Consider the following 72,089-nt stretch of genomic DNA (forward strand, 5'->3'; position numbering starts at 1 on the left):
GAACCGTTTTCACGTCTTGTTTCTTTGTGGTGATCAGAATATAGACAGCAGACCCCAGGGCCTGAGTAGCAGTGGGGCCCCAGGCTGCGGTGGGAGGAAAGGCAGAGCACGGGGTGCCTGGCAGCGCCCGGCGGATCCTCGGCGCCCCAGGCAGCAGGCGCTGTTGGCATCGGGCAGATCCTCGGCGCCCCAGGCAGCAGGCGCTGTTGGCATCGGGCAGATCCTCGGCGCCCCAGGCAGCAGGCGCTGTTGGCATCGGGCAGATCCTCGGCGCCCCAGGCAGCAGGCGCTGTTGGCATCGGGCAGATCCTCGGCGCCCCAGGCAGCAGGCGCTGTTGGCATCGGGCAGATCCTCGGCGCCCCAGGCAGCAGGCGCTGTTGGCACCCGGCAGATCCTCGGCGCCCCAGGCAGCAGGCGCTGTGTGAGGCGGGCACCCGGCCGGCGGGACGAGCGGGCGCGCTCCGCTGCCGTCCTGTGGCCGAGCCCCGTCTCTTTCTGCTTTCCTGTCTCAAATACTGCTTTTCGGTGGGTGGGAGTTTCTGAGTCTCATCTCCGTCCTCCTGTGGCTTTTCTCTCCTTGGTTCCCTCTGCTGCGTGGGTAGAGGGAAATCTCCATGGAGACACAGAGTGGGCACCCTGTGGACACGGAGGGTCGAGCTGAAGCATCTGAGTTATTGAGAAGGTGGGAGAGAGGCCGGGTCCCCCCGGAGGCAGCCTGTGAGGGACTGAGTGGGGAGGGTGCTTAGTCCAACTGGGGGCTGAGCAGGGTCCGCGCCCCTGCGTGTATGTGGAGGAGACCAGGTGTTCTCACCTGTCAGAGGAACAGAGCGGCCTGCCCCCCAATGCCCCGCTTTCCACACTGATGATGTTTGAGTAAACTTACGCAGGAAGCGGCCAGAGCAAAAACGACACTCTGACTGTCCTTTGTCCCCCTGAAAGCAGAGATAAATCTCCCTGGTGAAGAGTCCCCTCCCTGCACCTGCAGGGGAGAAGGCATCCTTTATCAACAGAGACAGGAAACCCAGGGCCCTTCAGGCTGTGTAAACAAACCGGGTGACTTGTTGCTAACTTTCCGCCCCAAGCCCAAACCCCTTCCTCATGTCAGTTCTTGCCACATTTACTGTTTCTTTGTTCAAAAGGTATAAACGCTGGTGCTGGGCCACGTCTTTGAGTCTCGTATTTTATGAGCTCCCGTGCACACGAAATTAATTTCTTTTTCTCCTATTCCTCTGTCTTGCTTAAGTTGCTTTGTCCTGTCTGACTCTCTGTGATCCCATATACTGTAGCCCACCAGGCTTTTCTGTCCGTGAGGTTTCCCAGGTAAGAATACTGGACTGGATTCCAGGGGTTGAACCCGAATTTCTTACATCTCCTGCTCTTTACCACTAGCGCCACCTGGGAAGCCCATGTCTGTCTTATGTCCACTTACTGGTTAGACCAGCCGTGCCTGGAGGAGGGGACAGGTGGTAGGCAAATGGAGCTGACCTTCAGAGGACCAGAATAAAGGGATGGCCATGCTGAGGTTTGGGGCTGGACAGAGGGGTCAGCTAGAGTCAGAATCTGGGTCTCCAGGATGAGAGCTTAGCAAGACGTTTGACCCTCAGAGAGGCATGACAGCTGGGGATACCAGCAACCGGTCCCGTGGGGGAAAAAGCCTCTTTTCCAAAGATCCATTGCATTCAATGTGAATCCAGTGGAAGTTTGTGGGAAAAATTAAAAACTCAGATGACCCCGCTACCCCATCACGCCTTTCCCTGTTACCAAGATGTCATCCTGAGTCTATGTGCTGTGCTGTGCTAAGTCACTGTGGGACCCCATGGACTGTAGCCCACCAGGCTCCTCTGTCCATTCCCTTCTCTGGGGATCTTCCCGACCCAGGATTCGAACCTGCACATCTCTTATGTCTCCTGCATTGGCAGGTGGGTTCCTTACCACTAGCACCACCCGAGTCTATGGGAACTCAAGGAGAATTTGTGTCCTGCTGTTGTGTGAAAATTGTTCAAATATTATGTTGATTTGGTTCATAGTGCTTTTCAGGTCTACTATATCCTTCTACTCTTCTGTCTATTCATTCTATTAAGTTTTGAGTTTAATGTTGAATCTCCAACTAAAAATCTTAATTTATCTATTTAAAAAAGTAATTGTAATATATAGTGGAACTATATGTCACTTTGTTCTGTGTTTTCCAAGTCTCCTGTAAATTTGTTAATCATACTTTCATAATTAAAAAAATTTTAAAAATAATGTAAGATGCCATCCTGGACCTGATGTGGGATTTGATCTTTTCAGTTCAGTTCAGTCGCTCAGTCGTGTCCAACTCTGCAACCCCATGAACTGCAGCACACCAGGCCTCCCTGTCCATCACCAACTCCTACAGTCTACGCAAACCTATGTCCATAGTTTCGGTGATGCCATTCAGCCATTTCATCCTCTGTCCCCTTCTCTTCTTGCCCTCAATCTTTGCCAGCATCAGGGTCTTTTCAAATGAGTCAGCTCTTCACATCAGGTAGCCAAAATATTGGAGTTTCAACTTCAGCATCAGTCCCTCCAATGAATACCCAGGACTGATCTCCTTTAGAATGGACTGGTTGGATCTCCTTGCAGTCCAAGGGACTCTCAAGAGTCTTCTCCAACACCACAGTTCAAAAGCATCAATTCTTCAGCGCTCAGCTTTCCTTATAGTCCAACTCTCACATCCATACATGGCTACTGAAAAAACCATAGCCTTGACTAGATGGACCTTTGTTGGCAAAGTAATGTCTCTGTTTTTTAATATGCTGTCTAGGTTGGTCATAACTTTCCAAGGAGCAGGCGTCTTTTAGTTTCATGGCTGCGGTCACGATCTGCAGTGATTTTGGAGCCTCCCAAAATAAAATCACTGTTTCTACTGTTTCCCCATCTATTTGCCAAGAAGTGATGGGACTGGATGCCATGATCTTAGTTTTCTGAATGTTGAGCTTTAAGCCAACTTTTTCACTCTCCTCTTTCACCTTCATCAAGAGGCTCTTTAGTTCTTCTTCACTTTCTGCCATAAGGGTGGTGTCATCTGCATATCTGAGGTTATTGATATTTCTCCCGGCAATCTTGATTCCAGCTGTGCTTCCTTCAGCCCAGCGTTTCTCATGATGTACTCTGCATAGAAGTTAAATAAGCAGGGTGACAATATATAGTCTTGACGTACTTCTTTTCCTATTTGGAACCAGTCTGTACAAAACATTTATTTGTATTTATTTATTTGGCTCCTCTGGATCTTAGCTGTGGCATGCAGGGTGTTTGCTGCTATATCCAGAGTCTTTGTTGTGGCCTGTGGGATCTATTTCCCAGACCAGGGATTGAACCCTGGCCCTCTGCATTGGGAGCTTGGGGTCTTAACTGCTGGACCTCCAGGGAAGTCCTGAATTTGATTTTTGCATGGACTGAGTTTGCATTGAGAATTAACTGAGGATTTACCTGGCAGGGACCAGGATCTGGATCAGAAGGAATCTGTGTGGCAAGATCAGGGCTCACTCCCCTACCAGGACCTTGGATCCAGAAAGAGGGCCTGCTGGGCTTTGCTCAGCTGGACGGGTGGTCCTGGACCACAGGATGTGCCCCCTGGAGGCTGCACACATCCTGGGATCAGGTGCTGGGTTTGCGTTGTCCCCATGCAGTGGTGATGGGGGCTTCTGAGGCTGCAGTTTCTTCTTTCACCCTCTCTCCTAGGGCTGCCCTCCTGTGGCCGAGGGCTTGGGGCCAAGAGAGGGGCCACAGGGTGGGTATTTTTGCGGATGGAGTAGGATGCTGGGGCTTCAGGTCAGCTTGCATGCGCCCACAGTGGTGAAGGGGCAGGCAGAGCACACGGGCGGAGATGGGGCTGGCCCAGGGCTGCTGTGTTCCACGTCCTCCCCCAGCCATCGTGGCTGCAGAGCTTTCAGGAGGAATTCCACCTGCACACCTGGCCTTCCTGGGGACATGCAGGTGTATTTACCAACGTGGGAGCACAGAGTAAACCTGGCTCGTTTGCTCGTTGGATTTATAACTTGTAAGGGTCTGTACAGCACTGGCCTTCATCTGCACTCTGACTGCAGGGCCCACGAGTGTGGGAGGCAGGCCAGCCACTTTCCCTGGAGAGGGTGCTCTGCTGCACCGCCCACCCCTACAGCCCCTGCCTTCAGTGCAGTGGCATTTGTGTGCATTTGGGTGTTCACTGTATGTTTGAAACCTGTTCCGTGTGCTAGAGTTACTGTCTATGAAGTGCCTATTGTTGCTTTATAAAGATCAGTCCTTGGACTGCAGTAGGCCAAAGGAGAACACTTGGCTGGGCTGAGTCTTTTGGAGCCTTTACAGGTGGTGGGAAATGCTGCCCGCTCCCAGCCCCATACTGCCTTCTCTTTTGCGCATGGCTTGAGCTCTGCCCAGGTTTTCTTATGGGCACAGTCCTTGCCCCCCACTGCTGGCCTGGGCTCACTGCCCTTCAGACTGGCTTCCCGTCCTCTGGTTTGCTGTGTTGTCTCCTCTTTCTCTTATGCTTCTGATGCATTGCTCTTCGCTCACTCTCTCCCTTTGGGTACCACGCCCTGGACGCCTTTTTCTCCCCATCCACTGTGGCCGGGACCCCTGGGCCTTGGCCTTGAAGCAGCTCCTGTTCCCTGCTCTGGCTCCCTGGACTCCACGGAAGGTCCAGGCCAGGCTCCTTTTTGTCCCCACTGATAGGCGAACAGCCAAAAATGGGGAGGAAAGCAAGGCAGCACAACCTCCTGGTGTGGCCCATGTCCCTCAGCCAGGGGAGGGCTGGGCTGGGAGGAGCCCTCAAGGTCACTCTGCAGTCAGAAGCTGCAGCCTGGAGACTCTGGGTCTCCAGCCCCAGCAGCACAGAGCTGCCGGGACAGATGGCTGGGGTCGCTGCCTCTCTGTGACCTTTCTCCCTCCAGAGCTCACTTTGTCCAGGTTTTTTTTTGTTTTTTGTTTTTTTTTTTTGGGCACATCAAGAAATGAAAGCAGACATCCTTTTCTCCTTAACATATTTCCAGATGGATATACCCCAAGAAGTAGTAGTAGCCAAGAGAAAGAAAAAAAGGAAAAGAAACTGCTTGATTGTTGTTTTGAAGGAGGGAATGGTGCTTTGGCTAAAGTGTTTCCTCTGGGGCTATGATCTCATCGTAGGTACCACTACTGGACCCCAAGTAGATAATCAGGATGAAGCAAAGACGGGTCACTTCAGTCACTGGGAAGCTAATGAAAGTATGTTACTTTGCTAGTGTCACCCATCTGTGCTCACATCAAGGGGGGTATGTGCACTACTATTTTATTTTTCTATTCTGTCTGTTTTTGCTCTAACTTTGTTAGAAGGTTGAGATGGGGAATCCATCATCTCTGATTCAGTTCTTTCTTCTGAAGTCTCTTTTCAGTCATATATGTGACTCATTTTTGAGCACAGCCTCACTGCTGTGGATTGAATTTTGGCATCCTCCAAAACGCACATGTTGAAACCCAACCTCCAGTGTGATGGTGTTTGGAGGTGAGGCCTCTGGAGGTGGTGAGGTCATAGGTGTGGAGTGTGTGTGAATGGGACTAGTGCCCTTATAAAAAAGGCAGCGGAGCGCTCATTCCCCCTTCCCCCAGGTAAAGACACAGCAAGAAGACAGCCGTCTGTAAGCCAGGAAGTGAGTCCTCAGCAGACACCTGGACTTGCCAGCCTTCAGAACTGTGAGGGATAAGTTTCTGTTGTTTATAAGCCACCCTGTCTACAATGTTTTCTTATAGCAGCCCAAACAACTCAGACACTCACCCACTGCTACACGATCTGGAATGAAAACCAACCCCCTCAGAAGACCTCAGTATAGTCTCAAAGACAGGCTTTATATCTTTCCTATTCTAACGATTCATATGTATTCACTTTGAAAAATAATTTGAAGTGATTTACAGGCAAATTTAATTTATAAATAATCAAGCTTATGACAGTAAAATTCACATCTAATCATTATAATAGCTAATAATTATATAATGATAATATGATAATGAGTATATATATGCTCTGCTGCTTAGTAACTCAGTTGTGTCCAAACCTTTGCAAACACGTGGACTGTAGCCCACAGGCTCCTCTGTCCATGGAATTCTCTAGGTAAGAATACTGGAGTGGGTAGCCCTTTCCTTCTCCAGGGGATCTTCCTGACCCAGGGATCAAACCCAGGGCTCCTGCACTGGAGGCAGACTCTTTACCATCTGAGCACCAGGGAAGCCTGAATACACACACACTCACACACTCACACACACACACACACACACACACACACACACACACAGAGTCCATGGTAGCCAAGGAGTTACATCTCTGCGGCAGAGAGCTTCAGGACAGAAGATTAAAGTTGCCCACTTTCCAGCCTTTGGTCAGGTTACAGACCTGTCTTCTGAACTTTGCTCAAGTCAGGCATCATTGCAAGACCACCAGTCCACTGCCCACTGAGTCCCTGGTGAAGACTCTAGTTTTCATCACTTCTTTCACTATAAACACTCAAGGCTTCATCTCAACAGCGCATGTGAGGTTTACTTTTCTTCACTAGACTTCAGATCTATGCCTGTTCCCCAGTCTGTGATGCTCATCTACCCTCCAATTCTAGGACCATGACCCCTACTAAATCCATTGCCCCCTCCAGCCCTTCTCTCCAGTGGCCTCCAGGTAGTTCCCTGTGACCCTAGGTTCCAGTTTGCATCTGGAACTTTGACAGCCCTGTTCTCTTAAAGCATCTCAATGCTTGTTACAAAAAGACATGACTGGAAGGATCGATATCATTACCTTATTACGAACTAGCCTCCTGTGGGAGATGCTTCTCTCCCTGGATTGTGGTTTTCCAAATGATTTTCATAATCATTCACAATGTAAAGGATTCCAGGAAAGCCTTCCACTCCATATGTATTTTCTTTTGAACATGGTTTTTATCAGCTCTCTTCTATGTGCAGAATAAAGACCTTCTGAAGTCCAGTCTCAACCACAATTTATTTATTTCTCTTTATCTGCTACCATACCCTTGTAAGAATTGCCTCTCTGCTCAGACTAGTCTGGGGTTGATGTCCTCCAAATATCTGTGCTGCAAAATTTTCCTTGACTGTTACCCACTTCTGAAAAATAGTCACCTGTTCTTCAAGCACACACAGCCCTCCCTGCTGGACCACATATTCTCCTGAACTTAATTATTTATTGCATTCATTGAATAAATATTTATTAGGCACCTATCTTGGGTAGGTACTAGATTCCAGTGATAAATAAATTGAATGAAACAGTCCTCCCTGCATCATTCTAGTATCAGGGTTAGCAGTGATAAGAAGTGGGGAAAACAAAATTTGTTAACTTGAGAAGGGAAGGCAAGAGGAATGCAAAGCGGAAGCCTCAGGTGAGAACATGAAGCTAGAAGTACCCAGGTCTTGGGTTTGTATTCCTGTTCACTGGGAAGGCAAGAGGAAGTTGGGTGAATGGTGAAGGAGTCTGTTAATTCTCCTGGCTCTGGTGCGATGTCCTCACAGGTACAGTAAATGTTGCTGAACCTAGGGTTCTAGGAAGGGGGGACATTCATAGAGGTTCCTCCTTAGCTGAATGCTGTGTGTGTGTGTGTGTGTGTGTGTGTGTGTGTGTGTGTGTATCAATCGCTCAGTTGTATCTGACTCTGCAACTCCATGGACTGTAGCCCATCAGGTTCCTTTGTCCATGGAATTCTCCAGGCAAGAATACTGGAGTGGGTTGCCATTTCCTTCCCTAGGGGATCTTCCCAACCCAGGGATTGAACCCAGGTCTCCTGCATTGCAGGCAAGTTCTTTACCATCTGAGCCACTAAGGAATCCCTAGTTGAATGCTGGCAGAACCAGAAAGAGGTCTAGGGAACCAGAAACAGGGGATCTGGACTTAGTGTAATTAGATCATGCAGCACGGAGCCCATAAAAGTGTCCAGAGAAGGAGCGATTGCAGGTAGAAGCAAGTCATACATCAGGGCTGGGGCAAGAAAGCAGAAATTTGTCATCATAATGAAACAGAAAGATGGATTCAGGATTCCAGTTTGAGAAGCTGAGCAAAGTGGTTAGAGGTTGAAAGAACAGGCAGATGAACAGCATAAGGCAACAGTCCAAGTCTGTGCACTCCGCAGTTCTTCAGTACATTGGAAGCCAGTGCTCTGTCTTAAGCCGTGCAGGTTTATCGGCCACTTTATGGCCCTGGAGGTTGAGAGGTGGTTGGCTGGTTTGCTCAAAGGTGCTTGAGATGAGGAATTCAGACTGCAGTCTGGCTATGGTGGGACTAACCAACCAGCAAGACCAGGGGTGAGAGTCAGAGTCCAAGGATTAAGAGGAGATGATACCAAGGAAAGAAGGACTGGGGTCCTTGGGACAAAAGTCACGGTGAGGGTGTTTCTGAGCTCCACTGGGGCCGTGGTCCTGAGTGACTGCTGAACAGGGACAAGAATCCATCTCAGGCTAGAGGAATGGGTGCCATCTCCTTTCAAAACTGTAAAGTCTACCTGGTCTCCTGTGACTTGGCAGACTCCTCTGCCACATCGTGTCCGACTTTTCACAATCCGATGGATTGAAGCACTCTAGGCTTCCCTGTCCCTCACCATCTCCTGGAGTTTGCTGGAGTTCATGTCCATCGAATCAGTGATGCCATCCAACCATCTCATCCTCTGTTGCTCCCTTCTCTTGCCCTCAATTTTCTCCAGCATCAGGGTCTTTCCCAGTGGTCATCCCTTCACATCAGATGGCCAAAGTATTGGAGCTTCAGCATCCATCCTTCCAATGAATATTCTGGGTTTATTTCCTTTAAGATTGACTGATTTGATCTCCTTGCAGCCTAAGGGAATCTCAAGAGTCTTCTCCAGCACCACGGTTTAAAAGCATCAATTCTTCTGTGCCCTGCCATCTTTATTGGGCAGCTCTCACATCCGTACATGACTACTGCAAAGACCGTAGCCTTGACTAGACAGATGGTTGTCAGCAAAGTGATGTCTTTGCTTTTTAACTCACAGTCTAGGTTTGTCCTAGTTTTCCTGCCAAGAAGCGGTTGTCTAATCTCTGCTGTCCTGTGACTGAGTGACCCTAAGGGTAGTCATGCAGAAACAGGTAAAGGTTCAGCTCGTGGTCAGAGATCAGAAAGGGGGCCTCAAAGCTGGAGGCCCTCAGGAACCTGGAGACTCCAGGGAGCAGGACACAGGGAAGAGGACGGGATGTCACAGACTGAGGGGAGGCAGGGACTGTTAATTCAGGGGTCTAATTTTATTCTGGTTGCTGGAAAAAAGAAAAAAATCATAGTGAACATCTTGCTTGGATAAAGGTCACTCCCCCAGGGAAGGAGAAAGAAATAGTCCTTTCTGGTGAACAGATCCCGACCAGGGAAACATGTTCTCAGCAGCTCTTGGTGTGAATTTGCATCAGATGGCTATGTTCTCCAAGACCTAGCACTGGGGCAGCAGAGACCCCAGAGTGGGGGCAAGCGATCTTCAGGGGCACAGATGGACCATTAACAAGTTTGCTTTGCCACACCCCTGCCTATGTTACAGCCTTTAGCTTTCCATTATAAAACTCTCCTGTGGGGTTTCATTTTGGGCCTTTGAAGGACATTGGTTTTATTCAATGTTTTGATTAAGCTTTTAAGACCCTGAGTTATTTCTATTTTTTTATTGTCACCATCTGTAGAGTAGGACACCATTTAGAAATTTGACAGTATTTTTCCTGTCCTTTTGCGGTTGTCCAATATTGAATTAGGTCTCATTATAAACGGAGTAGAAGCTGTCGTTGTTGACATTTTCCTTCTATAGGAAGATACTGAAAGCTGACATTTTCAACCTATCAGCTCCAGTCAGTCTGCAGATAAGACGCAGTGTGGGAACAAGGCCTCCTTTCCCGCTATCATTACAGACTCACTGGGAATCATTCATTGATAAAATGGCCTCATGTAATGGGTCTCTTCCAGAGAGAGGAAGCAAAAAGTATCCATTAACTGTAGGATTTAAAGTCTGAATGAATGAAAGAAGACATTGATTTGACTCCTGTGAGATTATTGATTAACTCAGATTTGAAATCTGAATGAATGAAGAGAAGACATTGATTTGAGTCCTGGTTTTGCCTCTCAAGAGTTAGTTAATTTCTTTGGTTCTCTCTTTATTTACAAGATTTAAAAAATGACAGTCACTCCTTTCCCGATGCCAAAGGATTATTTGGGGAGTTAGGGAATCAATTAGATGATGTAGTGAAGTGCTTTACAAACGTTAGGTTTGCTTTATGTATTACATAGGCTTAATGAAATAGGTTATTTGGTTTTTGATTAATTGAAGGATTCTGGAGTCATTCAAAGGTCGGGCAAGAACTGTGGTTGAGGTTTGGGGGAGGTAGAGTCCTGTTTCACTCCCACAGACCTCATCCATAGACTAAATTGATGAACATATTTTATTTTTTTTACAAAAAATTGAAATATAATTGCTTTACAATGTTGCGTTGGTTTCTGCGGTATAAGATCATGAATCAGCCATATGTGTGCATATATCCCTCCCCTCTGGGGCCTCTCTCCCGCCTCCACACATCCCACCCCTCTCGGTCATCACAGAGCACCACGCTGAGCTCCTTCTGCTACGCAGTACGTTCCCACTAGCTGTCTGTTTTACACTTGGCAGTGTTTATAGGTCGATGCTACCCTCTCCATTCATCCCCCTCTCTTCTTCCCCCTGTGTGTCCACAAGTCCAGATGAATATACTTTCTAACCCAATCCCTTCCAAAGTTTGTGACTATAGTTTCAAAACCCTGATCACAGAGAACTATATGTTTGAAGATTGAGGCCAAGGCAGCTAATGCTGTGGGAGTTTGTATGTATTAATATCCCTGGCTGGTTCAGATGGTAAAAATCCACCTGCAATGCAAGAAACCAGGTTTGATCCCTGGGTCAGGAAGATCCCTTGGAGAAGGGAATAGCAACCCACTCCGGTACTCTTGCCTGGGAAATTCCATGAACAGAGGAGTCTGGCAGGCTGCAGTCCATGGGGTTACAAGGAGTCAGACACAACTGAGCAACTAATACTTTCTATGTATTAATATCATTTTGGTTTTTGAAGAAAAAGGGGACAGTTTGGAAGTAATTGCTTGAAGGTCACAGCAAAATCCATGAGGTGTATTGACTTAGGTTGAGAAGTAGAATATGGACAAAGTTCTCCCACCTACCAGAGAGATACTCCAGGGTTTACAGGTAAGCCAAGGTGCTGGACTGTGAGAAAAAAAAGGAGGTGAACAATGTTCAGTGCAACTCAAAGGTGAAAGGAGAGAGACACACCAACTTGTCCTTCTTGCCTTCTGTGCTACATTAAATCCAATCTCCTTTTCCACAAGGGGAGCCAACTGCATTTCCTGTTGTTTTTTAGTTGCTAAGTTGTATCCGACTCATTGTGACCCCATGGACTGCATGCAGCACGCCAGTCTTCCCTGTCCTTCACGATCTCCCAGACTTTGCTCAAATTCATGTTCATTGAGTCAGTGATGCCATCCAACCATCTCATCCTTTGCCACCACCTTATCCTCCTGCCTTCAGTCTTTCCCAGCATCAGAGTATTTTCCAGTGAGTCAGCTCTTTACATCAGGTTGCCAAAGTATTTGAGCTTCAGCTTCAGCATCAGTCCTTCCAGTGAATATTCGTTGATTTCATTGAAGGGTTGATTTCCTTTAGGATTAACTGGTTTGATCTCCTTGCTTTCCAAGGGAGTCTCAAGGGTCTTCACCAATACCACAGTTCAAAAGCATCAATTCTTTGGCAGTCGGCCTTTTTTATGGTCCATCTCTTACATCCATACATGACTACCGGAAAAACCATAGCTTTGGCTATAGGGACCTTGGCCAGCAAAGTGACGTCTCTGCTTTTTAATATGCTATCGGAGTTTGTCATAGCTTTTCCTTCAAGGAAGACTAATGTTGATTAAATTCAGGATGACCAATATTGGGTCAAAACTCACTTGAGTAAAAGCGAATGCTCTCAAATTCTAAGCTAAGATACAGCTCAGTCCCTACTGGGATTGACCCAAGTGGGATGTTAACATTTTGAATGTCAGTCAAGGTAATCAGTAAGGTGCCCATGACAGCTAGTTCCTTCTGGGCACCTAGGAATTTGACTGCAGTCCGTTCTCTTCTTTGCAGGAATAAGGGAAAGCTTCTGTGTCCACCAGGGAGAAAGAGCCGCTCTTGCTCTCTTGACGGTTAGCCCAAGCTTGGGCCCATGTCCTTCTGAGAAGAGGGTCAGCCAGATCTCAGCCCCACGCACACCCCTCTGCTGGGCACACCTGTGATGCCACAGTCCATCTGGGTGAGGTGACCTGCAGGGATTTTAACTCAGTGTGTTGAGCACATCTGGAGAAAAGATTGTGAGAGGATTGGTGATGGTTGGTACTGCTGTCAGCTTGGTGGTGGTCATTTACCTGCTTGCAGTGCTATTTGAGCAAGAAGTGATTGTTTTCTCTGAAAATTCTTTCTTCTATTTGATTACTTCTTAAACACTGGAGTATAAAGCTTCTCTGAGTGGAAAGGGAGGTAGAAATTTCCACGGGCTAGAGGCAACCCTTACATCTGGGTTCTTATTCCAATTTCTTATAAACTTTAGAAAATTACCTCTTGAGCCTGAGTTACCTCATTTGTAAAAATGCAGACAGTATTATTTATTAGTCTTAGCCTTGAGATAAGGATTAAGTGAATTAGCAATGGAGGGAGATTCCCTCCCCAGCATCTGATGCATAAAAATAGGCATTTACATATTTATTTATTTGTTGTTGATTTATTTAACTGCACCAAGTCTTGGTTGTGGCCTGCAGGATCTTTAGTTGCGGCGTGTGGGATATAGTTCCTTGACCGGGGATGGAACTTAGGCCCCCTGCATTGGGAATGTGGAGTGCACCAGGGAGGTTCCTTAATACGCATTTAACAACTCTAAATTTTCTCCTCACACTGGTGGTGTGGATGAAAGAAAGAGTACTGACTGGGGAGTCCGTAAGCCCAGATTATAGTAATACATGCTAAACTGATCAGTTGTGACCCTGGAAGAGTCACATAGACTCTCTAGTCTAGATTTCTTGTATGAAAACAAGAGGTGTTCTTTTTGATGATGGCCATTCTGACAGGTGTGAAGTGATATCTCACTGTGGTTTTGATTTGCATTTCTCTATTAATTAGCCATGTTGAGCATCTTTTCATCTGCCTGTTGGGCATCTGCATTTCCTCTTCGAAAAATTGTCTATTCAGTTCTCCTGCCCATATTTTAATTGGGTTGATTGTTTGTTTTGATGTTGAGTTGTATGAGCTGTTTATGTATGTTGGATATTAATCCCTTATTGTCATATCATTTGCAAATATTTTCTCCCTTTCAGTAGGTTGTCTTTTCATTCTGTTGATAGTTTCCTTTGCCGTGCAAAAGGTTTTAAGTTTAATTTGGTCTCATTTAAAAAATTTTTGCTTTTATTTCTTTTGCTTTAGGAGTTGTATTCAAAGAAACATTGCTGTGATTTGCAGCAAAGAGTGTTCTGCTTATGTTTCCCTCTAGGAGTTTTATGGTTTCTGGTCTTATATTTAATCTAATCTTTAACACATTTCGAGTTTACATATGTTGGTGAGGATGTGGAAAAAAGAAAGCGCTTGTAGTCTGTTGGTGGGAATGTAAATTGGTGCAGACACTGTGGAAAACAGTATGGAATTTTCTCCAAAAACTAAAAACAGAACTGTCACATGCTCTAGCAACCCATTTCTAAGTATATATCCAACCCCGCCCCCCACCCTGCCAAATGCTAGTTTGACAAGATATATGCACCCTAGTGTTCACAGCAGCATCATTTATAATCACTGAGATATGGAGGCAACGTAAGTACCCATCAATAGATGAATGGGTAAAGACGATGGGGTACATGACACAATGCAATATCACTCAGCCATAGGAAGAATGAAATTTTGGATGGACTTGGAGGATATTAAGTAAGATAAACCAGAAACAGACAAATACCCTATGATATCGCCTATGTACAGACTCTAAAAACTACAACTAACGAACGAATATGCCAGGAAAGGAGCAGACTTACAGAGATGGAAAGCCGACTAGTGTTTACCAGGAGGGAGAAGGGAAGGGGCGGGGGCAGTACAGGGGCATGAGAGTAAGGGTACGGACTGGTGTGTGTAAAGAAAGCCACAAGGATATGTTGAACACTGTGGGGAATCTGGCCAATATTTTAGAATAACTGTAAATGGAGTATAACCTTTAAAACCTGAATCCCTATATTGTACGCCCATAACTTATACAAAGAATCTGCCTACAATGCTAGAGTCCTGGGTTTGATCCTTGGGTGAGGAAGATCCCCTGGAGAAGGAAACGGCAACCCACTCCAGTACTCTTGCCTGGAGAATCCCATGGACAGAGGAGCCTGGTGGGCTACAGTCCATGATGTCACAAAGAGTTGGACATGACTAAGCACACACAAAAAATGAGAATATACTTCAATTAAAAAAAAATAAAGTCTTGACAGAAAATAATAAAATTCTATAAAGCAATTATACTTCAATTAAAAATAAATTAATTTAAAAATTCAAAACAAACAAACAAAAATAAATAAATAAAATAAGAAGACTTTCCTGGTGGCTCAATGGTATCAGCCTGCAATGCAGGAAATGTGGGTTCAATCCCTGTGTACGGAAGATCCCCTGGAGAAGGGAATGGCAACTCACTCCAGTCTTCTTGCCTGGAGAATCCCATGGACAGAGGAGCCTGGCGGGCTACAGTCCACGGGGTCTCAAGGAGTCAGACACGACTTAGTGACTAAACAACAGCAAATGTACTTCAATGGAAAAAATACGATGAGAGGTGGTATTGTCTCTAAGGTTTCTTCTAGCTTGGTGGACTTGTGATTACTGGCACTTTTTTTTTTTTTTTTTTTTAGTGAATCAATTGTGAAGTTAAATTTAGCACAACAATGTCTTTGTTACCCAAGGGGTACTACCTTTCACGTGGTGTTTGCTTCATGGCACTCTTGTATGGGAGAGGTAGTCAGCGAGTTCCCAGGATCTGTTCTCTGTCCCTCAGAGTAACAGACGGAGACCCCAGTGGTAACTCTTTAGAAGTCTCTCTACTCCCATGTCAGAGGGTTACAGCTCCCTTTAATTGTGAGGAGAATCTTATCCCTTTGAGCATGCCCTAAGCTTCCCAGCTCCAGTCTGCAGGACCAGCCCACGAGGATCTGTGTTTGGTGCTTACGCCTCAGGAGATCTGCAGTATTTGAAGTGCCAACCTTGAGGTGCCTACCGAGTCATGGCCTTTGCTGTTTGTGTCCTGAAGTATCTCTAAACCAGGTCGCTGGTGGAGGAGGTACTGAATTCAAACTGATGTGTCTGCGGACACAGGGACTTTTGAGAGAATAAATGGACGTTTGTATCCTGGGGACTTCCCCGGTGGCTCAGTGGTAAAGAATCCACCTGCAATGCAGGAGACATCAGTTCGATCCCTGGGTTGGGAAGATCTCCTGAAGAAGGAAATGCAACCTACTCCAGTATTCTCACCTGGAAAAGTACATTCCATGGGGTCGCAAAAGAGCTGGACTCGACTGGGTGACTAAACAGCAACGACATCAGTCCTGTGAAGCTTTTTCACTCCCAGGCACAGATACCGTAATTTTAAAAATTTTAGAAATTAGTGGTATGTAAAGATGGAAAATAGAGAATGTCAGTCCTGGCTAATGATGGTGTACAAGAAATGCATTTACAGTGTTCAAAACTCGACGTTTCAGAAGCCTCTGGGGAATTGTTGGAGCTCTGTCTGCAGAGGACTGGCAGAGTAAAAGTGATCAGAGGCGGATTCTGAAGCACACAGTGAAACTGCAGAATTGAATGGACTCTGAGCGCTTACTCCAAGGAAGCGTGATCTCAGGAAACCAGTGGAAATTTCCTGGAAATTAACTTTGCTCTTATGGTCGATAGACTCATATATTAGGGCCTGAGTACCTGACATATTAGGTGATATGAAAAGACAGCTTGTTGGAAAAGACCCTGATGCTGGAAAAGAGTGAAGGCAAAGGGGAAGGGGCTGACAGAGGGTAAGGTGGTTGGATGGCATCACTGACTCAATGGACATGAGTTTGAGCAAACTCTGGGAGACAGTGGAGGACAGAGGAGCCTGGCGTGCTGCCGTCCACAGGGTCACAAAGAGTCGGACACGACTGGGTGACTGAACAACAACAAAGTTTACTCAGAGAAACTGGATATACGACCTGTCCTTACTATCTTTCTTAAAATTATTTTGGCATTTAGAATGGATGGTAAATGTGTTCTCAGAAACAATTCTGGGATTAATTACCTTATAATATGTTGCAAAGAGTTGGACATGACATAGCAACTGAACAACAAGAACAACGTTGTCCTAATTCTGTGTATATGATTTTGATTCCTACTTCTTTTCTGAAACCTTGCTTCATGAGAGATTAGCCACAGCCCTTGGGAGCAATAAACGTCCTGCATCGCAAACCCCATTTTGCCATCTCACAGAACCTCTCACAGAATCTCCATAAATCTTGGTTGCAGTGAAGGCATCACTTATTTTATCTGTGAAGTGACTATTTCAAGAACATTTTTACAGCAGTCATCATAATTAGTCCTTTGTCCAATCCTTCCACTTAGGGGAAGAAAAAATTAATATGCAATGCTGATATTTCTATTTTGCATTTAGGGCTTCCCTAGTGAATCAGTGGAAAAGAATCTACCTGCTAATGCAAGAGACACGGGTTCAATCCCTGGGTCAGGACGATCCCTTGGAGGAGGAAATGTCAGTCCACTCCAGTATTCTTGCCTGGGAAATCCCATGGACAGAGGAACCTGGTGGGCTACAGGCCACAGTCCACAGGGTCCCAAAAGAATGAGACACAAATTAGCCACTGAGCAGCAGCAACAACCACCTGACGGGCTGGGTGATGTTTCACATCATCCTTGTGAACAGGTTGGAGAAATGTGAGTTTATAAAAATAGAGCATTTATGTGAATCAGCATGAACTTTCAAGGATTCTGGAAGACCGGGAGGATATGAAGATAAAATTGGAGATATATTGCCTGGAGATGAAAACAGTTTCTTTTTTCTCCCTTTGGAGGGCTGGGCATGAATGGTTGCTCAGTTGCTCAGTTTTGTCCAGCTCTTTGCCACCCATGGACTGCAGTACACCAGGCTCCCCATTCCTTCCCCATCTCCTAGATCTTGCTCAAACTCATGTCCATTGAGTCAGTGATGCCATCCAAGCACCTTGTCCTTTGTTGTTCCCTTCTCCTCCTGCCTTCAGTCTTTCCCAGCATCAGGGTCTTTTCCAGTGAATCAGCTCTTTGCATCAGGTGGCCAAAGTATTGGAGCTTCAGCATCAGTCCTTAAAGGGCATATTCAGGGTTGATTTTCTTTAGGATTGACTGGTTTGATCTCTTTGCAGTCCAAAGGGACTCTCAAGAGTCTTCTCCAACACCACAGTTCAAAAGCATCAATTCTTCAGCTCTCAGCTTTCTTTATGGTCCAACTCTCACAACCATGCATGACAACTGGAAAAACCATAGCTTTGACTGTATGGACCTTTGTGAGCAAAGTAATGAAAACAGTATGAACAGGCATGAATGGTAGCTGTTTGCAAATATTTGTTTAACAGGTATGTCACTGGAGAGGAATTAAGACATTTCCTATGTCTCGAGTGGGACAGTTTGGGCTGAGGGAGGCAGATTTTTCTTAATCCAAGGGAAAAGGTTTGTGTCAATCAGTGTAATGGAAGGGACAGGCTTTTGAGGTAGTCAGTATGACTTCTTTGATGAGTTCAAGAAGAGGCTGGTGTTCTGTTTGGGACATTGTCTAGAGGCTGCATGCATTAAAGGTAAGTTGGATAAAACAAATTCTTCTGGTCCTTTCTAAACCTTCAGATGCTGAGATAACACTGAATAAATGTTAGTGCTCAGAAAGCAGGTGGATGTCTTTCCCTTTGTCACTACGACTAAAGGAGTGTATTATGTTCTGTCACACAGAAACGGCTTCAATTCCTAAGTCCCTGCATTAGAGATAAGCCAGGAATGAGGAAACCTGCTAAAAGCCATGGATAGCAAGAACTACCTAAGAGCGAAGAGCATTATGCCTTGATGTAAGCCACCAGGAAAGGAAAACAATTCGTTTCAAAAGACAAGAATATTTATCAAATATGTCCAATCCAATCAGAATTGTGATTGCCAGATAATTTAAACTGTGAATATTGCATTGTCTCTCATATTCTAGGAGCAGTTTGTCTGAAAACTAGATCACTTTTTCTAATATAAATAATTTTTTTCCCCTTAGAACTCAAAAGTTATCCATGAGTTTTCCTTTTCTTTCCTAGTTAGATTGTTGAAAGTTCTTGAGTCTCAGTTTAGAGAGTTGATAGATTTTGAACCCTTCTGACTGCATAACCTATATTAATAAGAACCATTTATACCATGACCCAGAATTATATATGCATTACACAAAATCACATATCTGAGACAATACCTATACTTATGTACTGATATAATACTCTGAAATTTTCAATTCAGTTCAATTAATTTATTGTTAAATCGTGTTCACACCACACTAATTTCATATGATTTGCAGGTTGAAAAATACCACTGCAATTGCTAGTTGGAGAAGACTCCAATAATGGTAGAATCAGTGAGAGACTTCAGATCTTGTCATTTAGGAAATTTGATCTGCTTCTGCAGAAGATAAGCTTTGCATATATATTGTCAGAAAGGTCTTGGAATTTGAACTGCATTTCCATCTTACTCTTCAGTTCCTTTCTTCCTGACTTTTCTGCCTGTTTCTCCCTGCCCCCATTCCCAGTAAATCCTCACAGTAGCCAGCAGAAAACATAAAAGACTTGAGGGGTGTGTAGATAGACCTTGTTTCTTCTGTGTGTCTTAAAGCTTTTACATCTAGAGGAGTGAGTGTTTGCCAAAAGCATGTCTGTTGATTCATACATTCGCTCGGCCGCCGAGATAATGGGATTGCAGACACTGCTCAGAGCTGCATGGGTAACTAAGCATTTACTTACTATCAGGAAGGCAAACGCAGTTTCCAAGATCAAAGTGGACACTTCCTAGAAGCGATGTTTATTGCAAAAGGATGAAGTGCTCACCTTCCCAGGAATCAAAGGGACTTCAAGCAGAAAGGCGGGCTTACATTTGACACAATCCCATTTTTGACAGGATGGCAACCATCTAAGTAGGTGACAGGATCGAATTATTTAATTCCAAAAGTTAGCAACTCTGCCAGCTCTGGGGTTAAGCAACAGGCCTGATACTGTGATGGCCATAGCTGGGGTCTGCCTAACGAAATTTTAACTGTCAGTGCAAGGACTGAGGATAATTTTAGAATTTTCACGAATTGAAATTCCTTTCGTAGTGTCTTGATCCCATGTCTGCAGAAAGCAGGGGCCCCATTTGCTATTTCAGTGGAAGTAAAGTATTAATAAAATACATTATAACCTAACCGTGATCACAGTTTCTATTGGAAAAGTCATCTTGGATGAGTCCTTGCCCTGAAACACAGCAACCTTGAGTGGTAGCAACTAGACCGTGGCTGTTCTACCATCAGCTGCCATCTACTGAGAGTTCCACTGTGTTTGTTGTTGTTGTTGTTGTTGCTCAGTCAGTAGGTCATGTCTGACTCTTTGCGACCCCATGGACTGCAGCACACCAGGCTTCCCTGCCCTTCACTATCTCCCGGAGTCAGTTGAAACTTGTATCCATTGAGTCAATGATGCCATCCAACTGCCCAACCACCTTATCCTCTGCTGCCCCTTTCTCCTCCTGTCCTTGATCTTTCCCAGCATCAGGATCTTTTCCAATGAGTTAGTTCTTCGCATCAGATGGCCAAAGTATTGGGGCTTCAGCTTCAGCATCAGTCCTTCCAATGAATATTCAGGATTGATTTCCTTTAGGATCGACTTCTTTGATCTCTTTGCAGTCCAAGGGATTCTCAAGAGTCTTCTCCAGCACAGTTTGAAAGCATCAATTCTTCCTGGCTCAGCCTTCTTTCTGTTTCAATTCTCACATCTGTACATGACCACTAGAAAAACCATAGCTTTGACTGTTTGGATCTTTGTTGGCAAAGTGATGCCTCTGCTTTTTAATATGCTGTCTAGGTTTGTCATAGCTTTTCTTCCAAGAAGCAAGCGTCTTTTAGCATCCACTGGGTTAAGGAGTTTTATTTTTTTGGTATCCTCCCACACCCACTTGGCTTTGAAACCCAACCTAAGTCCTGTTGCTAAGACTTTCAGATGGTTACCTTCATGGACGTGTGAAGATCATCTCCTAGAAACTCCTTCTCTTGGGTTACTGAAAAACTTCCCTGGTAGTTTCAATATCCTTGAAATATTGGCTGGAGTATTTGGAAGAGTAACAAGGGCTTCATTATTTCTTTTCCAATAGGAGTCTGAAGAGGCGTCTTTCAGAAATTCTGGCTACTTAATGAGTGTGCTTCACAGACATTACATTTCTATTACAATAGAATAGCTTTTTTTTTTTTTGTATAATAGAATTAGCTTTTTTCAGGCTAATGTCTTCTGAGATCCCCCTTGTCCTCCCAAGGGCTTATCTTTCTAGAGACTATTAGAATCTGACGAACCATTTTCCTGATATTTATCAAATGTTTACTGTAATTTAAAGCTTGAGTGTCACAGAAGTCAGTTTTATACTTGTGAGTTTCTCTACTGCAAATGTTTATAGTCCATATTTTGATGAAAAGACAGTATTGATTTTTTTGATGTTAAATTGTGTGAGCTGTTTATATATTTTGGATATTAACCCCTTACTGGTCATATCATCTGCAAATATTTTATCCCATTCTGTTGGTTGTCTTTTCATTCTGTTGATGGTTTCTTTTGCTGTGCAGAAAAGCTTATAAGTTTAAGTAGTTCCCATCTGTTTATCTTTGCTTTTATTTCCTTTGCTTTAGGAAATGGATCTAAAAAAATATTGTTGCGATTTATATCAAAGGGTGTTCTGCTTATGTTTTCCTCTAGGAATTTTATAGTCTACAGTTTTATAGTCTTACATTTAGGTTTTTAATCCATTTTGAGTTTATTTATTTGATACGGGCCATGTCTGTCTCTTATTATTAGCACTTACAAGCAGTGTGGAAACTGATCATAACAAATAAGTGAGATTTCCCACATTAATCATATTGCTTGCCTCAGGCATTACTAAGTATTTGCTTGTGAAGCTGGATACTACGGGTTCTTTATTTTGGCATTTATTGAGTTTATTTTTGTATATGGTTTTAGAAAATCATGCAAATCAACATAAAAAAACCCCCCAAAACCCTAATTTTAAAAAGTGGGCAGAAGACCCTAATAAGCATTTCTCCACAGAGGAAACACAGATGGCCAACATGCATATGAAAAGATGCTCAACATCACTAACTGTCAGGGAAAAGCAAATTAAAACCACAGTGAGCTATCACTTCACATCTGTCAGAGTGGCCATAATCAAAAAAGACCACAATTAACAGATGTTGACAAAGGTGTGGAGAAAAGGAAACACTTGCTTGTTCACCATTGGTGGGAATGTAAATCGGTACAGTCACTGCAGAAAGCTGTGTGGGGCTTTCTCAAAAAACGAAAAATAGAACTACCACATGAACCGGCAGTTCCGCTCCTGGGTGTATGTTAAAAACAAACAAACAAGAACACCAACTGCCCAATGTTCACAGCAGCATCGTGTATAATGGCGAAGGTATGGAAGCACTCTAAGTGCCCATCAATAGATAAACGGATCAAGAAGATGTATCCATGGTCTGTGTATGTATATGTATAGTAGATGCTCTACTCTGGATCTGTCATTTGGATTGAATTCCCCAAGTTTAAGTTCTGGGAGCAGCTGCTCAGAAACATGACCTTCCTTTATACAGAAGCAGTTCCCAGCAGAGATGGAAAAAAGTGAAAGTGATAGTCACTAAGTCATATCTGACTCTTTGTCACCCCTGGACGGTGGCCCACCAGGGTCCTCTGTCCATGGGTTTTTTTTTTTTTTTTTCCAGGGAAGAGTACTGGAGTGGGTTGTCACTTCCTTCTCCAAGGGATCGTCAGGACCCAGGAATAGAACCTGAGTCTCCTGCATTGCAGGCGGATTCTTTACTGCATATTTCATGCTGTTGCTGCTGCTAAGTCGCTTCAGTCGTGTCTGACTCTGTGCGACCCCAGAGACGGCAGCCCACCAGGTTCCCCAATCCCTGGGATTCTCCAGGCAAGAACACTGGAGTGGGTTGCCATTTCCTTCTCCAGTGCATGAAAGTGAAAAGTGAAAGTGAAGTCGCTCAGTCGTATCCGATTCTTAGCGACCCCACGGACTGCAGCTTATGAGGCTCCTCCATCCATGGGATTTGCCAGCCAAGAGTACTGGAGTGGGGTGCCATTGCCTTCTCCAGAACTGTAAACAAAAGTAGAGTAGTTCATTTAAATAATTCTTTAGGGCAGCGACCCCCAAGGTTTTTGGAACCATGCATTCATTTCATGAGAAACAACTTTTCCACAGACCCAGAAGAGGATAGTTTTGGGATGATTCAAGTGCTTTATTGAATGATGATTCAAGTGATTTATTGTGTACTTTATTTCTATTATTATTGTGATATATAATGAGACAGTTTACAACTCACCATAATGCAGAATCAGTGGGGACCTTGAGCTTATTTTCCTGCAACTAGACGGTCCCATCTGGGGGTGACGGGAGACAATGAGAGAAGAAATATATTGCTTATGTCCAGTCTACTCCGAATTGTCATTTGGTTGCTGTCCCTGCAGAAACCCTGCTTCACAAAGATAGGAATTTGGAAATGGAAGCAGGCTTTCTGGTGCTTTTGTGGCAATCTAGAATGTTCCACCTAGACTTTAATCCAGAAAGTACTGTGATCTGAAGTGGCGTCAAACATGGTTTTTAGGCCACCACCATTTGCAATCTCAGGTGGCAATGCTAGCAATGAGGAGCAGCTGTAAATACAGATGAAGCCTCCCTCACCTGCCCACTGCTCACCTCCTGCTGTGTGACCCAGTTCCTACCAGGTCATGAACCAGTATTCGTTCTTGTCCCAAGGGTTGGGGACTCCCGCTTTAGGGAAAAGCACAAAGAACAGAGGAGTTGATGCTTTCAAATTGTGGTGCTGGAGAAGACTCTTGAGAGTCCCTTGGATGGCAAGAAGATCAAAGCAGTCAATCCTAAAGGAAATCAACCCTGAATATTCATCAGAAGGACTGACACTGAAGCTGAAGCTCCAATACTTTGGCCACCCAATGCAAAGAGCCAGCCCACTGGAAAAGACCCTGATGCTGGGAAAGATTGAGGACAAGAGGAGAAGGGGGCAACAGAGAACGAGATGGTTGGATGGTGTCACCGACTTGATGGACATGAGTTTGAGCAAACTCTGGGAGATAGTGAGGGACAGAGGAGCCTGGTGTGCCACAGTCCCTGAGGTCACAGAGTCTGGATAAGACTTAATGACTGAACAACAACAGGAAAGACTAGAGGGAACTGAAAATGAAGAGAGAAGCTCTAAGAAAGTATCTGAAAGGGGCTATGCCTCCCTTCTCTTTGCATTTGCCATGAACTCTGCTTTTTCCTGATTCCACATTGCACACGCCCTCTCATGCTTAGAAAGTTGGAGAATGTACTCTGGCTACCTTATGATTTTGTATACCTTGTAAGTCTGACCTTTCCCCAGTGTCTTGCATACCTTTGCCACCTGTTTTGTTCCATTTCATTAGAGACAATTGTCTTGGTGGGTCTCCAGTTGGCACACACACGCCCCAGTCACCTGCCCCCTCCCCATCAGCTCCCCAGGCTGCTACTCACTCGAAAGGGTCACTGGGGTCCGCCCTCTGCAGCTCTGGTGGGATGGGGATCCTCTTGTAGTACATTTCCCAGTCAAAGGCACCACGCATGGCATCCCCAGCTTGCGCCTCATACCCAAAGTGATTGTGGTCGATGACGTCGATCATGGGGCAAACAATGGTCTTGTGGTTTAGTGCAATTTGGTCTGAAAAGTGGAAGCACAGAGTAGGAAGTGATATGCCCGCCTAGGTCGTCCCTCACTTTTCTGCAAAGAGAAGCCCGTCCTCACCCATCGCCCTTGAAGCCTGGTTCCCTGTTGTCTTCAGAGCACTTTGCAGTAGCTCTGAGTGCTGGGCTTGATGTCATGGGACCTTGATCAGGTGCAATTAGTGTTGCGGTGTTTACTTTTAAGAAAGTGATGTCCCAGAGAGACCTGGAGAAGTCCATTTAACTCTGCCTCTGTCATGTTTCTGCCCTGACCTGTCCCCAATCTGTCATTTTACACTGCCTCCAACACGCATGGAGTATAAACATTCCCTGTGTTCCTTTAAGCATGCGGCTAGCGCCTGCTGAGAGAATACTGGCCTGCTTTCTGGAGGGTCCAAAATGTAAATATTTAACTTCATGGCTTTTATCATCTAATCTCAGAGTGGCCCTGATGGCTGGTCCCTCCTGTCCCCCCAGATTCTGGGAAATGACACAGAATTCTTGGCTCTCGGGCTTGCCTGAGAGTTCACCACGTCCCTAGTTTTGCTCTGTTGTTGCCACTGTTCTTTAATATAGACTTCGTTCATCAAAGCTGTACAGTTTTTATTTAATACGTGTATTTATTTTTAATTGGAGGATAGTTGCTTTATATTATGTTGGTTTATGCCATAGGTCAGCATGAATAGCTATCTAGGTATACATGTGCCCCTCCCTCTTGCGCCTCCCTCCCCCCCTTCTACTCTGTCCCACCCCTCTAGGTTGTCACAGCGCACTGCCTTTGAGCTCGCTGCGTTGTACAGCAAATTCCAGCTGGCTGTCTCTTTTACATATAGTGATGTATGTTTCAGTGCGACTCTCTCAGCTCTTCCCACCCTCCCCTTCTCCACTGTGCTCATAAGTTCACTCTTCTCTCATTATACCCAAAAGTATATTAGGTGATGTGACAACTGCTGCTGCTATTAAATTCTTGAGCAACTACTAATATACTTATGCTGTTTCTTTTCCTTTTTTAAATTGGAGAATAATCGCTTTACAATGTTGCGTTGGTTTCTGCTGTATGACTAGGTGAACCAGCTCTCTCTATATACGCGTATTCCTACCCTCTTGAACCTGCCTCCCGCCTCCCCATCCCCCCCATCTACGTCATCACAGAGCACAAAGCTGAGCTCCCTGTGCTCTCCTGCAGCTTCCCGCCAGCTGTCTGCTGTATAGATGCATGTGCGCTCAGCCGCTCAGCCGTGGGTGACTCATTGCAACTCCACGGACTAGAGCTCGCCTGTCTCCTCTGTCCATGGGATCCTCTAGGCAAGAATACTGGAATGGGTTGCCATTTCCTCCTCGGGGGATCTTCTCAACCCCAGGAACTGGACCAGTGTCTCCTACATCCCAGGCAGTCCTTTAACGCTGAGCCACCACATGTCATGGAATATGTGCCAGTGGTCCTCATGCTCTTTCTAATCCTCCTAGCAACCCTGAGAGGTGGCTCTAATTATCATTCCCCATTTACATATGAGGAAACGGGGTGCAAAGAAGTTAAGTAACTTGTCCAAGTTTGCTTGTGTTTTGAGAACACGCACTAGGAGGCAAGCCCTGCTCAACGGTCCAGTCCTAAAGCCTGGGGTCCGTCCAGTTGGCCGTGGTGCTTCTCTGAGGCAGAAAGGAGACTTATTCTCCAGTTCCAGTCCCAGATCCTCCCTGGTAGTTGTTATTATGTCAGACGTGAACAGCCAGCACTGGAAAGGGCACACACATGTACTCTGGTTCACCTTCTAGAGCTTCATGTGAACTATTGTCTTCTCCACAATGTGCATTTCTTCAATATTTTGTTATAACAGCTAACACTGTCAGAGAGCTTGAGCTTCTAAGTGTCAACACCTGCTTTCTGGTTCTTTGGGAGACCTCTGGATGTGACATGTAGAATAAAACACACTTAAATATCTTTAAAAGAGGAAAGGCATCATGGAGAAATAATGAGGTCTGACAGGTTCCGCATCGTTATCCTGATGACAGTAATGAGGAGGATGTGGGGATCCCAGAATCCTGTGGAAAACCTCCCCTCCAGATCTACGTGCCTTCCATTCACTCATGGATTTGCTCATTCCTTCATTCGGAGTTTAGTAGTCATTCACTGAGTAGAAACTGCATGCCTGTCACTTTGCGCGGTTCTGTATGGATGTGAGAGTTGGACTGTGAAGAAAGCTGAGCGCCGAAGAATTGATGCTTTTGAAGTGTGGTGTTGGAGAAGACTCTTGAGAGTCCCTTGGACTGCAAGGAGATCCAACCAGTCCATTCTGAAGGAGATCAACCCTGGAATTTCTTTGGAAGGAATGATGCTAAAGCTGAAACTCCAGTACTTTGGAGTCATGCAAAGAGTTGACTCATTGGAAAAGACTGTGATGCTGGGAGGGATTGGGGGCAGGAGGAGAAGGGGACGACAGAGGATGAGACGGCTGGATGGCATCACCAACTCAATGGATGTGAGTCTGAGTGAACTCTGGGAGTTGGTGATGGACAGGGAGGCCTGGCGTGCTGCGATTCATAGGGTCGCAAAGAGTCGGACACGACTGAGCGACTGAACTGAACTGAGAGGAGCCAGCAGTGAGCCACAACCACAAAAACCCCTGTCTTCATGAATGGACCAAAGAGGATCCGTATGCACAGTAGATCACTAAGTTATATAGTGTGCTGTGCTGTGCTTAGTCGCTCAGTCGTGTCCGACTCTTTGCGACCTCATGGACTGGAGTCCACCAGGCTCCTCTGTCCATGGAATTCTCCAGGCAGGAATATTGGAGTGGGTGGCCATTTGCTTCTCTAGTGGACCGTCTCATCTCAGGGATCAAACCCGAATCTCCTGCATTGGCAGGCAGATTCTTTACTGTTTGAGCCACTAGAGAAGCCTCATGTAGTATGCTAGGTGGTCTTAAATGTGAAGGAAAGAAAATAAAACAGGGTAAGGCGAACGTGGCATATGGAGAGGGTTGTGATTTTATTTTTAATTCTTTTAGCTTATTATGGTCAGGTCCTTGTCTTTATCTATTTATTTGTTAGACAAGGGGTTGCAGTCTTAGCTGGTGTGGTCCCAGGAGGCCTCAGAGAGCCTAAGGTCACCTTCATCTTATTTAGTCATTTAGTAGGCAGAGAGACCCCGTCTCCCCCACCCAACACCTTCGGATCAGTCCCCACCGAGGGCTCTCTACGCACCCTTTTTCACCTGGGAAAGTCTTACAGTAGGTTTTATCTTTCACTAAGCGGTGTTTTCCCAGAGATGTCTTTGACAGAGGAGACCTTCACTGCTGTGTCCAAAATGTTTCTTCTATCAGCTCTGCTGCTACATGACTATTAAGGTTCCAGTGATGTTCTTCAATCCAGTTCAGAATCAGGTTGACTTACAAGTCCGTTGACCAACAAAGAGTCCCAAGGTGACCCAAAGAGAATGAGTCTGTTAAATTCACTGTCAGCTTTCCTGTCAAATTTCCTCTCAGCTCTCATCCAGCTGCTCTAGCTCACAGTGAAGGCAGTCTGACTACTTTTTTGTCTAAGGATTGTGCCTACATTTCAATTTCCCGGGATCAAACAAACAGACTCTTAATGGGAAATTGAAATTCAGGTATAATCCCAGGGTGAAAAATGAACCAAGAAACCGTGTGACTCCACCTGTTTCTTTAAAATTTTTTTTTCATTTTGAAAGATGTATCAAGGAGGTGATAAAGGAAAATAAAAAAAAGATAGCAATCCTGAGCTCAGATCATGTCTTAACCATCAGGCCTATAGGAAAAGAAAGGCCTTAAAGGGAAAAAATGGGTTTCTCTTTATTTTCTGTCTTTTCCCTTTCCCCTCCTCTTTTTAGATGCATAGGAACAATCAGGGCCTTGATAATTGGCTTTTAGGGATTGCTTTGGTTCATAAATAATTAGGCCTTGTGCTGACTTCCTTGCCTATTCAACACCTTACAGGCCAAATTCAGTTTAAGGGAAACTGATGGCTACTGATGAAACTTTAAATTGCTATGTCCTTGGACAAGGTACTTTTAATTAAAGGCTCAGAGGAGTCTCTGACCATTAGGAGCATAGAAACATCCCTGTGGATTAGGGTGGCCAGGCGGTTGTCTGTCGGAGAGGGGTTGGATCTGAGATATGGTGGGGCCTTACCGGCTGATCATTTCCTGTTTCAAATTCAACACAGTTTCAATTGATTTCCACCCCGCCCCCCACCACCCCCTGCATCTTTTACTAATGGAGCTTTGCCAGTTCTGCCTGAAATCCTGCACAGTTGTCAATAGCAAACAATCCTTTCTGAGGTAGCTATTGTGAAGGTGGTTGTTACTTGCTTTAGCTCCAAGACCAGGGATATATTTACAATAAAAGTTGATTTAGTGAAATCTGGAGGAACATAAAGGAACACAATGTGCAGATCAAGAACTTTTTAGAAAAACATTTTTTCTTGTTTTACAATTTTATTCCTTAGCTACGACTGGGCTGTATCTCTGTCTTCATTGTGGAATTAAAGAAATATTAATAGTAATGCTTGGACTCAGCTTCGCATAGGTTTTCTAGTTTGAATGCATTTCAGGACTTTGCTATTTTTACCAGTTCAAGTGTCAGAGAGTCTTCTTGTGATCATTTAAGATGTATCACCTGGGGGGCAGCTTTGTGTGTTTGAGGGGTTCTGTGTGAATGTAAGGGGTCATATATTTAGGCAGCTAGACTGGAGCCAGAGTGGAAAAGAGCCTTATAAATCCTGAGAAAACGTCAGAGTGCTTATACCGTGACTGTATTCTGGGGGCTGAATGCTTTTTTCATCGCAGCATCAGAGCAAGTGTCGGTTCAGAGATGCTCGCAAGAACTGCAGCAGGGCCTAGACAGAGTCGGTGATGTGGACCTATTAGTGATGTGGAGTTTGACATGACGGTAATGAATCATGAAGTTTGCTTTTCTCTTAGGAAAACGGGCAGCTCTCCTCTCTTAACAATCCTATAATAATCGCTAAACATTACGTGTGTGTGTGTGTGTGCGCGTGTGCATTTCAACCATATTGTGCTTATGTGTGCTAAGTTGCTTTGGTCGTATTCAACTCTTTGCAACCCTGTATACTGCAGCCTGCCAGGCTCCTCTGTCCATGGGATTTTCCAGGCAAGTGTCCTGGAATGGGCTGCCATGGCCTCCTCCAGGAGATCTTCCCGACCTAGAGATCAAACCTGCATCTCTTACATCCCCTGTTTTGGCAGGTGAGTTCTTTGCCAGTAGCGCCACCTGGGAAGACCACTGTACTTGTAGGGAGTATAATAAACACCTTTTCCTTTTAGTCTTTACTCAGTGAATGTCTAAGATAAGAAATCAAACCTTATCAAACCAAAGTTAGACTGCATTATCTAAAAAGGCAGTTTCAATGTAGCCTTCTAGTTACCTATACTTCCCAGCAATGGTTAATAATAGAGTTCAGGGCTCCCACTGCAAACCCCATCGAAGGGGTCTCTAGCCTTCATCAACGGCAGACTACATAGAAGCAAACAACCTCCCCTGCCTAGACCCCAGGAGGCTGAGGGGCACTCACTGAGGAGCGGGGGCAGCCAGTTGACGTTGACCTCACAGTGGGAGTCTAGGAAGGTCAGGACCTCGCCTCTGGCCATGGACGCCCCCAGGAGTCGGGTCCGGATCAGCCCTTCCCTTTTCTTGGTGCGGACGATCCTCACTTTGGAAAACCGAGCCATGTACTCTTCCAGCTTCTCCTTCAAGTGTTCTGGGAAAGAAGAAGACAGACACAGAAGGACATGGAACATTAGCTACAGCAGACTGAATCCAGAGTGTCTGTGCGGCCAGTGTGCTTGGAGAAAGCAAGAATACTGGAGTGGGGGGCCATTTCCTCCTCCAGGGGATCTTCCCAACCCAGGAATAGAACCTGCATGTCCTACATCGGCAGCTGGATTCTTTACCACTGAGCCACCAGGGAAGCTCACAGGTTCCAGAATGCTCCATAAGATGCAAATACTGCCTTTTGTGTGGACAAGGACCAGCCAGTGCTCCACCCCAAAGTTGTTGTGGGTCTAGGACCCCCAGGCTGTAGCCTGGCCAGCCTGCGCCCAGGTGGGAATCAGCCCCAAGTCCCTGCTGGCCAGGTCAGGTGACTGTTCCAGCACATGAGCTTTTGCCAACAAGAGGGCCCTTCCAGCAAGGCTTTGCCTAGTGTTCTCTGTATTGAAAATAGTGCATATAAAACCACAGGAAAGGAAAAATACCTCCCAAACCAACAGAAGGGCTGCCCTGGTGGGTCTAGTGGTAAAAAACCCGATTGCCAAAGCAGGAGATATAAGAGACGTGGGTTCCATCCCTGGGTTGGGAAGATCCCCTGGAGGAGGGCATGGCAACCCACTCCAGTATTCTTGCCTGGAGAATCCCATGGACAGAGGAGCCTGGTGGGCTAGAGTCCATGAGGTCACAAAGAGTCGGACACAACTGAAGCGACTTAGCACAAATAACAGGAACCAGATCTCCCCCCCTCCACCCCCGGCCAGGTAATAGTAAGCTGGCAAGTGACTTCAGCTCCTGGATTTGGATTTGAAGTGGAAAGTGATTTACTGTAAAAATTAGACATGGAGAGGGACAGGCAGATGAGATGGTACATAATCATTTTGGAATTGGCTAAGATTGGAAAAAAAATTGGAAAGGTTTCTTTGCCTAATTAAAAAACCTGTAAACAAAATGAAATGAGATAACTTATTTATGGAATAAAACATTTCCTACTGGCTGTGATAAAATACATTTATCTCTCACTTCTTTGTGTGCCAAATAAGTATATTTTGGTAGCTTTCTGTGGGATATGTGCTCATGTAATTGACATCATCTGCTCTCAGCCTCCCACATGTAAAACCTTAGGAGGGCTTTCCTGGAGTTTGTAACAAGTAGAGTCTAATATTCATTGAAATAGAATCTTAGCATGCTGTATGTTCTGTAGGTTTCACTTTCAAACTGTCTCTGCTTGTTTGCAATCAAAGGTAATATTGTTATTAAGTCTGCTTCTGTGATTTCTAACAATAGCAGTTCATGGAAGGATTTATGATCTCGCTTTTTTTTTTTTAATTTTGGCTCAGTGGTAAAGAATCTGCCTACCAATGTGGGAAATCTGGGTTCAGTTCCTGGGTAAGGAAGATTCCCTGGAGAAGGAAATGGCAACCCAGTCCAGTATTCTTGCCTGGAGAATCCCATGGACAGAGGAGCCTGGTGGGCTACATTCTGTGGGGTTGCAAAGAGTCAGACATAACTGAGCACGCAGGCACGGTTGCTTTGCAATGTTGTGTTCATTTCTGCTGTACAGCAAAATGAATTAGCTGCATGTATACATATATCCCCTTTTTGAATTTCCTTCCCATTTAGGTCACCATAGAATGGCACTCCACTCTAGTACTCTTGCCTGGAAAATCCCATGGACGGAGGAGCCTGGTGGGCTGCAGTCCATGGGGTCGCTAGGAGTTGGACATGACTGAGCAACTTCACTCTCACTTTTCACTTTCATGCACTGGAGAAAGAAATGGCAACCCACTCCAGTATTCTTGCCTGGAGAATCCCAGGGATGGGGGAGCCTGGTGGGCTGCCGTCTATGGGGTCGCACAGAGTCGGACACGACTGAAGCGACTTAGCAGCAGCAGCAGCAGCAGCAGAGTTCTGAGTAGAGTTCCTTGCACTATACAGTAAGTTCTCAGTAGTTACCTATTGTATACGAAGTATCAATAATGTATATTTGTCAATCCAAATCTCCCAGTTCATCCCAGCCCAACCTCTGTCCACCGCTTGGTGTCCGCAGATTTGTTCTCTACATCTGTGTCTCTGTTACTACCCTGCAAATATGTTCATGAGTACCATGTTTCTTGATTCCAAGTGTATGAGTTAATATACAGTATTTCTTTCTCTCTGACTTACTTCACTCTGTATGACAGCCTCTAGGTCCATCCACATCTCTGCAAACCTCACTGCTCTTCTGTCAGTTGTACCACTGCAGGTATCATCTTGGCAATCCGACTGCATTCTCTGCTTGACTCTCTGACCCCCAAGGACTAAAGTAGTCTTTTTTCAAGGGAGAGAGGATTAATCCTTTGTAGCTGCCTATGAGAAAGTTCTTCTTTCTAGAAGAGGTTTGCCTCCCACATGTCCCAAGGCAGAGGGTTGTCAGAAGCAAAGGGTTGTTGGTCACCTGCTAAGGACTGTCCCCTCTTGGGCTTGATGCTGCCACACTTGCCAGTTTATTGGGACTCTCTGAACCCAGTTGGGAGATCTCTACATGTTGCCGTTCCCTCTCTGTATGTTTTCTGATTCTGTGTATTTTTCATCAAAGTCTATTTTAATACACTAAGAAGACTGTCAGGTGTGAATGCACTAATCTCAAGGGGTTTGACCCCACAGCAAGTCCACTAAATGTTCAAATCAATTCCTCTAATTTGAACTTTGTGGTAATAATTAGGTTGCTTTGCCTCTGAGTAATGACCTAGTTGACTGCCCCTTGGAGGGGTCTGTTTTTTCTTAGTAGTCCAGTTATAGCATTTAATTAACCATAGCTCACTGTGAAGAAGATATTATCCATCTGATTAGCAAATTAGACTCTCATATAAGGAAATTCCTGCGGATGGTGGAGATGCCTTTAAATTGAAAACATTTTTCATTTCTTTTATATGAACAGTTTTGAGATTCATTTCAAAGCCTTACTCAAATGATTTTAAACATGCTTTGGTATTACTTAAACACAGCATCTTTGAAGATCCCTTTTGAACTCATTTAATGTACAGAATGACAGGAGAATTTATGATATCTTTATAAAAGAAACATTTATTTTTTGACTAGGAAACATTTGTAGAACCATTAAATATTTTTTTGGTTGGTGGCCCTAGACTAGCAGTGGAAATAATACTGTTAAAATCCACTAAGTGGTACCATGATGACCTGGAAAAGTTAATATAATTTCAAATATACCAATTTTTGCCCAAAGTTTATGATATCCGTGGGAGGCAGTAGTGAAATGTTGAGTTATACTCGTTACAATTTGATGTCTTGCTACTGTCGATATTAAGTACAACAGTTTTCTGAATGTATTTTCCCTTTTTTAGTAGAGATTTCACTATGCTCCATGAACTTACACATTCATTAGTATATTTATTGTTCAGGATAGCAACTAAGTGCTAAAAATGTTGCCTTCAGTGATTTGCAGTCGAGAATCAGGAACATGAGTTCTAGACCTATCCCCCACCTATTACTATATCTTCAGTTAAGTCATTTCAGGTTTCCTCACCTGTGGAATGTGATATGTGTATGTGTGTTCAGTGTCTGACTCTGTGATCCCACAGACTGTAGCCCACAGGGCTCCTCTCTCCATGGAATTTCCCAGGCAAGAATACTGGAGTGGTTGCGGTTCTCTTCTCCAGGGGATCTTCCCAACCCAAGGATCGAACCCGCATCTCCTGCTTGGCAGTCAGATTCTTTACCACTTAGCTACCTGTGAAGCCATGGAATGTGATGAGTTGATCTTAAATATTCCTTCCAATTCTATGATTCTGTGATTTCCCTTATCACATTTTACTTATGCTATAGATCTAGTCTATCAAGTATTTCATTTTTCCTAAAAAGCATCCTAGAGGTTGGTCTTCCAGTGTTTCTTTGGGCCACATGTCGCACTGGAAAGCAAGAATCAACTCAAGATAAAGCCAACGTGTATCAGAGCTTTAGTCAGAAAGCAAATGCCAGGTCTTGTCTTTGGTCAACACAGTATCTCGCTGGTCTCCCCCAGCTCCCTGTCTTCAAGACTGTCACTGGGGTCAAAATCATGACTTGGAAGCACTCTAAGTTCATCAAAGATTTAGGTCTGTTCAATAAATTAAAGTGAAAGTTGCTCAGTCATGTCCGACTCTTTGTGACCCCATGGATTATACAGTTTATAAAATTCTCCATGCCAGAATACTGGAGTTGGTATTATGCTTATTATATTAGGAAAATATAGTAGCAGAGTCTAGACAGCTTTCTGGTCTACCTTTGAGCAATTGTCCCCAACGCATAGGGAATCTAAGTGACCAAGAGTATTACAGAGCAAGGTCTGGGTTTCCTGAGTGGAGCTCTTTGTCCAGAGGCTGGACAAAGAGCTGCCCTGGGCTCAGCAGGTTCCTTCTCCTTTGAATCCCCTAATTTAATCTCAAGGAGAGAGCAGGAGGGGCAGGAGACCCAACTGACCTGGAGATAAAAGTTCTGTGTCTAAATACATACTATGAAGCTGACATTTCTTTGATGTTTATACTTATGTGTTGGTAGAGTATAGCGTGTGTGTTTGTGCATGCCAAGTCACTTCAGTCATGTCCTACTCTTAGTGACCCTGTGGATTATAGCTCACCCAGCCTCTCTGTCCATGGGATTCTCCAGGCAAGAATACTGGAGTGGGTTGCCATGGCCTCATCCAGGGCATCTTCCCGATCCAGGAATCAAACCCACATCTCTTATGTCTCCTGCATTGGCAGGCAAGTTCTTTACTACTAGCACCACCTGAGAAGCCCTAGTGTATAGCAGAATATGACCTTAAGAGCCCATACAGAATAAATGCTAGTTATTGTGTGTGTGCACGCTAAATTGCTTCAGTCGTGTCCAGCGCTTTGTGACTCTGTGGACTGTATCCCGCCAGGCTCCTCTGTCCATGGGATTCTCCAGGCAAGAATACTGGAGTGGGTTGCCATTTCCTCCTCCAGGAGATGTTCCCGACCCAGGGATCAAATTCGAGTCTCTGGTGTCCCCTGCACTGGCAGGTGGGTTGTTTACACTAGCGCCACCTGGGAAGCCCACAGTTATTGTGGATGGTGACTCGTGATACCTTCTGAACTGGAATGTGTCATAAACACATAGAAATGCATATACCCTTCTGGTTCATTCTTTCACCCCAAGAATATGCTCTTAAGTATTTTGGATAATTTGAGGTCTTATCACAGTGACAAGAAGTACTTTACAGTTAGAGATTAGAGGATATCCTTACTCTTCTCAGTATACTTGACACATGTTACTTGTATATTTTAACCCAAAGAGACAGTGTTAAGGATAACTGTCTACTCAGCAGTATAGAAACTTTTTCTATATTCTTTATGCAAGAGAAATATACAGATTTTATGTCTCCAGTTAACTCCAGAAAGCTGTCATCTCTTGACGTCCTGGTTGACCACACTGAATATGTCCCTTTTCATATCATTCACATACAGACACTTCATATTGTCTCTGGAGCACAAAAAATTCAACCAAGAACTTAAAAGAATTGCTGAAACTGTATCCAATTCCTTCTTTTATGATTTTGACTGAGATCTGTCTCTGAATGTCTTATTTTCTATTCTTTTAGTATGCAAGTCTCTTGGGAAATAGCTGTTGCTGTGGTTTAGTCACTAAGTCATGTCTGACTCTTTGTGACCCCACGGACTGCAGCATGCCAGGCTCCTCTGCCCATGGGATTTTCCAGGCAAGAACACTGGAGTGGGTTCCATCTCTCAGTGTCTTATTTTCTATTTTTTTAATATACATAGCATCCTCAGTCACTTGGGAAATAGCTGGGGACACTGAAATGAATAGACCACATATATTCCAGCTACTGTTAAAAAAAAAAGAGAATTAGAAAGTCACCCTTAACAACCTCTAATGAACTAATGGACCCAATTAACATCAGAGAAGGAACCAGATCACTTGTTCTGTGCTTGAAACATACCACTGCCTCTTTCTTGGCAAAGTATTGAATCTGAGTTTGATCATGCCTTTAGATATAACTACCAGGTTATAGGAACTAAAAGACTGATGAATTTGTGAAATAGCACGTCTGGGAGATAACTAGCAAAATCGAAACTCTCGAAATTTCTCCAACACTAATGGCATGACTTCTTCAACAAATAGAAGAAGAAGAAAAGAAATGGAATGAGAACCCTAAAGCTTGTGTCTGACTCTTGGGACCCCACAGACTGTAAGACAGAAGCATGATCACTGTGAAACCCATGGATACCAAATGTTTTCCTGTTTCAGCTAAAATGTGTGCTTTCTAATTTTTTTTTCTTTTTTTTTTTTACAAATTGTTGTTGTTGTTGTTGTGGAACGGATTTGAGATTTTCCTCCCATGAGAATACTTGTTGTTGCAGTTTAGCCGCTCAGTTGTGTCCAACTCTTTGTCACCATGTGGACTGCAGCACGCCAGGATTCCTTAGACTCCACTATCTCCTGGAGTTTGCTCAAATTCATGTCCATTGAGTCGATGACGGCAACCAACCATCTCATCCTCTGTCACCCCCTTCTCCTCCTGCCCTCAATTTTTCCCAGCATCAAGATATTTCCCAATGAGTCAGCTCTTCACATCATGTGGCCAAAATTTTGGAGCTTCAGCTTTAGTATCAGTCCTTCCAATAAATATTCAGGGTTGATTTCCTTAAGGATTGACTGGTTTGATCTCTTGAGAGTCCTTGATTTCACGCAATCATGGGAGGAGAGAGTTGGAGACTGTTCTTTAGGACCCTTTATGTTTCTGCATCTTTTGTGGATAAGGTCTACCATTTGTTCTGGATAATCTTTTCAAGGATGTTTACACAGTGAACAGATAGGGAATACAGAGATCTGTGTTTCTCTCAGGAATAAAATGCCATTTTACTTATAGCCCCAGAAGGTGGAGATAGTGTTCCCCTTGCTTCCCTGCTGCCCATTACATGAGATTTCAGTTCATTGGTTTGGAGAGGAGGGAAGGCCACTGATGAAGGACTCGTAACCTCACATGGCAGTTTTAGAGTTTCTGACCAGGATGTAGAGAGGAGTCTAGCAGAGCAGAAGTTGGTAATTACATGTGCCTGGCTGTCCTGTTCTTACCCGTGGAACCGCCTGCCTCTGGCTCAACTGAGCTCCACCCCACCACTCACTGATCTCTTATGAGTCTCTCCTCTTTTTAATTCCTTTTTGTGCTTGAAAATATAACATCTCTGACATGACATGCACATTTCATAGTGGGAAACAGTGAGCTGTGTTTACCTGGAGAATTCTGATAATTGTCTGTGACCTTCCCTTAGGCCCTACATTCCCACATAGAAAACAGGAATGAGGTGACTTCCCTGGCGGTCTAGTGGTTAAGACATCGCCTTCCAGTGCAGGGGGTGTGGGTTCAATCCCCAGTGAGGGAGCTAAGATCCCACATGCCTTGCGGTCAAGTAAAGCAGAAGCAATATTGTAACAAATTCAAGAAAGACTTTAAAAATGCTCCACATGAAGTAAAATCTTAAAAATAAAAAGAGGAATGGAACACATTTCAGCTCAGGGTCTCCTCTCAGGAAGGTAACCTGGACACCTCATAGCTTCCTTGGGGCCCTCTTTCTGTCCCAATTTTTTTCTCTCTTATCATTTGTTTAAAGAGCAACTGAATCATATATTTTCAGGATAGCTTTAATGTGTGACGTACTCAGAGTAACACAAAAGAAATGCCACAACATCTATTCTTGCACCCAGGGCATGGCCGCAGTGGAGTAGTTTCCAGCGGTAGACTCAGTGCCCAGAATTAATTATTCCTGGAAAGCATCCTTCTCCATGGTTAGGACTATAAATGGGTTTACAATCTTCTCTCTGGGAAATGCTCCTATATTAAAGATCGTGTGTATAATACCTTAGGAATCAAGGCCCCCAAAGTGAAAAAAAAAATATAGGTGTCACATACATAAAAGGATTAAGGACATTTTCAGAAAAATCACAAAGTGTAAAAGGGAAAGAGAGGAGAGAAAAGAGAAATCCATAGTTAAAATGTTTATTTTCTTCATTTTTAAAATTTTAGAGTATATTCTCTTAGAATGGTTTCTGCAGGCTGGTAAAAAATAGATTTTCAGGTGGCTCAGTGGTAAAAAATCCACCTGCTAATGCAGGAGACACAGGTTCGATCTCTGCGTTGGGAAGATCCCCTGGAGGAGGAAACGGCAACCCACTCCAGTACTCTTGCCTGGAAAATCCCCTGGACAGAGGAACCTGGTGGGCTACAGTCTATGGGGTCACAAAGAGTCAAACATGATAGAGTGATAGCATAAATAGACTACTCCATACAAAATATTTTGGCATTGGGTAATAGCCTGAAAACTGCCTGTCCCGGTGTGTACATGCACGAATACAAATGTTGCATAAAGCTGTGTTGCAGATTTTATTTCAGTTCATTTGTCATGCGTTTGATTTGTACATTCATTGCTTATTCCAATTGTGAATAATGTTAACTAATGTATATTTAGTTATAGCAGAAATATTTATATTCTATTTTTCCTTCTCCACAGTATTTTCCTAAGGACTGTTTAAAAACTGATCTTGTCTGATGTTTCAAGTATTTTTAACTAATATTTAGATTAAATATTTTTCTAAGCATTTTATTTTATTTATTTTAATTTTTATTGGAGTATAGTTGCTTTACAATGTTGTATCAGTTTCAGATGAACAGCAAACTGAATCAGTTTATACATAGATCCGCTCTTTTTTGGATTCTTTTCCCATATAGTCCATTACAGAGTGCTGAGTAGAGTTCCCTGTGCTGTACAGCAGGCCCTTGTTAGTTAGGTGTGTTATATATAGCAGTGTATATATATATCAATCCCAATCTCCCAATTTATTATCCCCCCATTCCCTGGTAACCAACCATAAGTTTGTTTTCTACATCTGTGACTCTATTTCTGATTTGTAAATAAGTTCATTTGTGCCCTCCCTTTCCTTTTCAGATACCTCATGTACACAATACCATGTGATATTTGTCTTTCTCTGCCTGCCTGACTTACTTCAGTATGATAACGTCCATGTCCATCTATTCTAAGCATTTTATAGTTTTCAGAAATCATTGCAATTAAAGGGCTTCTGTGAATGAATACATGTGACAGAATCTGAATCTAAAATTTATAGTTAGTAACTGTTCTGTTTATATGAACCTAGAATGAGAACTGTATTTACATCAGGCAATGTAAAATTTACTGAAATTCAAGATTATTTTCCTGATATGATTCATTTTAATGTTGTAACTTTGGCCTCAAATAAAAATATGAGTGGATACTGGATAAAATTCAGGTCTTTTCTATGAAATATTTTTGCTGAGTATTTTGAACTCACCACAAATTGATGCATTTTAATACAGTATAAAAATTTCTGCTTTTTAATACTTTGCCGGGGTCCAGCCCCGGTGGATCCAGGGAATTCGAAGCAGGGACGGCATTGGAGAGGAAAAACTTATTTATTTAGAGATATAAGATTAGATTAAGAAGAAATAGTATTGTAGGAAAATTAAGTGGAGAAAAGAGGCTGAATAACTTGGTATACGTGGAGAGCCAATAAAGTTCCAGACAAGGAGCTTGCACCATCTATGTTAGGCCACCGGCGTCTGTTTGAATATCGGGGAGTGCCCTGCCTTGGGCTCTCTCTCATGGATCTTAGAAGCCAGGACAAGTAAGTATACGTGGTGAGCCTCCACACCCCAGATGGGAATTCAGCCGAAAAAGGGAGAAAAGAATGACATGGGGGAGCCCAGCATCGGTGCGACTCCAGAAACCATTTTTCAAAATCAGCGTATGTACCCCAAGTTGTACATAAAGAAATAGTGGAATATGCAGAGTTGTGCAGGGGCAGCAGTCCTGACCCTCACTGAGACAAACAAGGCTTTCTTTTCGCATACCCAACCGTATACAAAAGGTCTCAGGTGGTTTACATTATCTTCTGGCCAAGAGGCCTGTTAACATTTTTATGGCTCTCTTCCTGGATAATTGTCTATCAACCAGAAAACTCCTTTTCCCTAGAAGTGTTTTTTCTTTACTCTGCATCACCCTCAGAGTACTAAATAAAGTTACATTCCTGTAGAACCAAGGTGCAGTGGGTTATAACAAAGAAAGTACTTAACTCAAAGATCTAATGTTGCTAATGCCAGGGCTACTATCTGTTTTTCTATATACCAACTATATCTAAAAATAAAAGATATGAAAATTTGGCAGCAAGTATTGGCTCAACAAATGAAACCTTTAATCAGTCCTATTCTAATGATTTTGACTCTTCGGAAGCCCCTACATTCCTAGGATGTTTTAAGCTTCCTGTGCCTCCTGAGGTCAGGAGGCCTCAAACAATCACGTGCGCAGCTGTACGAGTCCTGCAGGCAGGCTAGAAAGCCATCAGGGGGGTTTTTGGATTGAAACACTCGTATTGTGCCCAGGAGATTTATTATCTAAAAGCTCTAATCTTTTCCAGAAAAAGGTGGTAGGGGCACAGCCCCCTGTTAATGACAGAAGAGTAGGTGGAAAGCATAACACAGTAAAGCAGGCAGACTCTGGTCTTGGGGGTGGATGCTCAGGAAATTCCAGGGGGAACCCCTGAAGCCGATCACGCCCTTGCGTTTTGTCGGGCTTCCTTCCGCATGACCTTGTCACGGGCGGGATTCCTCACGCTGGCTCCCGGCAATACTTCACTAGTTTTACTTCATTTTAAACATCCTATATATTGTAAGGAATAGGTTGTATAGTTGATAAGTTTTCATTTGCACCACATATGTGATAATTTTGTCTAAATGCACAAATGTAAAAGTGCATTACTGTCAGTATTACAGAGAGTCTTCGGTTCAGTGTTATACTCTTTAACCTGCAAATATTTAAGAATTTTGCCAAAAACAGTGTTAGGCTTTAGTCTGTAAATATCAGATAATGGTTTAATCCTGGAAGAAACATTACACACAACACACTCTTTTAAATAAGAGCCCTATATAAATACCATTTGAATCATCAGTATTGACACAGGAGAAAAACGTCTCTAAGCTCATCTAGATCGTTTCTACTTTTCACTTATTTAGTGTTTTAAAACACTGTGGTGAGATGCACATAACATAAAATTTATCATCTTAACTATTTTTAGTGTATAGTTCAGTCCAGTAGGGTTAAGTATATTCAAAATGGTTGTCCAATCCAGCCACAGATCGTTTGATGTTGCAAACTAAAACTCTATACCCATTAAATAGGAAAGGTCCCTATTTTCCCATCTCCCCAGCCCTTGGAACCTACAAGTCTACTCTCTGTTTCTGTGTGTAAGATGACTCTAAATGCCTAATGTAACGGGAATTTACAGTATTTGCCATTTTGTCACTGGCTTATTTCATTCAGTACAACGTTCTCAAGGTTCATCTGTGTTGTAGCCAAGTCAGAATTTCCTTTCTTTTTTAAGGCTGAGTAATATTGAATTGTATGTATTAGACCCCATTTTCTTTATCCTTTCTTTTGTTAATGGGCATTGGGTAGTTTCTACCTTTTGTTTAAAGTGAATAATGCAGCTATGGACCTGCCTGCCTGCTTAGTTGCTCAGTAAGTCAGACTCTGCGACCCTGGTGGGCTCTAACCCACCAGGCTCCTCTGTCCATGGGATTCTCCAGGAAAGAATACTGGAGTGGGTTGCCATGACCTCCACCAGGGGATCTTCCCCACCTTCCCAACCCAGGGATGGAATCTGGGTCGCCTGCACTGCAAGCGGGTTCTTTAAGGTCTGAACCACCTGGGAGCTGATGTACATGAATCTGTAACAATTTCTCTCTGCAATAGCCAGCCTCTTCTAGTCTTAGGCTTGAGGCCTGAAGGCTGAATCCAGGGACCCCCAGGCCTCTGCCCTCTCTCAGCCTAAACTGTCAGTTCTATCAGGGAGCTAAAGACCACCTTGCATTTAACCACCTTAGTTAATTAGTCTCATATTTACCAGTATATCTTTTACGTATCTTCTCCTTCTTCCAGGAAAGCTCACTACTTAGCTGTCAATGATTCCCTTAATCTCGAATCTGTCAGAAATGCACATTTAATAAGATAATTTGTCTTGAGACATGAAGCTTTAAAAAATAAATGTAGCCAAGAAAAAAAATCAAGAGAGCCAGTGTATGTATACCTTTTGTTTCTAAAGTCCTTAAGGTGAAAGTCCCATTCATAAATTTCACACTGTTTCAGCTACATCAACAACTTATTAACACATTTTGCAGAATGCCAGATTATTTGACATTAAGTTGATCATTTTATATTCCTACATGAATGCTAATTAGTGATTTATTTGCACTCTCATATGCATTCATTGGATAAGCACCTGTTCTGTGAGTTGTTGACTCCTAATGACCATCTTTAAAAATTGGGACTAAGTGATTTTGTCATCAAAATAATGATTTCCTGTAATGTGTTTTCCTAATACAAAAGTCAGGATGAGAAATAACTCTGGGCATTGAAATGATTCTGAGATAATGTGAGCCCATCAACAAGGCTAGTGATAGAGGGATATCACAGTCTTCCAAGGAAATCAGATGCCATGTGCATCAAATTAGCAGGTTACATGAAATCACCTCTGAATCCAAGGGATTTCATATTCATTGAGGCAGTTTTTAGAAAACTCAAAGTTACATTAATAAATAAAAAAATCAAAGCCAGAATGCTTGAAAAAGGGAGAAATTGATCTTTAGCTAGTGAAAAAGTATAAAATTCAGGGAATGTGTGTGTTCAGTTGCTCAGTCATACCCAACACTTTCAACCCCATGGACTGTAGCCCCCCAGGCTCCTCTGTCGATGGGAGTCTCCAGGTAAGAATACTGGGGAGAGTTGCCATGTTCTCCTCCAGGGGATCTTCCCGGATCAGGGTTTGAGCCCTATCTTCTGTGTCTCCTGCGTTGGCAGGTGGATTCTTTCCACTAGCATGACCTGGGAAGCCCAGAATTCCGAAAAAAAAAAAAAAAAAAAAAAGACAAACCTTAAGATCGCACATACCAGCACAGATATCAAATCTGAGGAAGAAAATCTCCACCCTTTTGAAAGCACTTTTTTTTTCTTAAAAAAAAAAAGTGTATTATTTTTGGCTGTGCTGGGTCTGTGTTGCTGTATGCAGGCTGTCTCTAGTTGCAGAGAGTGGGAGCTGCCCTTCACTGCGGAGCACAGGCTCCAGGCATGTGGGCTCAGTAGCTATGGCACACGGGCTTAGTTGCCCTGCAGCATGTGGAATCTTCCTAGACCAGGGATCCAACGCTTGTCCCTTGAATTGGCAGGAGGATTCCTAGCCACTGGATCACCAGGGAAGTCCCTGGGCACTTTCAATTCTGCATTTCTCTGGAGCTGAGGAAAACCTGGTGTAATTCACACATACGTGCTACAAACCATTGTGTTCTTTAGTTTCTCTGAAGCGTCTCTTGGCATTACTGGGCGGCAATATTATATGGGTCAAGTTATAGGGACCCGTAATCTCAAATTATCCTGTGTGTGAGTGATTGAATAATGTCACCCGATAACTGAAAGCATCCATAAAGACCTGTGGGGTTTGGCTTGACTTCACCACAAATAAAGACAAATTGGATAGAATCCCTCTCAATAGTTAGGGTGAGAAAAATGTGATGTCAAAATTTCAATTTAGATGAGACGAGAGCTAAATTAAATATCTGGGAATTGGTGCTGTTCCCAAGGCTCGCAAGACCCTCAATTCCTAACAATATTCTTGTTCTGCAATATAGGAGGAGGCGTGCAGGAAACGAGCTGTCTGCTCTTGTTGAGGAAAATTGACCTGCTCAAGGTATGTCCTCCCAAGTAATTGCTTCATTTCTTGATAATACTATTGCAAAATGAAAAGGAGAGGGATCGTATGAGATACTATCTTGGCTTAGAATTGAGAAAAAGAGAATATGAGGAGGACCAAAAATGTGTCTCATGTCCTTGAATGAAAAGAACCAGTAGAGTAAGTAGCCAAATATGACAAGTTCAATGTCTGGAAATGAATAGTAATTGTATATACATTCATTGAGTGCTTATCACTTCTATTCTGAGATATATTCATGTGCTAATTTATTAAATCCTCATTTTTTACTGATGAGAACAATGATACTCATAAGTCAGAAAGGTTAAGAACTTTGCCCAAGGTTGTACATTAAAGGGAGTTTGAATATTGTAAGAACTCAATAAATATCTGTGATTGTACATCAAAAGTAAAAACCACAAGTGAAAGTTGCTCAGTCACGTCTGATTCTTTGTGACCCCATGGACTTTACAGTCCATGGAACTCTCCAGGCCAGAATACTGGAGTGGGTACCCTTTCTCTTCTCCAGGGGATCTTCCCAACCCAGGGATCAAACCCAGCTCTCCCACTTTGCAGGCAGATTCTTTACCAACTGAGTCACAAGAGAAGCCTGATTATATGTCAAGAGGAAAAGAAATAGTTGAACCCAAATGTATCCGGTAGGAATCTTTCATGTACAAGAGAATTTAATGCAGGGAATTGGATGTTTACAGTAATATGTATGATTATTATAGAAGACCTGTAAAATTGAGAAAAGTGGAAAAAAGGGAAGAAAATCAATAAAAATATACCACTCAAAGTCAGTCCCTGTTTTTTTTTTTAAATAGCTTCCCTGCTTTATACATTTATTTTTAGGTAGGGGTACAGCTGCTTAATAATATTTTGTTGGTTTCTGTTATACAACGAAGATGATCAGATATATATATATATATACATATATATGTGTTTCCTCTCCCTCTTGGGCCTCCCTCCCAACCCCACATCCATCAATCACCACTAATAAGTCAGACAGAGAAACACAGATACTAGGTGGTATTAATTCTATGTGAAATTGAAAAAAAAAGTCAGATTCATAGGGACAGAGTAGCATGGTGGTTGCCAGCAAGCTGGGGGTGGGGGAAAAGGAAGAGTTTGTTCAGTTCAGTTCAGTTGCTCAGTCGTGTCTGATTCTTTGCGACCCCATGAATCACAGCACGCCAGGCCTCCCTGTCCATCACCAACTCCCAGAGTTCACTCAGATTCATGTCCATCAAGTCAGTGATGCCATCCAGCCATCTCATCCTCTGTCGTGCCTTTCTCCTCCTGCCTCCAATTCCTCCTAGCATCAGAGTCTTTTCCAATGAGTCAACTCTTCGCATCAGGTGGCCAAAGTACTGGAGTTTCAGCTTTAGCATCATTCCTTCCAAAGAAATCCCAGGGCTGATCTCCTTCAGAATAGACTGGTTGGATCTCCCTGCAGTCCAAGGGACTCTCAGGAGTCTTCTCAACACCACAGTTCAAAAGCATCAATTCTTCGGCTCTCAGCCTTCTTCACAGTCCAACTCTCACATCCATGCATGATCACAGGAAAAACCCTAGCCTTGACTAGACGGACCTTAGTCAGCAAAGTAATGTCTCTGCTTTTGAATATGCTATCTAGGTTGGTCATAACTTTCCTCCCAAGGAGTAAGCATCTTTTAATTTCATGGCTGCAGTCACCATCTGCAGTGATTTTGGAGCCCCAAAACGTAAGAGGGTAGAAACTTTTGGTTACAAGCTGACTGTGGCCTGAGGGTCTAATATAGAACATGGTGACTGGTTGACAGCATTGTGTTAGGTAATTGAAATGCACCGAGACAGTAGAGCTTAAATATTCTCACCAAATATATACACACTGATGGATATGTTAAGCCAACATTTAAGTACATCAAATCATCAACTTTTATATTTTAAATGTCTTACAGTTTTATTTGTCAATTATACCGACTCAGTGGACATAAGCTTCCCTAGTAGCTCAGCTGGTAAAGAATCTACCTACAATGCAGGAGACCTGGGTTCGATTCCTACTTTGGGAAGATCTGCTGAAAAAGAGATAGGTTACCCACTCCAGTATTCTTGGGCTTCCCTAGTGGCTCAGCTGGTAAAGAATCTGCCTGCAATGTGGGAGACCTGGGTTCAATTCCTGAGTTGGGAAGATTTCTTGGATAAGGGACCGGCTACCCACTCTAGTATTCTGGCCTGGAGAATTCCATGGACTGTAGAGTCAATGGGCTTTCAAAGAGTCGGACATGACTGAGCAACTTTCACTTTCAATGGACACGAGTTTGAACAAACTGGGAGATAGTGAAGGATAGGGGAACCTGGCATGCTGCAGTCCACGGGGGTCACAAAGAGTCACACTATTTAGCAACTGAACAACAATAACTGCAATAAAGTGGAGGAAAAAAAAAATCCCTGCTCACATTTTCCTTTACCTTTTGTGCTTCTATTTAGAGCCTACATGTTCTTTTAAATCTAACACTGAAATTTCCCATGTTCTTACCTGAAAGTATTGTTTTAAACGTGCAGTCACTTTTCCATATTGTTGGTTTACATGATTACAGGTATGACTATTATAAGTAATATATAATGAATATTTTGTGAATAAGTGTTTTCTGAAGCTATGGTTTTCCTTAGAAGAAATTCCAAGACCTGAAACCAGTGCTTCATAGGGTAGGAGCCTATTGAAGTGAAAGGCTATATAAACATCTCATTAGAATAGACTGAAGATCTGTCTTCATCGGCTGTGGAAGCCAAAGCATTTGGAGGAGCCAAGGGGACTTGAATGGCCATAAAATTCGTTCTCTTCTTTGTTGAAGGAGAACTGAGCCCAGCTGTCACCGTCAGCTCACCAAACTGCCAGCACCTCCCCCTTCTCTCCTGATAAAGAGAATGAACTATATGGGCATGAATGTCAGACCAGCCTCTCTCCTTGTGCCCTGATCCTGTCCTTCCTTATCTGCTCACAAACGTGGCTCTGTAGCCCTCCCATCTCCTCCTTGCATCTTCATCTTTGGTCCTTTACTAAGTCATTCGATCTTGAAGCCAAAAACATTACGATATCCCTTTTTAAAATTTCAGTATAGCCAATTAACGACATTGTGGAAAAGTGACAGATTTTATTTTCTTGGGCTCCAAAATCACTGTGGATGGTGACTGCAGTCATGAAATTAAAAGATGCTTGTTCCTTGGAAGGAAAGCAATGACAAACCTAGATAGCATATTAAAAAGCAAAGACATTACTTTGCCAACAAATGGCAAATGTCCGTCTAGTCAAAGCTATGGTTTTTCCAGTAGTCATGTATGGATGTGAGGGTTGGACCATACAGAAGGCTGAGCACTGGAGAATTGATGCTTTCAAATTGTGGTGTTGGAGAAGACTCTTGAGAGTGTTGGAGATCAAACCAGTCAATTCCAAAGAAAATCAACCCTGAATATTCATTGGAAGAACTGATGCTAAAGCTGAAGTTCTAATACTTTAGCCACCTAATGCAGAGAATTAACTCATTGGAAAAGATCCTGATGCTGGGAAAAATTGAGGGCAGGAGGACAAGGGAGTGACAGAGGATGAGATCTTTGGATGGCATCACCAACTCAATGGACATGAATTTGAGCAAACTCCAGGAGATAGTGAAGGACAAGAGAGCCTGATGTGCTGCAGTCCATGGGGGTAGCAACTGAACAACAACAACAACAAATGCTGTGATGGTTACAGGTGGACAGCAAAGGGATTCAGCCGTTCGTAGACATGTGTCCGTTCTCCCCCACATTCCCTTCCCATCCAGGCTGCCGCAACGTGGAGGAGAGTGCCCTGTGCTATACAGTAGGTCTTTGTTGCTTACCCATTTTAAATAGAGCAGCGTGTACATGTCAGTCCCAAACTCCCAAACTATCCCTCCTCCCCATCCCCACCCCCAACCACACGTTTCTTCTCTAAGTTATGAATCAGTTTCTGTTTTGTAAATAAGTTCATTTGTGTAATTTATTTTTTATTTTTTGCCACTTTATTTTTTTAATTGAGGGATAATTGCTTTGCAGAATTTTGTGGTTTTCTGTCGTACCTCAACAAGAATCAGCGATAGGTAGACCCATGTCCCCTCCCTCGCATCTCTGTCCCCATCCCACCCTTCTAGGTTGTCACAGAGCCCTTGTTTGAGTTCCCTGAGTCACACAGTGAATTCCCGTTAGCTATATTTTACATATGGTATTGTAAATTTCTATGTTACTCTCTCCATACATCTCACCCTCTTCCTCCTCCCCTCCCTCCCAAAGCCATGGTACGTATACACAATGTATCATTTATTTTTAGATTTCACATATAAGGGATGCCATACAGTATTTCTCTTTCTCTAATATCCCTTTTCTTAAAAAGCAAAGCTTCTTTGACTCACACCCTCCTCCAGCTTCTGTCTGCTGACTGACCCTATGTTTTGGCAGGATTTGACGAGGGATTTATCTAGATTTGTGTCTCCATCTTCTCGCATCTTTTCTGGATGCACGTTTTCTGTTCCTTTATTCAGGGTAGTCCTAGGAATCTGTATGCAAAGAATTGTGCTAGAACCCACGCTCTTTTACCTTTTGAAACAGGCAGGAATTCTATTTGAGATTCTTCTGTTAGGAGAAAGATTCAGATGTTGGCAAAGTGATGTCTCTGCTTTTTAATAGGCCGTCTGGCAGTTAGCAGGTTTATCATAGTTTTTCTGCCAAGGAGCATCTTTTAATTTTGTGACTAACAGTCACTTGCTGCAATCATTTTGGAGCCCAAGAAAATAAAATCTGTCCCAGGGCATAATTTTGAAGTTCACTGACAGAGAAGAGGAGGATGGGTTCCGAGGCAGACAGGTCTGATGGTGAGCAGAAAGCATTGTCCGTGCGCACTTGCAAGGTTATTTCTAAGATTCTTACTTTGCCGATAACAGCCAAGAAGGTGGGACTCATGGGAAAAGATCTAGGTCTTGGAAAAATGTCGGAAGTGATGAGAGCCCTTTGCTTGAATGGGAAACTGGATCAAGCCCTATGAGATATCATGCAGCAGTCCTCTTGGGGGAATGGGGAGAATGATCCAATAAGTCTTTTCTATCTTTGCTTTCCATGACCTCTGGCTGCTAACATCTCTTTTTCTCGTTATGTCAGAATGAATTGCCTATTTACCACTGAACTCTAGACAGGACTTTTTCTCCCTCAGCAAGACAACAACCTAGCATTTGCGAAAGACAGTTCATTTCAACTTAATGTGCTAAGGCACCATTTTAAAGTGGGTAATAGTATTTCCAGGATATTTTGCTTACTTGCTGGATATAGAGTCCCCTCTCCTGTCAAGCCAGAGCTCTCCCCAATTTTAGAAGACATTCCGAGGATAATGTAAGATGCATTTGCAAGCTGGGAAGTCAAATGAAGTCATCTGGCCTATAGATTACCAGCAACTTCCAGAGCAAGGTCATTTTTTAGTATTAGAATCTGTTCAGGTTTTTTTTTTTTTTTTCATTACAATGAAAACTGAAAAACACTGGATGACTGCATTTATATTCTGCAGAATTGCATGCATTTCTCTTTCTCAGGCAGAAGGAATAGAAACTGGTTTAAATTTCTTACCAAGAAATAAGCAGTGTTTCTTGGAGTTTTATATGTATATGTACACACATGTACATACACAGATATGTGGATGTATATATCATCCAGTCCCTAAGAATAAATGAAAGTACCTCGTTTATAATTTATTTATTTGTAAAAAATCACTGTTTCCTGCACAGTCTTGATTAAATAAGGCAATACGTCATATGTCTGAAACCTGCCAAGTGTCTGCCAAGGCACAGGTTGGCTCCGAAAGTGACTAGGACGGGACTGCGGTGTTTTACAGTCTGTCACGGGCGTGACAAGTAGTGATAAAGGGCAACATTAGGCCTTCTCTACTGATAGTCCGGCCACATATTTTCTCCTGTAATTCTGTTTGGCCCTGTTTATCTTCATTTGAATGGGCTGCATCTCCACGAGTACCCTCAATGATAGATATTTTCCCTGCTAATGATGCGTCTCTTTGTCCCCAGGGTTATTTTCACACTGGATGGAGTTCTCCCACGGAGGGACCGCAGTCAGTCAGTGTGCTGCAAATGGTGCTGGACAGGATGTTGATTTTTTTTCCCCCACTCTCAGTGGTCAGACAAGGCTTGCATTGCTAGAGTTATTGAGCCTCCACTCCCAGGGGAGATTTACTTTTTCCAATGACTTTATAAAGATCAGTTAGCCTACAAATTCTGCTTGTCTCTCAAAATCTGTGTTAGACTACATCCCTGGGTTTGAATCTGAGACTGCCCTTTATACCTATTTCATGAGAGTGAGAGTAAACTAAGACAAATGAAATGCTATTAATGGCACCCCACTCCAGTACTCTTGCCTGGAAAATCCCATGGACAGAGGAGCCTTGTGGACTACAGTCCATGGAGTTGCAAAGAACACAACATGACTGAGTGATTAACACTTTCATTTTTCATAGCTCCTCCTACATACAAGAGGAACATCTTTTTTTTTTTTTGTCATAGTTAAGAAGTGGAAAGACACTGTGGTGTAAAAGATGAATTTAAGAAATGATAATTAGATTAGTATTTCAATGGTGGGCCCTTCAGTCATTGGGCATTGATTTGAAAAGCGGTCTTGGGCAAGGTGGTGGTAGACATTGTAGTGCAGAATTAAATAAGCAGTTTATCTGGTGCACAATAAGAACAGCCATGAGTTCCAAGCACAGGTTTCCTCTAGTATTAGCGATAAAGAAGTAATGAGAACTTAAATCAGAGTTATGACATTTTGAAGAAACAATCAGCACATATAACATCAGAGAGCTCCTCATCATTTGTTAATGAGGCCCAGAGAGAACAGAAGACTTGTCTGTAGGCCTATAACCAGTCACGTGTGTGTGTGCTAAGTTGCTTCAGTCATGTCCGACTCTTTACAACCCCATGGACTGTAGCCTGCCAGTCTCCTCTGTCCATGGGGTTCTCCAGGCAAGAATACTGAAGTGGGCTGCCATTCCCTTCTCCAGGGTATCTTCCTGACTCAGGGATCGAACGCCGGTCTCCTGAATTGCACCAGTGGAATTCTGACCCTTCATTACTTTTCACTCTTTTATATGCTTTTCAGATGAAATATACAGACTTAAGTCTTTTTCACATTAAGAGACTGTGCACACCCCAGAAAACTGTGCCTTCTAGAACACCTTACCAAAGGACCTCTCTCCACCTTCTTTTAGGTTTGCCTCTTGTTAAACTAGTCACTGAGGTTAGGGACATGCCTCTGAGAGTTTTAGAAAGAATCAATGCCTTTGGAATGAATGTTAGAGCACTTGTGGGCAGAAGAGTTGACCGACTCAGTTTGAATCAAAACCAAATAAAATGCAAAACAAGAACAAAATAATCTCAAGCAGATACTTATTATGTTAAAGAATCTTATAAACTAGAGGCAAGAGAATCCTTTTTCTTTGATGACATGATATCTAAATTGATTTAAAATGTCCCTAAAACAGGAGGGAAGAAAAATATTGTACCCAAGGGGCCAGAAGGTGAATGGTGATGCTATGTGAAATTGACCAAAACTTCACATTTTGCAAACCTCTACCTAGAGGGCTATAGATAAAAGAGAGATACATTCACTCTTGAAAAATACCTTGAGCTTCCCATTTGTAAAGGATGCTTGTTTTCTGAGGTTTCTGAAAGCAGCTCCTTGGTCATGGCTGGCAGAATAGCAGCTGATAGAAATCACTGAAGCTCATGTTTGTTTGTTTTTTTTCCCCATTAGTGTTTCGGTTCTGGTTTGCCCTATTTTGGAGTCACTGACTTTTTCTTCCTCGAGAATTCAAGTCATGCAGTTCCCTCTCTCTGTTAAACTATGAAACTGTTAACTGGAAGAACATGAAAGGAGGTTTCCCTTAAGCGATTCTGACATTCTTCAGAAGCAGGACCATTAACCACCTCTAATCTTAATGGATTGGAACTAATTTCTGAAGACCAAAAGTTTCCTCAACTGGAAAGGAAATAAACTGCAAGAAACACCAACAAAAACCCACATGCAGTCAACATAAGCTCTAGAGAGTGAAAGCCATGTTTTAACCAAACAGGTGATCAGAGCTGATTAATGCCTTCTGCCTACATTTCTCTTTGGAAGACTATTTAGAAAAAAATTTTCTTGTAGCACTCACACGAACTCAATCTTAAAAAGGCACGCTCTTCCTATCACTGTCTGTTCTCTGTGTACTTAATATTTCATGTTAACTCTTAGGAGCATCTCACATGATACACATTTTTCTTTGTGGTTATCCTTTCTCTCTCCAACAGGATCTAAGTTTCATCAGAATAGAAATTTTGTTTCTCTTTACTGCTGCATGGGATAATTCCTGCTACATCTCTAGGGGGTCAATAAGTAGACATAAACGAAGAGAACCCCTAATTAGGAGGTTTATGTTCGTCATTTGAAGGTATAATTTCACTTCCTTCTGTGTTTGCTGTGGACCACTTCATTCTTAGCCAAATATTACTACATTACTGCTGTCAACATTGTAGGTTAATTTACTATTTTCAGAGACTGAATTACAAGTAGAACTGTACTGAAACTATTCCATTAAGAGTGTTGTTTACTTATTAGAATTTCCTCAATAGCTCTCTTGGCTATTAATTCAGTTATCAAAATTACAATCCAATAAGCTTCTAGAATTTCCAACTTTCAAGATATTACCCATTTCTCTTCCATATTGATGATTTTCTTTGCATATGATAGAAACTCCTTTTCTTGTTTGCTTTCTCTTCTTTCAGTTGAATAAATCTAGTTTTAATAAGATAATTAATACTGAAATATGTTGAAAAGTCTAAGGACTTCTTCAGTTTCAAGTCATCTTACAAAGCTCTTTCTGACTCAGCTGATTTTTGCATATTTTTTCAATTCAATTTTTATAACCTTATTATGTCTCTACCTATCATTACCTCATTTACCAGTTCTCAGAGCTCTTGTACTTTATCCTATGAGTTTCTATTCTTTACATTAGGGATGTGGAGATCTGACTCTTTTGAAAAGACCCTGATGCCGGGAAAGATTGAGGGCAGGAGGAGAAGGGGACGACAGAGGATGAGATGGTGGATGGCATCACCGACACCATGGACATGGGTTTGGGTGGACTCCGGGAATTGGTGATGGACAACTGGCGTGCTGCGGTTCATGGGGTTGCAAAGAGTCAGACACGACTAAGCAGCTGAGCTGAACTGAACTGAAGAATAATACCCACTCAGTAAAGAGTCCAGCTGCAGTGCAAGGGACATGGGTTCTATCCCTAGGTCTCAAAGATCCCCTAGAGAAGGGAATGGCAACCACTCCAGTATTCTTGCCTGGGAAATCCCATGGACAGAGGAGCCTGGAGGGCTACAGTCCCTGGGGTTGCAAGAGTCAGACATGACTTAGTGACTGAACCACCACTGGGGTTAAGATTCTCTCCGTGTTCCACTGGGTTTTGTTTTCTCTTCTACCATTTACTTGACAATGAAGACGTGTACTGAATAGGTCCTCAGGGAGATGTCGTGGCGTTAGCAAGCAAGTTGTAAATCTGCCCATTAGGTAATCACCTCAGCTTGTCTTGTTTTCAGGATGATTTCTTTTCGATTTGTGCTCAGATTCAGAAGGAATGTGGTGGTCACTGGCATCAGATGGGCAGGGGTTGCAGCCCCACTCATGCTCCTGGAAGGTTCCCATAGCAAACATTGCTTTTACTTCTCTAAGAAGCAAGCAAGCACTTCATCTAATTTGTGAATCAATACATTATAAACATACTTTCTTTCCCAGTGGTTCTCAGTGGGGCCATGTGTGGGCAAAGGTGGTACAAAAATTCCCTGGAAATTTTTTCCAACTACACAGCTCCTTCATGCATGCTCATGTGGCTCTTAGAGACAAGCCCATCTGGTGGGCTTATCTGTGGCAGACAGAATAATGATCCCCCCGAGTGTTCACATCTTACTTGTCAGAATCACTGAATACGTTACCGTATGAGGCAAAAGGAAATTTGCCAAAGTGATTAAGAAGCTTTCAATGGGGGGTGGAGAGAGGTGGGATTTATCCTGGATTATTCAGGTAGGTACAATAAAACCATTGTTGTTTAGTCCCTAAGTCATGTCTGACTCTTTTGTGACCCCACGGACTGGAGCCCACCATGATCCTCTGGCCGTGGGATGCCCCAGGCAAGAATACGGGAGTGGTTGCCATTTCCTGCTCCAGGGGACTTTCCTTACCCAGGGATCGAACCCACATCTCCTGCATTGGCAGGATTCTTTACCACTGAGCCTCCAGGGAAGCCCTCAGTGTAGTCAGGGGATCCTTATAAAGGAAAGAGAGCAGTAGCAGAGCCAGAGAGAGAAATTTGAGGATGCCACACACTAGGATGTGAGGATCGAGGTCAGGGCTGTGAGCTGAGGGGTTTGCAGTAGGCATCCACAGCTGGAAAATCACGTAACTGTGGATTCTCTCCCATAGCCTCCAGATGGAGGCTGACTCATTTTGGACTTCTGCTCACCAGAACTGTAAGATGATGAAGCTGCATTGTTTAAAGCCACTAAGTCTAGGGTGATTTGTTACGGCAGCAAGAGGAGCCTCATACAGTGGTAATTATTGGCACGTGTGGTTTGGAAAACATTCCTGATGTTCTTTCTACTCTTAATGAGAATCACTGTTTTGGCATCTTCTTAAGCACTGGGCTTCCCTGGTGACTTAGTAAAGAATCTGCCTGCAATGCAGGAGACCTGGGTTTGATCCTTGGGTCAGGAAGATCCCCTGGAAAAGGGAAAGTGCTACTCACTTCAGTATTCTGGTCTGTAGAATTCCATGGACAGAGGCCTGGCAGGCTACAGTCCATGGGGTCGCAAAGAATTGCGCAAGACTGAGTGACTTTCACTTCACTAATTAAGCATGATTGGAACAATGTTGTGCTATTTTTATATTAAATTTAAGAATACTGATAAGGAAAAATGTCAGACTGAAGGTTTTGTTTGAAAAGAGACATGAAGTATGAAAAAAATCCAGAATATGTCCCTGATGAAGTAATATACTAAAACTTCTGTCTTCTGTACAACTCTGCTGATGATAGGATTAAACATACAATTCAAAATCCATCAACGCCCATTTTTTTGATTGGGTCGTTTATTTTTCTGGAGTTGAGCTGCAGAAGTTGCTTGTATATTTTTGAGATTAGTTGTTTGTCAGTTGCTTCATTTGCTATTATTTTCTCCCACTCAGAAGGCTGTCTTTTCACCTTGCTTATATTTTCCTTTGTTGTGCAGAAGCTTTTAATTTTAATTAGATCCCATTTGTTTATTTTTGCTTTTATTGCCAGCATTCTGGGAGGTGGATCATAGAGGATCCTGCTGTGATTTATGTCTGAACTAAATAGACATTTCTCCAAAGAAGACATACGGATGGCTAACAAACACATGAAAAGATGCTCAACATCACTCATTATTAGAGAAATGCAAATCAAAACCACAATGAGGTACCATTTCACACCAGTCAGAATGGCTGCGATCCAAAAATCTGCAAGCAATAAATGCTGGAGAGGGTGTGGAGAAAAGGGAACCCTCCTACACTGTTGGTGGGAATGCAAACTAGTACAGCCACTATGGAGAACAGTGTGGAGATTCCTTAAAAATTGCAAATAGAACTACCTTATGACCCAGCAATCCCACTTCTGGGCATACACACCGAGGAAACCAGAATTGAAAGAGACACATGTACCCCAATGTTCATCGCAGCACTGTTTATAATAGCCAGGACATGGAAACAACCTAGATGTCCATCAGCAGATGAATGGATAAGAAAGCTGTGGTACATATACACAATGGAATATTACTCAGCCGTTAAAAAGAATTCATTTGAATCAGTTCTGATGAGATGGATGAAACTGGAGCCGATTATACAGAGTGAAGTAAGCCAGAAAGAAAAACACCAATGCAGTATACTAACACATATATATGGAATTTAGGAAGATGGCAATGACGACCCTGTATGCAAGACAGGGAAAGAGACACAGATGTGTATAACGAACTTTTGGACTCAGAGGGAGAGGGAGAGGGTGGGATGATTTGGGAGAATGACATTCTAACATGTATACTATCATGTGAATTGAATCGCCAGTCTATGTCTGACGCAGGATGCAGCATGCTTGGGGCTGGTGCATGGGGATGACCCAGAAAGATGTTATGGGGAGGGAGGTGGGAGGGGGTTCATGTTTGGGAATGCATGTAAGAATTAAAGATTTTAAAATTTAAAAAATAAAAAACTAAACTAAAATAAAATAAAATAAATAGGTAAAAAAAAACTGCAAATAAATATGACTAAAATTAAAAAATAAATAAAAAAATAAAGAACAAGTGACTATCTCATCAAAAAAAAAAAAATCCATCAACGTATTGATTGTCCCATGCATAAAATGAAAAAAGTAAACATAAGTTTATATTGCTTAAAAGAAAATACTAAAAATATTATTAAAGTAAATTTATTGCAGAAATTTAAAAAACTTTCACTTTATTAGGCAATAATAGAGCTTTTGGGCTTCCCTGGTCTAATTTGGGTTTGATTCCTGGGTCAGAAAGATCCTCTGGAGAAGGGAAGGACTACCCAGTCCTATATTCTTGCCTGGAGAATCTTATAACAGAGGAGCCTGGTGGGTTACAGTCCATAGGGTTGCAAAGAGTTGGACAGGAGTGAAGCAACTTAGCACACATGCACACACGCAATAGCCCTTGATAATCCCTCCAGTGATCTGATTTACCACAATTTTATTAACCTTCAGTTTTTTCAGAAGCACTTCCATTAATTCATAGTATATGAAGGATCATGAAAGGTAGATATTTAGGCACCAAATATAATTCTTAATAGTCTATTCACTTCTCAAATAATTATGAAACAAATCCTCTCTAACATCTAAACATACTTACAACTGTTCAGTAAATAGACGATTGCTAAGGCATGGTTTTCAGACAATTCTGCCTCCTTTGGCCTCTAATGTTCAGATGCTATGAATGCATAAAGCTGACTCTGTGGAAACAAACAAACACTTGGTCTGGATGAACCAGCTCCCAAGGGGAAATAGGGTGAGCTTTATAGATCTCACTGTAATAAAAGAGAGCAGAAATGCATCATGGAAGATGATATTTTTATGACCAGACTCCCAGGAAAATTACCAGGGTTTTCCAAGGTCTACATACACTTTTACATGTAGTGGCTTTCAATGGCAGTTTTGCCAAAAATTATGCAGAAGCATTTTTCATATAGTTTGTCCCCATTTCTGACCTCAGTAAAACCTGAGGGCACACTATTTAGTCATGGTTCAGTCATTTTTATTTCCATTTAAGTAATAAGAGTCCAGCTTTGTGCACAGAGTGGAGGAAAAAATCCTGTTGCCATTTTTTGGTGCTTTAAAGAAATGGTGCTTTGCATACATTAACATACATCCTTTGAACAATTTGCAGGGTAGGTTATTCTTATCTCCTCTTTAACAGGTGAAGAAACTGGGAGCAAAGAGGTAGATTAGCTGACCCAAAGAGGCAGGGCTGGGATCTGAACCCAGATCTGTCTGCCAATAGAGCCCATGCTCCTTCTCAATTTAGTACAAGAGAATCTTTTAATGAAAAATAGAATAGTATGTTCCCTCAACTCTGCCTGTCAGATATCAATTGGTGCAATTAACTTTTTGATAAGAAGGCCTGAAGCTGAAGGTACAGGCAGGTGTCTGAACACAAGCACTGTGACAGTTGAAAAGGAGACCGAGGAAATCAGAGACCTGGACTCTATTTATGCTACTCTACGTAGAAATATAGATAATTTATTATGCAAATTCAAGACCTCGTTTTGGTATTATTGCCTCCATGAAGAATCAGCCCGTGTTTAGACTGTGAGGAGAAGGGATAGGAGGACTATGTACCGCAGCAAACAGCTTTAGATATGTTCCAGTATTCACTGAGAATTCATATGCAGACCCAGAAACCTGCAGTCTAGTGTATGAACAAAGAAGTCTTAGCCTCAAACATTTTAAGGGGAAGACATTACCTGTCTCAGCATGGTTGCTGTTTGATATTTTTATTTAGAAAAAATTTTATACAATGTTTAAATTTTATACTGCATTTATTGTTATAAAATATTGTCTATAATCCCCATATTGTACAGTATATTCTTATAGCTTACTTATTTTTTACCTCATAGTTTGTCCCTCTTAATCCCCTACCCCATATTGCCTTCCACCTTCCCTGTGCCCACTGATAACCACTGTTTTTTTTTCTCTATGTCAATCTGCTTCTTTTTTTGTTATACTCACTACTTTGTTGTAGTTTTTATATTCCACACATAGGTGATACAAGACCATATTTGTATTTTTCTGTCTGACTTATTTCACTTAGCATAAAACCCTCCAAATCCATTCATGATGCTGCAAATGGCAAAATTTCATTCTTTTTTATGGTTGAGTAGTATTCCATTGTGTGTATATGTGTGTGTGTGTATGTGTGTATGCAAAGCTGCTGCTGCTGCTAAGTCACTTCAGTCATGTCCGACTCTGTGCGACCCCATAGACGACAGTCCACCAGGCTCCACCGTCCCTGGAGTTCTCCAGGCAAGAACACTGGAGTGGGTTGTCATTTCCTTCTTCAATGCATGAAAGTCAAAAATGAAAGTGAAGTCACTCAGTTGTGTCCAACTCTTTGTGACCCCATGGACTGTATCCTACCAGGCTCCTCCGTCCATGGGACCCTCCAGGCAAGAGTACAGGAGTGGGGTGCCATTGCCTTCTCTGTGTATGCAAAGAACATCTTCTTAATCCATTCATCTGTTGATGGACACTTAGGTTGCTCCCATACCTTGGCTATTTTAAGTAATGCTGCTATGAACATTGGGCTACATGTATCTTTTCAAGTTAGTGTTTTTTGTTTTTTGGATATATACCCAGGAATGGGGCTTTCCCCAGTAGCTCAAACAGTAAAGAATCTGCCTGTAATGTGGGAGACCTGGGTTCAGTCCCTGGGTTGGGAAGATCCCCTCGGGAAGGACATGGCAACCCACTCCAGTATTCTTGCCTGGAGAATCGCATGGACAGAGGAGCCTGGCAGGCTACAAGTCCATGTGGCTGCAAGGAGGCAGATATGACTGAGCAGCTAACACTTTCACTTTCATACCCAGGAATGGAATTGCTGGGTCATAGGGTAGTTCTAATTTTAATTTTTTGAGAAACCTCTGTTTCCGCAGTGGCTGCATCAGTTTATATTCCCACCAAGAGTGTATGAGGGTTCTGTTTTCCCCTTATCCTCACTGACATTTGTTATCTGTGGTCTCTGTGAAGAGAGCCATTCTTTTTTTTTTAAATTATTTATTTTTTTTAGAGTTTTTTTTTTAAATTTAAATTTTATTTACTTTACAATACTGTATTGGTTTTGCCATACATTGACATGAATCCACCACAGGTGTACATGAGTTCCCAACCCTGAACCCCCCTCCCACCACCCTCCCCATATCATCTCTCTGGGTCATCCCAGTGCCCCAGCCCCAAGCATCCTATATCCTGTATCAAACCTAGACTGGCGATTCGTTTCTTACATAATAGTATACATGTTTCAATGCCATTCTCCCAAATCATCCCTCCCTCTCCCTCTCCCGCAGAGTCCAAATTCTAATAAGGTGGATGAAACTGGAGCCGATTATACAGAGTGAAGTAAGCCAGAAAGAAAAACACCAATACAGTGTACTAACACATATATATGGAATTTAGGAAGATGGTAATGATAACCCTTTATGTGAGACAGCAAAAGAGACACAGATGTAAAGAAGAGAGCCATTCTGACATGAGTGCGATGATACCTCGTTGTGGTTTGGATCTGCATTCCTCTGGTGATGAGTGGTGTTGAGCACCTTTTCATGTATCTGTTGGTCATCTGCATTTCCAGTTTGGAAAAATTCTATTCAGTTCTTGTGCCCGTTTTAAAATCAGGTTGGTTGTTTTTGATGTTGCATTGTATGAGCTGTATATGTAGTTTGGATACTAATCCCTTTCCAGTCATATCATTTGCCAATATTAAGTGGGCATGGGGAAGACAGTCAAATGCAACACATTTAAAATTAAAATATGTAGATATCCAGGAGCCCCTTAACACCATCCCTTTGATGGACGAATTAAATAAGTGATCTGGGGACAAGCCTAATTGATAATAGGCTGTTCTTGATGTGATAATAAAACAGAGACTTTCAATTTATTCCTCTTGAAGGGAAAATGCAACTATTTTATCTAAAATCTGATTCTTACTACCCAGATTTAACTTTGAGAAGAGGATGGAAATGCATAGTTTCTTGTCAGTTAGACTGAAAATTTCATCTTCCAAAAGCCCATTCCTCTGATTCTTGGGGAAGTATCTAAAACTTGATCTGAAAGACAAGGACTTTGGAATATAATTAGGAATTGTAAGCATATTTTAATGGTTTACTGCAGTAGCAGTCCCAAGGTTTTTGGCACCAGCGACCAGTTTCCTGGAAGACAATTTTTCCATAAACCAGGGGGGCAGGGGGATGGCTTGGGGATGATTCAAGTGCATTAAATTTACTGTGCACTTTATTTCTAGTATTATTATATCAGATGCATCTCAGATCATCAGGCATTAGAGCATAGGGGTTGGGAAGCCCTGGTTTACAGAGACAAGTGATGACAATAAATAAATGGTGGGAAAACATTCTTAGTTTTCACTTAGATGATTAAATATGTACAATTTCAGCAAGTATAGTGTATGCTCTAATTAACCCTGAACACTGCATGTTTCTCCATGAGAATCATGACATCTGTGACTAACCTTGATTTTGTTTAGCTGCTGAAGGACCATTGACAGGAGAATGTTGGATCTCACCAAAAACAGATACTCCATGTTCAAGGGCAGAGGAGAAGCCCCAGCAAGATGGTAGGAGGGGTGAAATTGCGTTTAGAATCAAACCGCATACCTTTCAGAGATGCTTGGAGGGCTCAAACAAAACCTTGTGTGCAACAGGAGAACCCACAGAGACTGAGCCAGAGCTGCCTTTGAGTGTTTGAGCATCTCCTGCAGAGGAATGCGTCAGCAGTGGCCTGCCACAGAGGCAGGGGCTCTGGGAGCAGCAGACCTGGGTGTGGCATAAGCCCTCTGGAGAGGTCACCATGAACCCCACCATAGAGCCACCAGAACTTACACAGGACTGGGGAAACAGACTCTTGGAGCGTACAAACAAAACATTGTACATGCCTGGACCCAGGAGAAAGGAGCAGTGACCCAACCAGAGACTGACCCAGACTTGCCTGTGCATGCCCAGGAGTCCCTGGCAGAGGTGTGGGTTGGCAGTGACCTGCTGCAAGGTCTGGGGCACTGAGTGCAGCAGTGCATGCTTGGGACCTTTTGAAGGAGGTCATCACTGTCTTCATTACCTTCACCATACTTTGCTCTTAAGACAAACAACAGGGAGGGAACATAGCCCTGTCCATCAACAGAAAATTGGATTAAAGATTTACTGAGCATGGCCCCACCCTTCAGAAGAAGAGGGCAGACAGAAGGGAAACCAAATCACAGAAAACTAATCAAACTGATCACAAGGACCACAGCCTTATCTAGCTTGCTGAAAGGGTGAGCCATGCCCTGTAGGGCCACCCAAGATGGACTGGTCATGGTGAGAGTTCTGGCAAAACGTAGTCCACTGGAGAAGGGAATGGCAAACTGCTTCAGTATTCTTGCCTTGAGAACCCCATGAACAGTGTGAAAAGGCAGAAAGATATGACACTGAAAGATGAACTCTCTAGGATGGTAGGTGGCCAATATACTACTGGAGAAGAGTGGAGAAATAACACCAGAAAGAATGAAGAGACAGAACCAAAGCAAAAACAACGCCCAGTTGTTGATGTGCCTGGTGATAGAAGTAAAGTCTGATGCTGTAAAGAACAGTACTGCATAGAACTGGTCAAACAGGAGATAGCAAGAGTGAACACTGACATTTTAGGAATAAGTGAACTAAAATGAACTGGAATGGGCGAATTTAACTCAGATAACCATTATGTCTGCTACTGTGATATAGCAGTAGAAGAAATGGAATAGCCCTCATAGTCAATAAGAGAGTCCTAAATGCAGCTGTTGGGTGAAATCTCAAAAATGACAGCATGATCTCTGTTCATTTCCAAGACAAACCATTCGATATCACAGTAATCCAAGTCTTCGCCCCAACCACTTAGAAGGTGAAGTTGAACAGTTCTGTGAAGACCTACAAGACTTTCTATTGTTGCTGCTGCTGCGTCGCTTCAGTCGTGTCTAACTCTGTGAGACCCCATAGACGCCAGCCCACCAGGCTCTGCTGTCCCTGGGATTCTCCAGGCAAGAACACTGGAGTGGGTTGCCATTTCCTTCTCCAATGTATGAAAGTGAAAAGTGAAAGTGAAGTCGCTCAGTCATGTCCGACTCTTAGCGACCCCGTGGACTGCAGCCTACGAGGCTCCTCTGTCCATGGGATTTTCCAGGCAAGAGTACTGGAGTGGGGTGCCATTGACTTTCTATTACTAACACCTAAAGAAGATGTCCTTTTCATTATAGGAGATGGGATTGCAAGCGTACAAAGTCAAGAGATACCTGGAGTAACAGGAAAATTTGGCCTTGGAGTACAAAATGAAGCAGGGCAAAGGCTAGCAGAGTTGTGCCAAGAGAACACACTGGTCATAGCAAACACCCTCTTCAAACAACACAAGAGAAGACTCTACACATCAACATCACCAGATGGTCAATACTAAAATCAGATTGATTATGTTTGTTGCAGCTGAAAATGGAGAAGCTCTATACAGTCAGCAAGAACAAGACTGGAGCTGACTGTGGCTCTGATCATGAACTGCTGATAGCAAAATTCAGACTTAAATTGAAGAAAGTAGGGAAAACCACTAGACCATTCAGGTATGACCTAAATCAAATCCCTTACGATTATACAGTTGAAGTGACAAGTAGATTCAAGGGATTAGATCTGATAGAGAGAATGCCTCGTGACATTGAACAGGAGGCAATGATCAACAATATCCCCAAGTAAAAGAAATGCCAAAAGGCAAAATGGTTGCCTGAGGAGGCCTTACAAGTAGCAGAGAAAAGAAGAGAAACAAAAGGCAAAGGAGAAAAGGAAAGATGTATCCATCTGAATGCAGAGTTCCAGGGAATAGCAAGGAGATAAGAAGGGCTTCCTCAGTGATCAATGCAAAGACATAGAGGAAAACAATAGAATGCAAAAGACTGGAGATCTTTTCAGGAAAATTAGAGATACCAAGGGAATATTTCATGCAAAGATGGGCACAATACAGGATAGAACAATATGGACCTAACAGAAGCAGCGGAGAAAGCAATGGCAACCCACTCCAGTACTATTGCCTGGAAAATCCCATGGACGGAGGAGCCTGGTAGGCTGCAGTCCATGAGGTTGCGAAGAGTCAGACATGACTGAACGACTTCACTTTCACGCATTGGAGAAGGAAATGGCAACCCACTCCAGTGTTCTTGCCTGGAGAATCCCAGGGACAGGAGAGCCTGGTGGGCTGCCCTCTATGGGGTCGCACAGAGTCGGACACGACTGAAGCAACTTAGCAGCAGCAGCAGCAGCAGCAACAACAGAAGCAGAATATATTAGGAAGAGGTAGCAAGAATACACAGATGAACTATATAAAAATGTTCTCATGACCCAGATAACCAGGATGATGTGATTACTCACCTAGAGCCAGACATCCTGGAATGCAAAGTCAAGTGGGCCTTAGGAAGTATCCCTACAAACAAAGCTGGTGGAGGTGATGGAATTACAGTTGAGCTATTTCAAATCCTAGAAGATGTTACTGCTAAATTGCTGCACTCAATATGCTAGAAAATTTGGAAAACTCAGCAGTGGCCAGAGGACCAGAAAAGGTCAGTTTCATTCCAATCCCAAAGAAAGGCAATGCCAAAGAATGCTCAAACTACTGTACAATTTCACTCATCTCACACACCAGCAAAGTAATGCTCAAAATTCTCCAAGCCAGGCTTCAACAGTATGTGACCGTGAAGTTCCAGATGTTCAAGCTAGATTTCAAAAAGGCAGAGGAACCAGAGATCAACTTGCCAACATCCGCTGGATCATAGAAAGAGCAAGAGAGTTTCAGAAAAACGTCTACTTCTGCTTTATTAATTATGCAAAATCTTTGACTGTGTAGATCACAACAAACAGGAAAATTCTTAAAAGAGATGGGAATACCATTCCACCTGACCTGCCCCCTGAGAAACCTATATGCAGGGCAAGAATCAATAATTAGAACTGGACATGGAACAACAGACTGGTTCCAAATGGGAAAAGGAGTACGTATAGGCTATATATTGTCACCCTGCTTGTTTAACTTATCATGAGAAATGCTGGGCTGGATGAAGCACATGCTGGAGTCGAGATTGCTGGGAGAAACATCAATAACCTCAGATATGCAAATCACACCACCCTTATGGCAGAAAGCAAAGAACAACTAAAGAGCCTCTTGAGAGAGTGAAAAAACTGGCCTAAAACTCAATATTCAGAAAACTAAGATTAATGCATCTAGTCCCATCACTTCATGACAAATAGATGGGGAAACAAAGGAAACAGTGGCAAACTTATTGGGGGGACTCCAAAATCACTGTAGATGATGATTGCAGCCATGAAATTAAAAGACAATTTCTCCATTGAAGAAAAGCTATGACCAACCTAGACAACATATTACAAACTAGAGACATTACTTTGCTGACAAATATCCTTCTAGTGAAAGCTATGGCCTTTCCAGTAGTCATGTATGGATGAGAGAGTTGGACTATAAAGAAAGTTGAGCACTGAAGAATTGATGCTTTCGAACTGTGGTGGAGAAGACTCTTCAGAGTCCCTTCGACTTCAACGAGATCAAATCAGTCAATCCTAAAGGAAATCAGTGCTGAACACTCATCGGAAGGACTGATGCTGAAGCTGGAACTCCAATACTTTGGCCACCTGATGTGAAGAACTGACTCATTGGAAAAAAAACCCTGATGCTGGGAAAGAATGAAAGCAGGAGGAGAAAGGGATAATGGTTGGATAGTATCAGTGACTCGATGAACATGAGTTTGAGCAAGCTCTGGGAGTTGGTGATAGACAGGGAAGCCTGGCGTGCTACAATCCATGGGGTTGCAATGAGTTGGACATGACTGAATGAGTGAACTGAAAGAAGAGGTGATAATTCGAATTCAGAAACCTAAGAGGATATACTGTTTTCATTTTCCAAAATGTAACTGCTCTGTGTGATGGCCAAGGTTCTCTTTTCTGAAGGTAGCTGTTAGCATCAATGCATTTTGCTGAGCAGAAACATGGTGGTCACTCCTTGTGCTCAGGGCACCAGAGGGGTGCCATGGACCTTCCTCCATGACCTTCACATGGCACCTGGATCTGCAGGCAAGCATATCTGTCAGTGAACCATGTTCCTTTCCTCCCCTTATCTAGGGTTTCTTGGTCTCAGAACTAACGCTTCAGTATGGACAAACCCTAGGGTGACCACCTCCTCAACATTTCTCATTTCCTAATGTTCACAGCTTTGTGATATCCCCTCCTTTGACTGTATCACAATCTAGGATTTTGTTCTAACCCATAGACTACAGCCACTTCAGCCAGGTTCTAACTTATTAAGGATGGATTATGACTGTTACGGTGGATGTGACTGGTGATAGAAACAAGGTCTGATGCTGTAAAGAGCAATATTGCATAGGAACCTGGAATGTTAGGTCCATGAATCAAGGCAAATTGGAAGTGGTCAAACAGGAGATGGCAAGATTGAACGTCGACATTCTAGGAATCAGCGACCTAAAATGGACTGAAATGGGTGAATTTAACTCAGATGACTATTATATCTACTACTGCGGGCAGGAATCCCCTAGAAGAAATGGAGTAGCCATCATGGTCAGCAAAAGAGTCTGAAATGCAGTACTTGGATGCAGTCTCAAAAACGACAGAATGATCTCTGTTCGTTTCCAAGGCAAACCATTCAATATCACAGTAATTAAAGTCTATGCCCCAACCAGTAATGCTGAAGAAGCTGAAGTTGAATGGTTCTATGAAGACCTATAAGACCTTTTAGAACTAGCACCCAAAAAAGATGTCCTCATCATTTTAGGGGACTGGAATGCAAAAGTAGGAAGTCAAGAAACACCTGGAGTAACAGACAAATTTGGCCTTGGAATGTGGAATGAAGCAGGGCAAAGACTAATAGAGTTTTGCCAAGAGAATGCACTGGTTATAGCAAACACCCTCTTCCAATAACACAAGAGAAGACTCTACACATGGACATCACCAGATGGTCAACACTGAAATAATATTGATTATATTTTTTGCAACCAAAGATGGAGAAGCTCTATATAATCAGCAAAAACAAGACTGGGAGCTAACTGTTGCTCAGATCATGAACCCTTTATAGCAAAACTCAGACTTAAATTGAAGAAAGTAGGGAAAACCACTAGACCATTCAGGTATGACCTAAATAAAATCCCTTATGATTATACAGTGGAAGTGAGAAATAGATTTAAGGGACTAGATCTGGTAGATAGAGTGCCTGATGGACTCTGGACAGAGGTTTTTGACATTGTGCAGGAGATAGGGATCAAGACCATCCCCATGGAAAAGAAATGCAAAAAGCAAAATGGCTGTCTGGGGAAGCCTTAAAAATTGCTGTGAAAAGAAGAGAAGTGAAAAGCAAAGGAGAAAAGGAAAGATATAAGCATCTGAATGCAGAGTTCCAAAGAATAGCAAGGAGAGATAAGAAAGCCTTTCTCTGTGATCAATGTAAAGAAATAGAGGAAAGCAACAGAATAGGAAAGAGTAATGATCTCTTCAAGAAAATTAGAGATACCAAGGGAACATTTCATTCAAACATGGGCTCGATAAAGGACAGAAATGGTTGGGACCTAACAGAAGCAGAAGATATTAAGAAGAGGTGGCAAGAATACACAGAAGAACTGTACAAAAAAGATCTTCACGACCCAGATAATCACGATGGTGTGATCACTCACCTAGAGCCAGACGTCCTGGAATGTGAAGTCAAGTGGGCCTTAGAAAGCATCACTAGGAACAAAGCATGTGGAGGTGATGGAATTCCAGTTGAACTGTTTCAAATCCTGAAAGATGCTGTGAAAGTGCTGCACTCAATATAGCAGCAAATTTGGAAGACTCAGCAGTGGCCGCAGGACTGGAAAAGGTCAGTTTTCATTCCAATCCCAAAGAAAGGCAATGCCAAAGAATGCTCAAACTACCGCACAATTGCACTCATCTCACATGCTAGTAAAGTAATGCTCAAAATTCTCCAAGCCAGGCTTCAGCAATATGTGAACCATGAACTACGAGATGCTCAAGCTGGTTTTAGAAAAGGCAGAGGTACTAGAGATCAAATTGCCAACATCCGCTGGATCATGGAAAGAGCAAGAGAGTTCTAGAAAAACATCTATTTCTGCTTTACTGACTGTGCCAAAGCCTTTGACTGTGTGGATCACAACAAACTGTGGAAAATTCTGAAAGAGATGGGGATACAGACCACCTGACCTGCCTCTTGAGAAACTTATATGCAGGTCAGGAAGCAACAGTTTAGAACTGGACATGGAACAACAGACTGGTTCCAAATGGGAAAAGGAGTATTTCAAAGCTGTATATTGTCACCCTGCTTATTTAACTTCTATGCAGAGTACATCATGAGAAACACTGGGCTGGAAGAAGCACAAGCTGGAATCAAGATTGCCAGGAGAAATATCAATAACCTCAGATATGCACATGACACCACCCTTATGGCAGAAAGTGAAGAGGAACTAAAAAGCCTCTTGATGAAAGTGAAAGGGAGAATGAAAAAGTTGGCTTAAAGCTCAACATTCAGAAAACTAAGACCATGGCATCTGGTCCCATCACTTCACGGGAAATAGATGGGGAAACAATGGAATCAGTGTCAGACTTATTTTTCTGGGCTCCAAAATCACTGCAGATGGTGATTGCAGCCATGAAATTAAAAGATGCTTACTATTTGGAAGGAAATTATGACCAACCTAGATATTATATTGAAAAGCAGAGACATTACTTTGCCAACAAAGGTCCGTCTAGTCAAGGCTATGGTTTTTCCAGTAGTCATGTATGGATGTGAGATTTGGACTGTGAAGAAAGCTGAGTGCCGAAGAATTGATGCTTTTGAATTGTGGTGTTGGAGAAGACTCTTGAGAATCCCTTGGATTGCAAGGAGATCCAACCAGTCCATTCTAAAGGAGATCAGTCCTGGGTGTTCATTGGAAGGACTAATGCTGAAGCTGAAATTCCAATACTTTGGCCACCTCATGTGAAGAGTTTACTCATTGGGAAAGACCCTAATGCTGGGAGGGATTGTGGGCAGGAGGAGAATGGGATGATAGAGGATGAGATGGCTGGATGGGATCACCCACCTGATGCATATGAGTTTGAGTGAACTCCGGGAGTTGTTGATGGACAGGGAGGCCTGGCGTGCTGTGATTCATGGGGTCGCAAAGTGTTGGACATGACTGAGCGACTGAACTGAACTGAACTGTACTGATTGTTAGACTGCTTTATATGAGACTTCATCTTAGTATACTTGAGAGAGATGCTTCTGGCTGGCTTCAGGGAGCGATTAACCATGGTGGGGAGCCCAGATGCTGGGGAACTTCAGTCTCCTCTAGGAACTATCATTGCCTCCAGCTGGTGGCCAGCAAAAAGCTAGAGCTCTAAGTCCTGCAAGTCAGGGTCCTCCATTTCCCAGGCCACGAACCACAACCAGTCTGTGAACTGTTAGGAACCACAACAGGAGGTGAGCAACAAGCATCTGAGTGAAGCTTCATCCGTATGTACAGAGGCTTCCCATCAGCTCTCCCATCACCCCCAGATGGGACCATCTTGTTGCGCGAAAACATGCTCAGGGTTCCTATTGATTCTGCATTATGATGAGGTGTATAATTATCAATAGTTCATTATATGTCATAGTAGAATAAAAATAGAAATAAAGTGCATAGTAAATGTAATGCACTTGAATCATCTGCAAACCATCATTACCACCCCAGTCCATGGGAAAATTTTCTCCCATGGAACCAGTCCCGGGTGCCTAAAAGGTACTGGATCACTGCTGCAGCTGGTAGGCAGTGCATTCTGCCAACTACCTGAATGAGCTTGGAAGCAGATTCATCTCCAGTCACCCTGCAGATGCAGATTTTTATCCTGGCTGATACCTTGTCAGCAGTCTTGGGGGACCCTGAGCATAGGACCCAGCCAAGCTGTGGCCGGACTCCTGACTCTGGAAACTGTGACTTCGTTAATGCGTGTTGGTCCAAGATGCTTAGCTTGTGATCATTTTTTAGGTGATAATAGAAACAGACAGTGACCGAAGGCATGAAATTAAAAGATTCTTGCTCCTTGGAAGAAAAGCTATGACAAATGTAGACAGCCTATTAAAAAGCAGACATATCACTTTGCCAACAAAGGTCCATCTAGTCAAAGCTACGGTTTTTCCATTAGTCATATACAGATGTGACAGTTGGACCATAAAGAAAGCTGAGCTCCAAAGAATTGATGCTTTGGAACTGTGGAGTTGGAGAAGATTCTTGAGAGTCCCTTGGACAGCAAGGAGATCAAACCAGTCCATCCTAAAGGAAACCAACCATGAATACTCATTGGAAGGACTGATGCTGAAGTTGAAGCTCCAGTACTTTGGCCACCTAATGTGAAGAGCCAGATCATTGGAAAAGACATTGATGTTGTGAACAATTGAAGGCAGGAGGAAAAGGGGATGACAGGATGAGACGGTTGGAGTGGATCACCAACTCAGTGGACATGAATTTGAGCAAACTCCAGGAGCTAGTGGAGGACAGGGAGGCCTGGCATGGTGCAGTCCCTGGGGTTGTAAAGAGTTGGACACACCCGAGTGACTGACTACAACAACAAATAGAAGCCAACGCCAGGATTCTTAAACATCAAGTTAAGTAATTGATGTTTTCACTGTCAGAGTTTGGGGAGTATCCTGGTCTTCCTACCGCTCTGCTTCTGCCATGTGATGAGGAAAGAGACTTTGTACTGGGGAATAACCTTGGAAACTCATTAATTGATGCCCCCAGATAAGAATGTCAGCAGCTGCTGCCAAGAGGCCTGGCATTTTTTCTAATACTTGCCGCTTGAGAGACAAGTGTTGAGTGTGGTGCTGCATTGACTAACTAAACGGGGTGAAACTGAACTGGATCATTAGGGCCCTGTTATCATTCATCATTAGGAATTTTTTTTTTTTAAGACTATCTGCTTTCAGCAGTTTGACACTTTATATATTGTTGATGGGAATTTGACAGATTAATCTGAGAAAAACATTCAGTTCAAAGGATATTTGTAATAGGTGGTGGATGTGAGCAGACTGGAATGAAAAATAAACATACGACAGAAGAATAAAGAAGAAAAGTAAGGCAAGAGGGATTTCCCAGAATACCTATTTCAGAGTGCCTGTGAAGTGGCCTGTGTTCTGTCGCGCTTGTTTGTGATGATTTCTTCTGCTGCTCTGGGGTCTGTCTAGAGGCGTGTCCCTAGATGTGAACTGCTGCTTGTCATCGGACAATTGCAGGCCTGTTTCCTTGCTGTCCCACCGTGCTTCCTTTTCTTCTGTTACACACTGTGTTTGCATACTTTGCATTTTCGTATGGTGAACTGGAGTATGAATGGAAGAGAAAACTACGAAATCTCAATTCAAAAAGGAGTAAAAATACAAAGTGTGGAAGAAAGTGTCAGTCGCTCAGCCGTGTCCGACTCTGTGATCCCATGCACTGTAGCCAGTCAGGCTTCTCTGTCCATGGGATTTCCCAGGCAAGAATACTGGAGTGGGTTGCTATTCCCTTCTCTAGGGGATCTTCCCACCCCAGGAATTGAACCCAGGTCTCCTGCATTGCAGGAGGATTCTTGACCATCTGAGCTCCAAGGGAAGCCCTTAAAAATAGAAATGTCCTTCCCTAATATCTGGGAACAGAGTGTATAGTCTTTATGGGCAGGTCAAATTCTATGCAAAAATTATCATTTATTGTTTAGTATATATTATTCTAATTGCCGAAAGGTTAGAGAAATCAAAGAATGATATGGGGAATTTATAACAACAGTGAAAAATAAAATTAATTGCACTTTATTATACACACACAGGCTATTTTTTCCCCACGACCCATTTGAACATGGATATTTCCCTGGACAGCTCTGGATCTGAGTCTCCTAGTCTGTAAAGTGAGGTGTTGGAGCCTCCTGCTGACGTGGTGAATTGTGGCCCCTCGGCCCCGTGCTGTAGAGCCTGAATTGTTGTGCAAAGGCTGCACATTGTGTCAGATCCGTGCTAGCACTCAGTACGTTCATGGGGTACTTCCTTTCCTTTTCCTTTCTCCTACTGTTTGGTTTAATTTTCTGTCTATAGTTTGATAAGTGAAAAAAAAAAATAGTGAAACTGTTAGTCACTCAGTCATGTCTGACTCTTTACAACTCCATGAACTGCAGCCGACCAGGCCCTTCTGTCCGTGGGATTTTCCAGGCAGGAATACTGCAGTGGGCTGCCATTTTCTCCTCCAGGGGATCTTCCTGATCCAGGGATCAACCCTGTGTCTGCTGCATTGGCAGGCGAATTCTTTACTTCTGAGCCAAATGGGAAGCACATGCCTTTCCTGCCCACCCGTGCCTGGCTTCTGGGCCTCAGTGTTTCTCATTCACCCTGAACCGCTTAATTGTTCCTCTGCACTCTCACTGCTTCCCTCCTAGTCTGTTTCCCCTCCTGGAGTATGAGCTCCATGAGGACACACACTTCTGCTCACTGCTGTGTATACCCAGACAGGAAGTGTTCGTGCAATGGGTGAATGCAACATGAATCTAAGACCCGCTGCCCCAAGGGCCTTGTGTGTTACGCGCTTCCCTGGTGGCTCAGACAGTAAAGAATCCACCTGTGGTGTAAGAGACCCGGGTTCAGTCCCTGGGTCGGGAAGATCCCCTGGAGAGGGAATGGCTACCCACTCTAGTATTCTTTCCTGGAGAATTCTGTGGACGGGGGAGCCTGGTGAACATAGTCCATGGGGTTGCAAAACAGTCAGGCACAACTGAGTGATTAGGGTCAGTAAATCAAGGCGAAGACATCAAGTCCAGGAACGCGGTGTCTCGTGTGTACTGACCATACCTTTCCTTGTGCTCACCTTTCCATCCCTAGGGAGTCTGAACTGGCACACAGCTCACTGCCTGGGCACTGCCAGCCTGATGATTGACACAGAGCGGGTGGCTTCTGTGCATCGAGGGTGTGGAAGGAACACATCCTGTACTCACGGCTTCCAGTGTTGGCGGGACAATCTGGAAGGTTGTGTGTAGCTGGAGTGAAATCTCTGGACTCATGATTACCCTGCTCAAATATCCCTTTCTCATTAATAAAAGACTAGGCAAGCATCAAAGGAAAACCTCACAGGTCTCTAACTGTTACCAGCACTGCAAGAAGGCAAAGTGCTTTTTC

At 43.2% G+C, this 72,089-nt stretch overlaps 1 protein-coding gene across 1 annotated transcript; it reads right to left on the bottom strand.

Annotated features, from left to right (window-relative positions):
- Positions 1 to 4,454: 4,454 nt before the first annotated feature.
- On the bottom strand, positions 4,455 to 48,913 carry LOC132659126 (polypeptide N-acetylgalactosaminyltransferase-like 6). The gene is made up of 4 exons (XM_060408818.1): positions 48,853 to 48,913; positions 29,565 to 29,750; positions 23,829 to 24,012; positions 4,455 to 4,686 (listed from the first exon to the last, which is right to left on the bottom strand). The coding sequence occupies exons 1-4, from the start codon at positions 48,911 to 48,913 to the stop codon at positions 4,455 to 4,457; spliced, it is 663 nt and encodes a 220-aa protein (XP_060264801.1).
- Positions 48,914 to 72,089: the final 23,176 nt, after the last annotated feature.

This window comes from Ovis aries, chromosome 2 (genome assembly GCF_016772045.2).
Source record: "Ovis aries strain OAR_USU_Benz2616 breed Rambouillet chromosome 2, ARS-UI_Ramb_v3.0, whole genome shotgun sequence".
Classification (NCBI taxonomy): domain Eukaryota; kingdom Metazoa; phylum Chordata; class Mammalia; order Artiodactyla; family Bovidae; genus Ovis; species Ovis aries.

Excerpts from the sequence above, each read along its gene's own strand:
- LOC132659126 (XM_060408818.1), bottom strand. The coding sequence starts at position 48,913 with ATGTCTTCTAAAATTGGGGAGAGCTCTGGCTTGACAGGAGAGGGGACT. Across the intron at positions 29,751-48,852 it reads GGGGACTCTATATCCAGCAA|AACACTTGAAGGAGAAGCTG; the intron begins GTAAGCAAAATA and ends CTTCTTTCCCAG. Across the intron at positions 24,013-29,564 it reads CTGGCTGCCCCCGCTCCTCA|ACCAAATTGCACTAAACCAC; the intron begins GTGAGTGCCCCT and ends TCCACTTTTCAG.